Source organism: Vigna unguiculata, chromosome 1 (genome assembly GCF_037176805.1).
Source record: "Vigna unguiculata cultivar grain cowpea cultivar isolate G323 ecotype 2 chromosome 1, ASM3717680v1, whole genome shotgun sequence".
Lineage (NCBI taxonomy): Eukaryota > Viridiplantae > Streptophyta > Magnoliopsida > Fabales > Fabaceae > Vigna > Vigna unguiculata.
Window position 1 is genome coordinate 38635146 of NC_140792.1, and position 72089 is coordinate 38707234.

At 30.8% G+C, this 72089-nt stretch overlaps 3 protein-coding genes and 1 long non-coding RNA gene across 5 annotated transcripts; 3 read left to right on the forward strand and 1 right to left on the reverse strand.

Moving 5' to 3' along the window:
• Window positions 1–29836: 29836 nt before the first annotated feature.
• On the forward strand, window positions 29837–31531 carry LOC146888969 (uncharacterized). The gene is made up of 2 exons (XR_014994543.1): window positions 29837–30685; window positions 30784–31531. It is a non-coding gene; the product is annotated as an uncharacterized LOC146888969 (long non-coding RNA).
• Window positions 31532–41233: 9702 nt separating this feature from the next.
• Window positions 41234–47765, forward strand: LOC114187404 (increased DNA methylation 1-like). The gene is made up of 8 exons (XM_028075690.2): window positions 41234–42196; window positions 43042–43180; window positions 43368–43450; window positions 44230–44465; window positions 45185–45271; window positions 46734–46833; window positions 47115–47308; window positions 47441–47765. Exons 1-7 carry the CDS (start codon window positions 41234–41236, stop codon window positions 47298–47300), a joined length of 1794 nt encoding a protein of 597 aa, XP_027931491.2. The 3' UTR covers window positions 47301–47308; window positions 47441–47765.
• A 3423-nt stretch (window positions 47766–51188) lies between these two features.
• LOC114163978 (transcription repressor OFP16-like) lies at window positions 51189–52136 on the reverse strand. The gene has a single exon (XM_028048404.2). It carries the CDS (start codon window positions 52103–52105, stop codon window positions 51407–51409), a length of 699 nt encoding a protein of 232 aa, XP_027904205.1. The 5' UTR covers window positions 52106–52136; the 3' UTR covers window positions 51189–51406.
• Window positions 52137–66533: 14397 nt separating this feature from the next.
• LOC114191523 (uncharacterized) lies at window positions 66534–69003 on the forward strand. 2 transcript variants are annotated; one of them, XM_085672499.1, is made up of 3 exons: window positions 66534–66718; window positions 66913–68631; window positions 68718–69003. In XM_085672499.1, exon 2 carries the CDS (start codon window positions 67113–67115, stop codon window positions 67704–67706), a length of 594 nt encoding a protein of 197 aa, XP_085528625.1. In that variant the 5' UTR covers window positions 66534–66718; window positions 66913–67112; the 3' UTR covers window positions 67707–68631; window positions 68718–69003. The 2 variants fall into 2 exon arrangements, with proteins under 2 accessions (XP_085528625.1, XP_085528628.1); XM_085672502.1 differs by having other exon boundaries at window positions 68722–68910.
• The last annotated feature ends 3086 nt before the right edge of the window (window positions 69004–72089 follow it).

Below are 72089 nucleotides of genomic sequence, written 5' to 3' on the forward strand. Positions count from 1 at the left end.
GAGATCCTTAATAAATTTAAAAACTTTGCAGGGAGGTCCTTGATAAATTTAGAAACTTTGTAGGGAGATCCTTCATAAAATTAAAAATTTTGCAAAGAGGTCCTTGATAAATTTAAAAACTATGCATGGAGGTCCATGATAAATTTAAAAACTTTGCATGGAGGTCCTTGATAAATTTAAAAATTTTGTACGGAGGTCCTTCATAATTTTAAAAATTTTTCAGACAGGTCCTTGATAGATTGAAAAACTTTGCAGGGAGGTGCTTGATAAATAATGAAAACTTTGCAGGGAGGTCCTTGATAAATTTAAGAACTTTGCTGGAATATCCCTCATAAAATTAAAAACCTTGCAAAGAGGTCCTTGATAAATTTAAAAACTTTGCAGGTAGGTCCTTATGAAATTTAAAAATTTTGCAGGGAGGTCCTTCATATTTTTAAATACTTTGCAGGGAGGTGCTTCATATTTTTAACAACTTTGCAGAAAGGTGCTTGATAGATTTAAAAACCTTGCAGGGAAGTCCTTGGTAAATTTAAAAACTTTGCAGGTAGGTCCTTGATAAATTTAAAACTTTGCTGGGAGATCCCTTATAAAATTTAAAACTTTTGCAGGGAGGACCTTCTTCTTTTTAAAACCTTTTGTAGAGAGGTGCATGATTGGTTTAAAAAATTTGCAGGGAGGTCCTTGATAAATTTAAAAACTTTATAGGAAGGACCTTGATAAATTTAAAACTTTGCTGGGAGATCCTCATAAAATTAAAAAGTTATCAAAGAGGTCTTTCATAAATTTACAGACTTTGCAAGGAGGTTCCTCATAAATTTAAAAACTTTGCAGTGAGTTCCTTGATAAATTTAAAAACTTTGGTGGGATAATTCAGGTAGTATTTCCAAAGGAGTTGCAAAAGGATCCGCAGGTTCCCCAATCATGGATGGTTCTAGAACCGCTAAGCCTACGTTACAGGCAATAGTACCTAGAATTACTACTGGAAAAATATATAAAAGATCGTTAGGCCATGCGGGTTCTCCATAATAATTATGACCCATTCCCTTAGCCAATTTAGCTCTTAATACAGGATCATTCAAGTCAGGTTTTTTTGTTATTGGGATAGGTGAATTCTTATAGATCCATCCTCCAAAAGAACCGGATATGATAATTTTTCATCATCCGGCTCGAGCACTAATCAAATTTTTCTTCAACTGTATCTATAGAATAAACTAGAAAAAAATGTATGTGTTATCCACACATATATGAAGATTCTAAATAATAAAAGAAACTTGATTCTATTCTCTTTTTCCAAAGTTACCATTTTTTATTGAAAAAAAAATTAAGTTCTTTTTAAGTAAATTTTAGTAAACGCTCAATACCCGAGTAGACTTTTCAAGTTGATAATGCTTTCTGGGTGATCTCAAACTTTGCAATTGTTATCCTATCAAAAAAAAATCTTGATACTTTTTATGTACAAAGAATTTACTTGTTACTAATATAACCTAACTTGCGTTCCCTCATAAAATTAAAAACTTTGCAGAGAGGTCCTTGATAAATTTAAAAACTTTGCAGGGAGATCCTTGATAAATTTCAAATCTTTGCAGAAAGGTCCTTGATTAAATTGAAAACTTTGAAGGGAGGTCCATGATAAATTTAAAAACTTTGCAGGGAGGTCTTTGATAAATGTGAAAACTTTATAGGGAGGTCCTTGATAAATTTAAAAATTTAGCAGTGAGGTCCTTCATATATTTAAAAACTTTGCAGAGAGGTCCTGATAGATTTCAAAATTTGCAAGGAGGTCCTTGATATTTAAAAACTTTACGGGGAGGTCCTTGATAAATTTAAGAACTTTGCTGGCACATCCCTTATAAAATTAAAATATTTGCAGAGAGCTCCTTTATATATTTAAAAACTTTGCAGGGAGATCCTTAATAAATTTAAAAGCTTTGTAGGGAGGTCCATGATAAATTTAGAAACTTTGCAGGGAGATCCCTTATAAAATTAAAAACTTTGCAAAGAGGTTCTTGATAAATTTAAAAACTATGCATGGAGGTCCTTGATAAATTTAAAAACTTTGCAGGAAGGTCATTGATAAATTTAAAAATTTTGTAGGGAGGTCCTTCATATTTTTAAGTATTTTTCAGACAGGTCCTTGATAGATGTAAAAACTTTGCAGGGAGGTCCTTGTTAAATAATGAAAACTTTGCAGGGAGGTCCTTGATAAATTTAAGAACTTTACTAGGATATCCTCATAAAATTAAAAAGTTATCAAAGAGGTCTTTCATAAATTTACAGACTTTGCAAGGAGGTTCCTCATAAATTTAAAAACTTTGCAGTGAGTTCCTTGATAAATTTAAAAACTTTGCTGGGAGATCTCTCATAAAATTAAAAACTTTGCAGAGAGGTCCTTGATAAATTTAAAAACTTTGCAGGGAGATCCTTGATAAATTTCAAATCTTTGCAGAAAGGTCCTTGATTAAATTGAAAACTTTGAAGGGAGGTCCATGATAAATTTAAAAACTTTGCAGGGAGGTCTTTGATAAATGTGAAAACTTTATAGGGACGTCCTTGATAAATTTAAATATTTAGCAGTGAGGTCCTTCATATATTTAAAAACTTTGCAGAGAGGTCCTGATAGATTTCAAAATTTGCAAGGAGGTCCTTGATATTTAAAAACTTTACGGGGAGGTCCTTGATAAATTTAAGAACTTTGTTGGCAGATCCCTTATAAAATTAAAATATTTGCAGAGAGCTCCTTTATATATTTAAAAACTTTGTAGGGAGATCCTTAATAAATTTAAAAGCTTTGTAGGGAGGTCCATGATAAATTTAGAAACTTTGCAGGGAGATCCCTTATAAAATTAAAAACTTTGCAAAGAGGTCCTTGATAAATTTAAAAACTATGCATGGAGGTCCTTGATAAATTGAAAAACTTTGCAGGAAGGTCATTGATAAGTTTAAAAATTTTGTAGGGAGGTCCTTCATATTTTTAAAAATTTTTCAGACAGGTCCTTGATAGATTGAAAAACTTTGCAGGGAGGTCCTTGTTAAATAATGAAAACTTTGCAGGGAGGTCCTTGATAAATTTAAGAAGTTTGCTGGGATATCCTCATAAAATTAAAAAGTTATCAAAGAGAGGTCCTTGATAGGTTTAAAAACTTTGCATGTAGGTCGTTGTTAAATTTAAAAATTTTGCAGGGAGGTCCTTCATAGTTTTAAATACTTTGCAGGGAGGTCCTTCATATTTTTAACAACTTTGCAGAAAGGTGCTTGATAGATTTAAAAACCTTGCAGGGAGGTCCATGGTAAATTTAAACACTTTGGTAGGAGATCCTTCATAAAATTAAAATATTTGCAGAGAGGTCCTTGATAAATTTAAAAACTTTGCAGGTAGGTTCTTCATATTTATAAAAATATTGTAGAGAGATCCTTGATAGATTGAAAAACTTTGCAGGGAGGTCCTTGATTAATTTTGAAAACTTTGCAGGGAAGTCCTTGATAAATTTAAGAACTTTGCTTGGATATCCTTCATAAAACTAAAATATTTGCAGAGAGGTCCTTGATAAATTTAAAAACTTTGCTGGGAGGTCCTTGATAAATTTAACAATTTAGCAGAGAGGTCCTTCATATTTTTAAAAACTTTGCAGAGAGGTCCTTCATATTTGAAAACTTTGTATGAAGGTCTTTGATAAATTTAAGAACTTTGCAGAGAGGTCCTTAATAAATTTAAAAATTTTGCAGAGAGGTCCTTCATATTTTTAAATACTTTGCAGGGAGGTGCTCGATAGATTTAAAAACTTTGCATGGAGGCCCTTGATAAATTTTGAAAACTTTGCAGGGAGGTCCTTGATAAATTTAAGAACTTTGCTGGGAGATCCCTCATAAAATTAAAATATTTACATAGAGGTGCTTGATAAATTTAAAAACTTTGAAGGGAGGTCCTTTATAAATTTAAAAATTTAGCAGGGAGGTTCTTCATATTCTTAAATTTGAGAAGAGGTCCTTTGTATTTTTAAAAACTTTGCAGTGAGGTCCTTGATAGATTTAAAAACTTTGCAGGGAGGTCCTTGATAAATTTAAAACTTTTGCAGGGAGGAGATTCTTCTTTTTAAAACCTTTTGTAGAGAGGTCCTTGATAGGTTTAAAAACTTTGCAAGGAAGTCCTTGATAAATTTAAAAACTTTATAGGAAGGTCCTTGATAAATTTAAAAGTTTGCTGGGAGATCCCTCATAAAATTAAAAAGTTATCAAAGAGGTCTTTCATAAATTTACAGACTTTGCAAGGAGGTCCCTCATAAATTTAAAAACTTTGCAGTGAGTTCCTTGATAAATCTAAAAAGTTGGCAAGGAGGTCCTAAATTTAAAAACTTTGCTGGGAGATCCCTCATAAAATTAAAAACTTTGCAGAGAGATCCTTGATAAATTTAAAAACTTTGCAGGGAGATCCTTGATAAATTTCAAATCTTTGCAGAAAGGTCCTTGATTAAATTGAAAACTTTGAAGGGAGGTCCATGATAAATTTAAAAACTTTGCAGGGAGGTCTTTGATAAATGTGAAAACTTTATAGGGAAGTCCTTGATAAATTTAAAAATTTTGCAGGGAGGACCTTCATATTTTTAAAACCTTTTGTAGAGAGGTCCTTGATAGGTTTAAAAACTTTGCAAGGACGTCCTTGCTAAATTTAAAACCTTTGCAGGGAGGTCCATGATATATTTAAGAACTTTGCTTGGTAAATTTGAAAACTTTGAAGGGAGATCCTTGATAACTTTGAAAACTATACCAGGACATCCCTCATCAAATTTAAAATTTTGCAGAGAGGTCTTTGATAAATTTAAAAACTTTGCAGGGAGGTCCTTGATAAATTTAAAAACTTTACTGGGAGATCTATCATTAAATTAAAATATTTGCAGAGAGGTTCCTGATAAATTTAAAAACTTTGCAAGGAGGTCCTTGATAAAGTTAAAAACTTTGCAGGGAGGTCCTTGATAAATTTAAACTTTTGCAGGAGGTCCTTTATATTTTTAAAAACTTTGCAGAGAGGTCCTTGATAGATTTAAAAACTTTGCAGGGAGATCCTTGATAAATTTGAAAACTTTGCAGGGAGGTCTTTGATAAATTTAAAAATTTGTAAGGAGATACCTCATAAAATTAAAAACTTATCAAAGAGGTGTTTCATAAATTTACAGACTTTGCATGGAGGTCCCTCATAAATTTAAAAAAACATTGCAGTGAGGTCCTTGATAAATTTAAAAACTTGGCAGGGGGTCCTAAATTCAAAAACTTTACTGGGAGATCCCTCATAAAATTAAAAATTTTGCAGAGAGGTCCTTGATAAATTTAAAAACTTTGCAGGGAGATCCTTGATAAAATTCAAATATTTGCAGAAAGGTCCTTGATTAAATTGAAAACTTTGAAGGGAGGTCCATGATAAATTTAAAAACTTTGCAGGGAGGTCTTTGATAAATTTGAAAACTTTATAGGGAGGTCCTTGATAAATTTAAAAATTTTGCAGAGAGGTGCTTCATATTTTTAAATACATTGCATGGAGGTGCTTGATAGATTTAAAATCTTTGCAGGGAGGCCCTTGATAAATTTTGAAAACTTTGCAGGGAGGTCTTTGATAAATTTAAGAACTTTGCTGGGAGATCCCTCATAAAATTAAAATATTTGCAGAGAGGTCCTTGATAAATTCAAAAACTTTGCAGGGAGGTCCTTTATAAATTTAAAATTTTAGCAGGGAGGTCCTTGATAAATTTAGAAACTTTGCAGGGAGGTCCTTTATAAATTTAAAAACTTTGCAAGGAGGTCCTTGATAAATTTAAAAATTTTGTAGGGAGATCCTTCATATTTTTAAAAATTTTTCAGACATGTCCTTGATAGATTGAAAAACTTTGCAGGTAGGTCCTTGATAAATAATGAAAACTTTGTAGGGAGGTCCTTGATAAATTTAAGAACTTTACTGGGATATCCTCATAAAATTAAAAACCTTGCAAAGAGGTCCTTGATAAATTTTAAAACTTTGCAGGTAGGTCCTTGTTAAATTTAAAAATTTTGCAGGGAGGTCCTTCATATTTTTAAATACTTTGCAGGGAGGTCCTTCATATTTTTAACAACTTTGCAGAAAGGTGCTTGATAGATTTAAAAACCTTGCAGGGAGGTCCTTGGTAAATTTAAACACTTTGCTAGGAGATCCCTCATAAAATTAAAATATTTGCAGAGAGGTCCTTGATAAATTTAAAAACTTTGCAGGTAGGTTCTTCATATTTATAAAAATATTGTAGAGAGATCCTTGATAGATTGAAAAACTTTGCAGGGAGGTCCTTGATTAATTTTGAAAACTTTGCAGGGAAGTCCTTGATAAATTTAAGAACTTTGCTTGGATATCCTTCATAAAACTAAAATATTTGCAGAGAGGTCCTTGATAAATTTAAAAACTTTGCTGGGAGGTCCTTGATAAATTTAACAATTTAGCAGAGAGGTCCTTCATATTTTTAAAAACTTTGCAGAGAGGTCCTTCATATTTTTAAAAACTTTGCAGTGAGGTCCTTGATAGATTTAAAAACATTGCAGGGAGGTCCTTGATAAATTTAAAAATTTTGCAGGGAGGACCTTCATATTTTTAAAACCTTTTGTAGAGGTCCTTGATAGGTTTAAAAACTTTGCAAAGACGTCCTTGAGAAATTTAAAAACTTTATAGGGAGGTCCTTGATAAATTTAAAACTTTGCTGGGTGATCCCTCATAAAATTAAAAACTTATCAGAGATGTCCTTGATAAATTTAAACACTTTGCAGGGAGGTCCTCGATAAATTTGAAAACTTTGCATGAAGGTCCTATATAAATTTAAAAACTTTGATCGGAGATCCCACATAAAATTAAAAACTTTGCAGAGAGGTCCTCGATAAATTTAAAAACTTTGTAGGGAGGTCCTTGATAAAGTTAAAATTTTAGTAGGTAGGTCCTTCATATTTTTAAAAACTTTGCAAGAGAGGTCCTTGATATATTTAAAAACTTTCTAGGGAGATCCTTGATAAATTTCAAATCTTTACAGAGAGGTCCTTGATTTATTTGAAAACTTTGTATGAAGGTCTTTGATAAATTTAAGAACTTTGCAGAGAGGTCCTTGATAAATTTAAAAATTTTGCAGAGAGGTCCTTCATATTTTTAAATACTTTGCAGGGAGGTGCTCGATAGATTTAAAAACTTTGCAAGGAGGCCCTTGATAAATGTTGAAAACTTTGCAGGGAGGTCATTGATAAATTTAAGAACTTTGCTGGGAGATCCTCATAAAATTAAAATATTTGCAGAGAGGTCCTTGATAAATTTAAAAACTTTGCAGAGAGGTCCTTTATAAATTTAAAAATTTAGTAGGAAGGTTCTTCATATTCTTAAATTTGAGAAGTGGTCCTTTGTATTTTTAAAAACTTTGCAGTGAGGTTCTTGATAGATTTAAAAACTTTGCAGGGAGGTCCTTGATAAATTTAAAACTTTTGCAGGGAGGACCTACATCTTTTTAAAACCTTTTGTAGAGAGGTCCTTGATAGGTTTAAAAACTTTGCAAGGAAGTCCTTGATAAATTTAAAAACTTTATAGGAAGGTCCTTGATAAATTTAAAAGTTTGCTGGGAGATCCCTCATAAAATTAAAAAGTTATCAAAGAGGTCTTTCATAAATTTACAGACTTTGCAAGGAGGTCCCTCATAAATTTAAAAACTTTGCAGTGAGTTCCTTGATAAATCTAAAAAGTTGGCAAGGAGGTCCTAAATTTAAAAACTTTGCTGGGAGATCCCTCATAAAATTAAAAACTTTGCAGAGAGATCCTTGATAAATTTAAAAACTTTGCAGGGAGATCCTTGATAAATTTCAAATCTTTGCAGAAAGGTCCTTGATTAAATTGAAAACTTTGAAGGGAGGTCCATGATAAATTTAAAAACTTTGCAGGGAGGTCTTTGATAAATGTGAAAACTTTATAGGGAGGTCCTTGATAAATTTAAAAATTTAGCAGTGAGGTCCTTCATATATTTAAAAACTTTGCAGAGAGGTCCTGATAGATTTCAAAATTTGCAAGGAGGTCCTTGATATTTAAAAACTTTACGGGGAGGTCCTTGATAAATTTAAGAACTTTGCTGGCAGATCCCTTATAAAATTAAAATATTTGCAGAGAGCTCCTTTATATATTTAAAAACTTTGCAAGGAGATCCTTAATAAATTTAAAAGCTTTGTAGGGAGGTCCTTGATAAATTTAGAAACTTTGCAGGGAGATCCCTTATAAAATTAAAAACTTTGCAAAGAGGTCCTTGGTAAATTTAAAAACTATGCATGGAGGTCCTTGATAAATTTAAAAACTTTGCAGGAAGGTCATTGATAAATTTAAAAATTTTGTAGGGAGGTCCTTCATATTTTTAAAAATTTTTCAGACAGGTCCTTGATAGATTGAAAAACTTTGCAGGGAGGTCCTTGTTAAATAATGAAAACTTTGCAGGGAGGTCCCTTATAAATTTAAGAAGTTTGCTGGGATATCCTCATAAAATTAAAAAGTTATCAAAGAGAGGTCCTTGATAGGTTTAAAAACTTTGCATGTAGGTCGTTGTTAAATTTAAAAATTTTGCAGGGAGGTCCTTCATAGTTTTAAATACTTTGCAGGGAGGTCCTTCATATTTTTAACAACTTTGCAGAAAGGTGCTTGATAGATTTAAAAACCTTGCAGGGAGGTCCATGGTAAATTTAAACACTTTGGTAGGAGATCCTTCATAAAATTAAAATATTTGCAGAGAGGTCCTTGATAAATTTAAAAACTTTGCAGGTAGGTTCTTCATATTTATAAAAATATTGTAGAGAGATCCTTGATAGGTTGAAAAACTTTGCAGGGAGGTCCTTGATTAATTTTGAAAACTTTGCAGGGAAGTCCTTGATAAATTTAAGAACTTTGCTTGGATATTACTCATAAAATTAAAATATTTGCAGAGGGGTCCTTGATAAATTTAAAAACTTTGCTGGGAGGTCCTTGATAAATTTAACAATTTAGCAGAGAGGTCCTTCATATTTTTAAAAACTTTGCAGAGAGGTCCTTCATATTTTTAAAAACTTTGCAGTGAGGTCCTTGATAGATTTAAAAACTTTGCAGGGAGGTCCTTGATAAATTTAAAAATTTTGCAGGGAGGACCTTCATATTTTTAAAACCTTTTGTAGAGGTCCTTGATAGGTTTAAAAACTTTGCAAAGACGTCCTTGAGAAATTTAAAAACTTTATAGGGAGGTCCTTGATAAATTTAAAACTTTGTTGGGTGATCCCTCATAAAATTAAAAACTTATCAGAGATGTCCTTGATAAATTTAAACACTTTGCAGGGAGGTCCTCGATAAATTTGAAAACTTTGCATGAAGGTCCTATATAAATTTAAAAACGTTGATCGAAGATCCCTCATAAAATTAAAAACTTTGCAGAGAGATCCTTGATAAATTTAAAAACTTTGTAGGGAGGTCCTTGATAAAGTTAAAATTTTAGTAGGTAGGTCCTTCATATTTTTAAAAACTTTGCAAGAGAGGTCCTTGATATATTTAAAAACTTTCTAGGTAGATCCTTGATAAATTTCAAATCTTTAGAGAGACGTCCTTGATTTATTTGAAAACTTTGTATGAAGGTCTTTGATAAATTTAAAAACTTTGCAGGGAGGTCCTTGATAAATTTAAAAATTTTGCAGAGAGGTCCTTCATACTTTTAAATACTTTGCAGGGAGGTGCTTGATAGATTTAAAAACTTTGCAAGGAGGCCCTTGATAAATTTTGAAAACTTTGCAGGGAGGTCATTGATAAATTTAAGAACTTTGCTGGGAGATCCTCATAAAATTAAAATATTTGCAGAGAGGTCCTTGATAAATTTAAAAACTTTGCAGGGAGGTCCTTTATAAATTTAAAAATTTAGCAGGGAGGTTCTTCATATTCTTAAATTTGAGAAGAGGTCCTTTATATTTTTAAAAACTTTGCAGTGAGGTCTTTGATAGATTTAAAAACTTGGCAGGGAGGTCCTTGATAAATTTAAAACTTTTGCAGGGAGGACCTTCATCTTTTTAAAACCTTTTGTAGAGAGGTTCTTGATAGGTTTAAAAACTTTGCAAGGAAGTTTTTGATAAATTTAAAAACTTTATAGGAAGGTCCTTGATAAATTTAAAACTTTGCTGGGAGATCCCTCATAAAATTAAAAACTTATCAAAGAGGTCTTTCATAAATTTACAGACTTTGCAAGGAGGTCCCTCATAAATTTAAAAACTTTGCACTGAGGTCCTTGATAAATTTAAAAACTTGGCAGGGAGGTCCTAAATTTAAAAACTTTGCTGGGAGATCCCTCATAAAATTAAAAACTTTGTAGAGAGGTCCTTGATAAATTTAAAAACTTTGCAGGGAGATCCTTGATAAATTTCAAATCTTTACAGAAAGGTCCTTGATTAAATTGAAAACTTTGAAGGGAGGTCTATGATAAATTTAAAAACTTTGCAGGGAGGTCCCTCATAAAATTAAAAACCTTACAGAGAGCTCCTGGATAAATTTAAGAACTTTGAAGGGATGTCCTTGATAAATTTAAAAATTTTCAGGGAGGTCCTTCAGATTTTTAAAAACATTGCAGGGAGGTCCTTCATATTTTTAAAAACTTTACAGAGATTGATAGATTTAAAAACTTTGAATGGAGGTGCTTGATAAATTTGAAAACTTTGTAGGGAGGTCCTTGATAAATTTACTAACATTGATGGGAGACTCCTCATAAAATTAAAATATTTTCAGAGAGGTCCTTGATAAATTAAAAAATTTGCAAGGAGGTCCTTGTTAAATTTAAAAATTTTGCAGGGAGGTCCTTCTTATTTTTAAAAACTTTGCAGGGAGGTCCTTGATAAATTTAGAAACTTTGCAGGGAAGGAAGTTCTTGATAAATTTAAAAATTTTGCAAGGAGGTCCTTCATATTTTTAAATACTTTGTAGGGAGGTCCTTGATAGATTGAAAAACTTTGCAGGAAAGTCTTTTATAAATTTTAAAACTTTGCTGGGAGATCCCTCATAAAATTAAAAATCTTGCAAAGAGGTCCTTGATAAATTTAGAAACTTTGCAGGGAAATCCTTGATAAATTTAAAAATTGTGCAAGGAGGTCCTTCATATTTTTAAATACTTTGTAGGGAGGTCCTTCATATTTTTAAAAACTTTGCAGAGAGGTCCTTGATAGATTGAAAAACTTTGTAGGGAGGACCTTGATAAATTTTGAAAACCTTGCAAAGAGGTCCTTTATAAATTTAAGAACTTTGCTGGGATATCCTCATAAAAATAAAATATTTGCAGAGAGGTCCTTAATAAATTTAAAAACTTTGTAGAGAGGTCCTGATAAATTTAAAAATTTAGCAGAGAGGTCCTTCATATTTTTAAAAACTTTGCAGTGAGGTCATTCATATTTTTAAAAACTTGCAGTGAGATCCCACATAAAATTAGACACTTATCCGAGAGGTCCTTGATAAATTTAAAGACTTTGCAGAGAGGTCCTTGATAAATTTAAAAACTTTGCAGGGAGGTTCTATATAAATTTAAAAACTTTGTTGGGAGATCCTTCATAAAATTAAAAACTTTTCAGAAACTTTGCAGGGAGGTCCTTGATAAATTTAAAATTTTTGTAGGGAGGTCCTTCATATTTTTAAAAAATTTTCAAACAGATCCTTGATAGATTGAAAAACTTTGCAGGTAGGTCCCTGATAAATATTGAAAACTTTGTAGGGAGGTCCTTGATAAATTTAAGAACTTTGATGGGATATCCCTGATAAAATTAAAATATTTGGAGAGAGGTCCTTGATAAATTTAACAATTTAGCAGAGAGGTCCTTCATATTTTTAAAAACTTTGCAGAGAGGTGCTTCATATTTTTAAAAACTTTGCAGTGAGGTCCTTGATAGATTTAAAAACTTTGTAGGGAGGTCCTTGATAAATTTAAAAATTTTGCAGGGAGGACCTTCATATTTTTAAAACCTTTTGTAGAGCTCGTTGATATGTTTAAAAACTTTGCAAAAACGTCCTTGAGAAATTTAAAAACTTTATAGGAAGGTCCTTGATAAATTTAAAACTTTGCTGGGTGATCCTTCATAAAATTGAAAACTTATAAGAGATGTCCTTGATAAATTTAAACACTTTGCAGGGAGGTCCTCGATAAATTTGAAAACTTTGCATGAAGGTCATATATAAATTTAAAAACTTTGATCGGAGATCCCTCATAAAATTAAAAACTTTGCAGAGAGGTCCTTGAAAAATTTAAAAACTTTGTAGGGAGGTCCTTGATAAATTTAAAATTTCAGTAGGTAGGTCCTTCATATTTTTAAAAACTTTGCAAAAGAGGTCCTTGATAGATTTAAAAACTTTCTAGGTAGATCCTTGATAAATTTCATATCTTTACAGAGAGGGCCTTCATTTATTTGAAAACTTTGTATGAAGGTCTTTGATAAATTTAAAAACTTTACATGGAGGTCCTTGATAAATTTAAAAATTTTGCAGAGAGGTCCTTCATATTTTTAAATACTTTGCAGGGAGGTGCTGGATAGATTTAAAAACTTTATAGGGAGGCCCTTGATAAATTTTGAAAACTTTGCATGGAAGTCCTTGATAAATTTAAGAACTTTGCTGAGAGATCCCTCATAAAATTAAAATATTTGCAGAGGTCCTTCATAAATTTAAAAACTTTGCAGGGAGGTCCTTTATAAATTTAAAAATTTAACAGGGAGGTTCTTCATATTCTTAAATTTGAGAAGAGGTCCTTTATATTTTTAAAAACTTTGCAGTGAGGTGCTTGATAGATTTAAAAACTTTGCAGTGAGGTCCTTGATAAATTTAAAACTTTTGCAAGGAGGACCTTCATCTTTTTAAAACCTTTTGTAGAGAGGTCCTTGATAGGTTTAAAAACTTTGCAAGGAAGTCCTTGATAAATTTAAAAACTTTATAGGAAGGTCCTTGATAAATTTAAAACTTTGCTGGGAGATCCCTCATAAAATTAAAAACTTATCAAAGAGGTGTTTCATAAATTTACAGACTTTGCATGGAGGTCCCTCATAAATTTAAAAACTTTGCAGTGAGTTCCTTGATAAATCTAAAAAGTTGGCAAGGAGGTCCTAAATTTAAAAACTTTACTGGGAGATCCCTCATAAAATTAAAAATTTTGCAGAGAGGTCCTTGATAAATTTAAAAACTTTGCAGGGAGATCCTTGATAAAATTCAAATATTTGCAGAAAGGTCCTTGATTAAATTGAAAACTTTGAAGGGAGGTCCATGATAAATTTAAAAACTTTGCAGGGAGGTCTTTGATAAATTTGAAAACTTTATATGGAGGTCCTTGATAAATTTAAAAATTTTGCAGAGAGGTGCTTCATATTTTTAAATACATTGCATGGAGGTGCTTGATAGATTTAAAATCTTTGCAGGGAGGCCCTTGATAAATTTTGAATAATTTGCAGGGAGGTCTTTGATAAATTTAAGAACTTTGCTGGGAGATCCCTCATAAAATTAAAATATTTGCAGAGAGGTCCTTGATAAATTTAAAAACTTTGCAGGGAGGTCCTTTATAAATTTAAAATTTTAGCAGGGAGGTCCTTGATAAATTTAGAAACTTTGCAGGGAGATCCCTCATAAAATTAAAAACTTTGCAAAGAGGTCCTGGATAAATTTAAAAACAATGCATGGAGGTCCTTGATAAATTTAAAAACTTTGCAAGGAGGTCCTTGATAAATTTAAAAATTTTGTAGGGAGGTCCTTCATATTTTTAAAAATTTTTCAGACATGTCCTTGATAGATTGAAAAACTTTGCAGGTAGGTCCTTGATAAATAATGAAAACTTTGTAGGGAGGTCCTTGATAAATTTAAGAACTTTACTGGGATATCCTCATAAAATTAAAAACCTTGCAAAGAGGTCCTTGATAAATTTTAAAACTTTGCAGGTAGGTCCTTGTTAAATTTAAAAATTTTGCAGGGAGGTCCTTCATATTTTTAAATACTTTGCAGGGAGGTCCTTCATATTTTTAACAACTTTGCAGAAAGGTGCTTGATAGATTTAAAAACCTTGCAGGGAGGTCCTTGGTAAATTTAAACACTTTGCTAGGAGATCCCTCATAAAATTAAAATATTTGCAGAGAGGTCCTTGATAAATTTAAAAACTTTGCAGGTAGGTTCTTCATATTTATAAAAATATTGTAGAGAGATCCTTGATAGATTGAAAAACTTTGCAGGGAGGTCCTTGATTAATTTTGAAAACTTTGCAGGGAAGTCCTTGATAAATTTAAGAACTTTGCTTGGATATCCTTCATAAAACTAAAATATTTGCAGAGAGGTCCTTGATAAATTTAAAAACTTTGCTGGGAGGTCCTTGATAAATTTAACAATTTAGCAGAGAGGTCCTTCATATTTTTAAAAACTTTGCAGAGAGGTCCTTCATATTTTTAAAAACTTTGCAGTGAGGTCCTTGATAGATTTAAAAACATTGCAGGGAGGTCCTTGATAAATTTAAAAATTTTGCAGGGAGGACCTTCATATTTTTAAAACCTTTTGTAGAGGTCCTTGATAGGTTTAAAAACTTTGCAAAGACGTCCTTGAGAAATTTAAAAACTTTATAGGGAGGTCCTTGATAAATTTAAAACTTTGCTGGGTGATCCCTCATAAAATTAAAAACTTATCAGAGATGTCCTTGATAAATTTAAACACTTTGCAGGGAGGTCCTCGATAAATTTGAAAACTTTGCATGAAGGTCCTATATAAATTTAAAAACTTTGATCGGAGATCCCACATAAAATTAAAAACTTTGCAGAGAGGTCCTCGATAAATTTAAAAACTTTGTAGGGAGGTCCTTGATAAAGTTAAAATTTTAGTAGGTAGGTCCTTCATATTTTTAAAAACTTTGCAAGAGAGGTCCTTGATATATTTAAAAACTTTCTAGGGAGATCCTTGATAAATTTCAAATCTTTACAGAGAGGTCCTTGATTTATTTGAAAACTTTGTATGAAGGTCTTTGATAAATTTAAGAACTTTGCAGAGAGGTCCTTGATAAATTTAAAAATTTTGCAGAGAGGTCCTTCATATTTTTAAATACTTTGCAGGGAGGTGCTCGATAGATTTAAAAACTTTGCAAGGAGGCCCTTGATAAATGTTGAAAACTTTGCAGGGAGGTCATTGATAAATTTAAGAACTTTGCTGGGAGATCCTCATAAAATTAAAATATTTGCAGAGAGGTCCTTGATAGATTGAAAAACTTTGCAGGGAGGTCCTTGATTAATTTTGAAAACATTGCAGGGAGGTCCTTGATAAATTTAAGAACTTTGCTGGGAGATCCCTCATAAAATTAAAATATTTGTAGAGAGGTCCTTGATAAATTTAAAAACTTTGCAGGGAGGTCCTTTATAAATTTAAAATTTTAGCTGGGAGGTCCTTGATAAATTTAGAAACTTTGCAGGGAGATCCCTCATAAAATTAAAAACTTTGCAAAGAGGTCCTGGATAAATTTAAAAATAATGCATGGAGGTCCTTGATAAATTTAAAAACTTTGCAGGGAGGTCCTTGATAAATTTAAAAATTTTGTAGGGAGGTCCTTCATATTTTTAAAAATTTTTCAGACATGTCCTTGATAGATTGAAAAACTTTGCAGGGAGGTCCTTGATAAATAATGAAAACTTTGTAGGGAGGTCCTTGATAAATTTAAGAACTTTACTGGGATATCCTCATAAAATTAAAAACCGTGCAAAGAGGTCCTTGATAAATTTAAAAACTTTGCAGGTAGGTCCTTGTGAAATTTAAAAATTTTGCAGGGAGGTCCTTCATATTTTTAAATACTTTGCAGGGAGGTCCTTCATATTTTTAACAACTTTGCAGAAAGGTGCTTGATAGATTTAAAAACCTTGCAGGGAGGTCCTTGGTAAATTTAAACACTTTGGTAGGAAATCCTTGATAAATTTAAAAACTTTGCAGGTAGGTTCTTCATATTTATAAAAATATTGTAGAGAGATCCTTGATAGATTGAAAAACTTTGCAGGGAGGTCCTTGATTAATTTTGAAAACTTTGCAGGGAAGTCCTTGATAAATTTAAGAACTTTGCTTGGATATCCTTCATAAAACTAAAATATTTGCAGAGAGGTCCTTGATAAATTTAAAAACTTTGCTGGGAGGTCCTTGATAAATTTAACAATTTAGCAGAGAGGTCCTTCATATTTTTAAAAACTTTGCAGAGAAGTCCTTCATATTTTTAAAAACTTTGCAGTGAGGTCCTTGATAGATTTAAAAACTTTGCAGGGAGGTCCTTGATAAATTTAAAAATTTTCCAGGACGACCTTCATATTTTTAAAACCTTTTGTAGAGGTCCTTGATAGGTTTAAACTCTTTGCAAAGACGTCCCTGAGAAATTTAAAAACTTTATAGGGAGGTCCTTGATAAATTTAAAACTTTACTGGGTGATCCCTCATAAAATTAAAAACTTATCAGAGATGTCCTTGATAAATTTAAACACTTTGCTGGGAGGTCCTCGATAAATTTGAAAACTTTGCATGAGGTCCTATATAAATTTAAAAACTTTGATCGGAGATCCTCATAAAATTAAAAACTTTGCAGAGAAGTCCTTGATAAATTTAAAAACTTTGTAGGGAGGTCCTTGATAAAGTTAAAATTTTAGTAGGTAGGTCCTTCATATTTTTAAAAACTTTGCAAGAGAGGTACTTGATAGATTTAAAAACTTTCTAGGTAGATCCTTTATAAATTTCAAATCTTTACAAAGAGGTCCTTGATTTATTTGAAAACTTTGTATGAAGGTCTTTGATAAATTTAAAAACTTTGCAGGGAGGTTCTTGATAAATTTAAAAATTTTATAGGGAGGTCCTTTATATTTTTAAATACTTTGCAGGGAGGTCCTTCATATTTTTTACAACTTTGCAGAAAGGTGCTTGATAGATTTAAAAACGTTGCAGGGAGGTCCTTGGTAAATTTAAACACTTTGCTAGGAGATCCCTCATAAAATTAAAATATTTGCAGAGAGGTCCTTGATAAATTTAAAAACTTTGCAGGTAGGTTCTTCATAATTTTAAAAATATTACAGAGAGGTCCTTGATAGATTGAAAAACTTTGCAGGGAGGTCCTTGTTTAATTTTGAAAACTTTGCAGGGAGGTCCTTGATAAATTTAAGAATTTTGCTTGGATATCCCTCATAAAATTAAAATATTTGTAGAGAGGTCCTTGATAAATTTAAAAACTTTGCTGGGAGGTCCTTGATAAATTTAACAATTTAGCAGAGAGGTCCTTCATATTTTTAAAAACTTTGCAGAGAGGTCCTTCATATTTTTAAAAACTTTGCAGGGAGGTCCTTGATAAATAATGAAAACTTTGTAGGGAGGTCCTTGATAAATTTAAGAACTTTACTGGGATATCCTCATAAAATTAAAAACCGTGCAAAGAGGTCCTTGATAAATTTAAAAACTTTGCAGGTAGGTCCTTGTTAAATTTAAAAATTTTGCAGGGAGGTCCTTCATATTTTTAAATACTTTGCAGGGAGGTCCTTCATATTTTTAACAACTTTGCAGAAAGGTGCTTGATAGATTTAAAAACCTTGCAGGGAGGTCCTTGGTAAATTTAAACACTTTGGTAGGAGATCCCTCATAAAATTAAAATATTTGCAGAGAGGTCCTTGATAAATTTAAAAACTTTGCAGGTAGGTTCTTCATATTTATAAAAATATTGTAGAGAGATCCTTGATAGATTGAAAAACTTTGCAGGGAGGTCCTTGATTAATTTTGAAAACTTTGCAGGGAAGTCCTTGATAAATTTAAGAACTTTGCTTGGATATCCTTCATAAAACTAAAATATTTGCAGAGAGGTCCTTGATAAATTTAAAAACTTTGCTGGGAGGTCCTTGATAAATTTAACAATTTAGCAGAGAGGTCCTTCATATTTTTAAAAACTTTGCAGAGAGGTCCTTCATATTTTTAAAAACTTTGCAGTGAGGTCCTTGATAGATTTAAAAACTTTGCAGGGAGGTCCTTGATTAATTTTGAAAACTTTGCAGGGAAGTCCTTGATAAATTTAAGAACTTTGCTTGGATATCCTTCATAAAACTAAAATATTTGCAGAGAGGTCCTTGATAAATTTAAAAACTTTGCTGGGAGGTCCTTGATAAATTTAACAATTTAGCAGAGAGGTCCTTCATATTTTTAAAAACTTTGCAGAGAGGTCCTTCATATTTTTAAAAACTTTGCAGTGAGGTCCTTGATAGATTTAAAAACTTTGCAGGGAGGTCCTTGATAAATTTAAAAATTTTCCAGGAGGACCTTCATATTTTTAAAACCTTTTGTAGAGGTCCTTGATAGGTTTAAACTCTTTGCAAAGACGTCCCTGAGAAATTTAAAAACTTTATAGGGAGGTCCTTGATAAATTTAAAATTTTACTGGGTGATCCCTCATAAAATTAAAAACTTATCAGAGATGTCCTTGATAAATTTAAACACTTTGCTGGGAGGTCCTCGATAAATTTGAAAACTTTGCATGAGGTCCTATATAAATTTAAAAACTTTGATCGGAGATCCTCATAAAATTAAAAACTTTGCAGAGAAGTCCTTGATAAATTTAAAAACTTTGTAGGGAGGTCCTTGATAAAGTTAAAATTTTAGTAGGTAGGTCCTTCATATTTTTAAAAACTTTGCAAGAGAGGTACTTGATAGATTTAAAAACTTTCTAGGTAGATCCTTTATAAATTTCAAATCTTTACAAAGAGGTCCTTGATTTATTTGAAAACTTTGTATGAAGGTCTTTGATAAATTTAAAAACTTTGCAGGGAGGTTCTTGATAAATTTAAAAATTTTATAGGGAGGTCCTTTATATTTTTAAATACTTTGCAGGGAGGTCCTTCATATTTTTTACAACTTTGCAGAAAGGTGCTTGATAGATTTAAAAACGTTGCAGGGAGGTCCTTGGTAAATTTAAACACTTTGCTAGGAGATCCCTCATAAAATTAAAATATTTGCAGAGAGGTCCTTAATAAATTTAAAAACTTTGCAGGTAGGTTCTTCATAATTTTAAAAATATTACAGAGAGGTCCTTGATAGATTGAAAAACTTTGCAGGGAGGTCCTTGTTTAATTTTGAAAACTTTGCAGGGAGGTCCTTGATAAATTTAAGAATTTTGCTTGGATATCCCTCATAAAATTAAAATATTTGTAGAGAGGTTCTTGATAAATTTAAAAACTTTGCTGGGAGGTCCTTGATAAATTTAACAATTTAGCAGAGAGGTCCTTCATATTTTTAAAAACTTTGCAGAGAGGTCCTTCATATTTTTAAAAACTTTGCAGTGAGGTCCTTGATAGATTTAAAAACTTTGCAGGGAGGTCTTTGATAAATTTAAAAATTTTGCAGGGAGGACCTTAATATTTTTAAAACCTTTTGTAGAGGTCCTTGATAGGTTTAAAAACTTTGCAAAGACGTCCTTGAGAAATTTAAAAACTTTATAGGGAGGTCCTTGATAAATTTAAAACTTTACTGGGTGATCCCTCATAAAATTAAAAACTTATTAGAGATGTCCTTGATAAATTTAAACACTTTGCAGGGAGGTCTTCGATAAATTTGAAAACTTTGCATGAGGTCCTATATAAATTTAAAAACTTTGATCGGAGATTTCTCATAAAATTAAAAACTTTGCAGAGAGGTCCTTGATAAATTTAAAAACTTTGTAGGGAGGTCCTTGATAAAGTTAAAATTTTAGTAGGTAGGTCCTTCATATTTTTAAAAACTTTGCAAGAGAGGTACTTGATAGATTTAAAAACTTTCTACGTAGATCCTTTATAAATTTCAAATCTTTACAGAAAGGTCCTTGATTTATTTGAAAACTTTGTATGAAGGTCTTTGATAAATTTAAAAACTTTGCAGGGAGGTCCTTGATAAATTTAAAAATGTTGCAGAGAGGTCCTTCATATTTTTAAATACTTTGCAGGGAGGTGCTTGATATATTTAAAAACTTTTTAGGGAGGCCCTTGATAAATTTTGAAAACTTTGCAGGGAGGTCTTTGATAAATTTAGGAACTTTGCTGGGAGATCCCTCATAAAATTAAAAACTTTGTAGAGAGGTCCTCTATAAATTTAAAAACTTTGCAGGGAGGTCCTTGATAAATTTAAAAATTTTGCAGGGAGGACCTTCATATTTTTAAAAACTTTGTAGAGAGGTCTTTGATAGATTTAAAAACTTTGCAAGGATGTCCATCATAAATTTGAAAACTTTGCAGGGAGGTCCTTGATAAAATTGAAAATTTTGAAGGTAGGTCCTTGATAAGTTTAAAAACTTTGCAGGAAGATCTTGATAAATATAAAAACTTTGCAAGGAAGTCCTTGATAGATTTAAAAACTTTGTTGGGAGGTCCTTGATAAATTTAAAATCTTTGCAGGGAGGTCCTTGATAAATTTAAAACTTTGCTGGGAGATCTCTCATTAAATTAAAAACTTTGCAAAGAGGTCCTTGATAAATTTAAAAACTTTGCAAGGAGGTCCATGATAAAGTTGAAAACTTTGCAGGAAGGTCCTTGATAAATTTAAAATTTTGCAGGGAGGTCCTTGATAGATTTAAAAACTTTACCGGGAGGTTATTGATAAATTTGAAAACTTTGCAGGGAGGTCCTTGATAAATTTGAAAACTTTGCAAGGAGGTCCTTGATAAATTTAAAAACTTTGCTGGGAGATCCCTCATAAAAATAAAAACTTTGCAGAGAGGTTCTTCATAAATTTAAAAACTTGGCACCGAGATCCTTTATAAATTTAAAAATTTTGCAGTGAGGTCCTTCATATTTTTAAAAACTTTGCAGAGATGTCCTTGATAGATTTAAAAACTTTGCAAGAAGGTCTTTGATAAATTTGAAAACTTTCCGGAGGTCCATGATAAATTTGAAAACTTTAAAGGGGGGTCCTTGATAAATTTAAAAACTTTGCTAGGAGATCCCTCATAAAATTAAAAACCTTGCATAGAGGTCCTTGATAAATTTAAAAACTGTGCAGGGAGGTCCTTGTTAAATTTAAAAACTTTGCAGGGAGGTCCTTCATATTTTTAAACACTTTGTAGAGAGGTCCTTGATAGATTTAAAAACTTTGCACGGAGGTCCTTGATAAATTTAAAAACTTTGCAAGGAGGTCCTTGATAAATTTAAAATTTTTGTAGAGAGGTGCTTCATATTTTTAAAAACTTTGTAGAGAGGTCCTTGATAGATTTAAAAGCTTTCCAGGGAGATCCTTGATAAATTTCAAATCTTTACAGAGGTCCTTGATAAATTTGAAAACTTTGCAGGGAGATCTTAATCAATTTAAAAACTTTGCTAGGAGATCCCTCATAAAATTAAAAACCTTGCAGAGAGGTTCTTGATAAATTTAAAAACTTTGTAGGGAGGTCCTTGATAAATTTAAAAATTTTGCAAGGAGATCCTTCATATTTTTAAAAACTTTGTAGAGAGGTCCTTGATAGATTTAAAAACTTTGCAGGGAGGTCCTTGATAAATTTGAAAACTTTGCTGGGAGGTCCTTGATAAATTTGAAAACTTTGAAGGGAGGTCCTTGATAAATTTAAAAACTTTGCTGGGAGATCCCTCATAAAATTAAAAACTTTGCAGAGAGCTCCTTGATAAATTTAAAAACTTTGTAGCGAGGTCCTTGATAAATTTAAAAATTTTGCAGAGAGGTCCTTCATATTTTTTGGAGGGAGGTTGATGAGTCATTATTTTCTTCTATTCCACTAGCCTTTGTGCACCCATTAGACAATTGATTAGTGCTTAATTGTTCATCATTAGAGTGTTTTTCATCTGTTGGGCTTTATTGGGCCACTGTTCCGAATTTGGACTAATTTCACATTATTTGGCCTAATTTTTGTTTTTAATTATTTTTAGGTATTTGGGTGAAGCAATTTTGGAGCTTGGACATTAATATTTAGTTGAAGAAACTGTCCACATCATTTCCATGTCATTTCCACGTCAGCAAAGTCAATGGGTCAACATTTGAGGCCCAGAGTGGCATTTTTGTAATTCTGCGGCTCATAATGGCAATTTTGTAATTCTGAGTGGCATGGGTGATATGACCACGAATTAGGTCTGCATGAGCAATGGGTAGCCGCTCCATCATCTTCAACCTCTCTTCAAAACCTCCATTTTCGTTCTCCAAGCTTCCATGGACGTCCCCCTTGCGGTTTTTCACGTTTTTAGCTCATTTTTACCGTTTTTATGCATCTTTAACAACACCCATTGAGGGTTTTACGTTTTGAATTTGTTTTCTTGCTTGGGCAGTTCGTTTTGTGGGTTTTATTGACTTGGAACAATACCCATTCATGGGGTTTTCACATTTATATATGATAACACCGTTTTGCATTCCATTTAAGCTTTGAAATCTCAATTTTTGCTCTTAAATTGCGTTTTCAGATTTGATAAGTTAGGGTTCTTGGTTCTGATTTTTGTGATTTTAGTTTTGAAGTGTTTAATTACTCATTTCCATGTCTAGCTAAATTCGTGTATTGACTCCTTGATGAAAAAATGCAATGAAGCTTTGAGGTTGTGCTTGTTTTGTGAAATCTGCCATGTTTTGTTCTGAACTCGTGGAATGCATGTGGTGAATCTGTCAATGCTTAATTTACAGAGTAATTGCATGTGTTTTGTTTAAGATACGTTCATGCTTAATGTATGTAGCTTGGCTGTCACGAATTTAAGGATGTGTGCATTGCTTAATTGCATAATGAAGCTAGATTGTAATTTTCGCTTAGTGAATTATTATCTAGTGGATTGAGACAAGGCAGGGTTGGTGTTAATTTGGTGGCCTATGATAAGTGAAATTGCGTTTGAATCAGGGATGTCAATACAGTTTTAGTCACTGTAGCATTTAAATTAATCTATTGATTAGCATTCCGAATCTGTCTGCCAACCCCCCCTGTGTTTTATTGTTGTGTTCATCTAGAAAATTCGCTTTCAATGAAAATATTGGTCGTTGGGAGACGACTTGGTTCACTTTCATGTACTTATTTAATATGTTTTAATTTGGTGGGGTACGACCTCTATCAGAGGTCCTTAATATTTTTAAAAACTTTACAAAGAGGTCCTTGATAGATTCAAAAGTTTTACAGGGAGGTCCTTGATAAATTTGAAAAATTTGCAAAGAGGTCCTTGACAAATTTAAAAACTTTGAAGGGAGATCCCTCATTAAATAATAAACTTTGCAGATAGGTTCTTGTTAAATTTGAAAACTTTGCAGGGAGGTCCTTGATAAATTTAAAAACTATGCAGGGAGGTCCTTGATAAATTTAAAAACATTGCACAGAGGTCTTTGATAAATTTAAAAACTTTGTTGGGAGATCCCTCATAGAATTAAAAACTTTGGAGAGATGTCCTTGATAAATTTAAAATTTGGAGGGAGGTCCTTGATAAATTTAAAAATTTTGCAAGGAGGTCCTTCATATTGTTAAAAACATTGCAGAGAGGTCCTTGATATATTTAAAAACTCTACAGGGAGGTCCTTGATAAATTTAAAAATTTTGCAGGGAGGTCCTTGATAAATTTGAAAACTTTGCAGGGAGGTCCTTATAAATTTAAAAATTTAGCAGGGAGGTTCTTCATTGTTTTAAATTTGAGAAGAGGTCCTTTATATTTTTAAAAATTTTGCAGTGAGATGCTTGATAGATTTAAAAACTTTGCAGGGAGGTCCTTGATAAATTTAAAAATTTGGCAGGGAGGTTCTTCAAATTTTTAAATTTGAGAAGAGGTCCTTTATATTTTTAAAAACTTTGTACTGAGGTCCTTGATAGATTTAAAAACTTTGCAGGGAGGTCCTTGATAAATTTAAAAATTTTGCAGGGAGGATCCTCATATTTTTAAAACATTTTGTAGAGAGGTCCTTTATAGGTTTAAAAACTTTGCAAGGACGTCCTTGCTAAATTTAAAAACTTTGTAGGGAGGTCCATTATATATTTAAGAAAATTGCTTGGTAAATTTGAAAAATTTGCAGGGAGATCCTTGATAACTTTGAAAACTTTGCCAGGACATCCCTCATCAAATTGAAAATTTTGCAGAGAGGTCTTTGATAAATTATAAACTTTGCAGGGAGGTCCTTCATATTGTTAAAAACATTGTAGAGTGGTCCTTGATAGATTTAAAAACTTTGAAGGGAGGTCCTTGATAAATAATGAAAACTTTGTAGGGAGGTCCTTGATAAATTTAAGAACTTTACTGGGATATCCTCATAAAATTAAAAACCGTGCAAAGAGGTCCTTGATAAATTTAAAAACTTTGCAGGTAGGTCCTTGTGAAATTTAAAAATTTTGCAGGGAGGTCCTTCATATTTTTAAATACTTTGCAGGGAGGTCCTTCATATTTTTAACAACTTTGCAGAAAGGTGCTTGATAGATTTAAAAACGTTGCAGGGAGGTCCTTGGTAAATTTAAACACTTTGCTAGGAGATCCCTCATAAAATTAAAATATTTGCAGAGAGGTCCTTGATAAATTTAAAAACTTTGCAGGTAGGTTCTTCATAATTTTAAAAATATTACAGAGAGGTCCTTGATAGAATGAAAAACTTTGCAGGGAGGTCCTTGTTTAATTTTGAAAACTTTGCAGGGAGGTCCTTGATAAATTTAAGAATTTTGCTTGGATATCCCTCATAAAATTAAAATATTTGTAGAGAGGTCCTTGATAAATTTAAAAACTTTGCTGGGAGGTCCTTGATAAATTTAACAATTTAGCAGAGAGGTCCTTCATATTTTTAAAAACTTTGCAGAGAGGTCCTTCATATTTTTAAAAACTTTGCAGGGAGGTCCTTGATAAATAATGAAAACTTTGTAGGGAGGTCCTTGATAAATTTAAGAACTTTACTGGGATATCCTCATAAAATTAAAAACCATGCAAAGAGGTCCTTGATAAATTTAAAAACTTTGCAGGTAGGTCCTTGTTAAATTTAAAAATTTTGCAGGGAGGTCCTTCATATTTTTAAATACTTTGCAGGGAGGTCCTTCATATTTTTAACAACTTTGCAGAAAGGTGCTTGATAGATTTAAAAACCTTGCAGGGAGGTCCTTGGTAAATTTAAACACTTTGGTAGGAGATCCCTCATAAAATTAAAATATTTGCAGAGAGGTCCTTGATAAATTTAAAAACTTTGCAGGTAGGTTCTTCATATTTATAAAAATATTGTAGAGAGATCCTTGATAGATTGAAAAACTTTGCAGGGAGGTCCTTGATTAATTTTGAAAACTTTGCAGGGAAGTCCTTGATAAATTTAAGAACTTTGCTTGGATATCCTTCATAAAACTAAAATATTTGCAGAGAGGTCCTTGATAAATTTAAAAACTTTGCTGGGAGGTCCTTGATAAATTTAACAATTTAGCAGAGAGGTCCTTCATATTTTTAAAAACTTTGCAGAGAGGTCCTTCATATTTTTAAAAACTTTGCAGTGAGGTCCTTGATAGATTTAAAAACTTTGCAGGGAGGTCCTTGATAAATTTAAAAATTTTCCAGGAGGACCTTCATATTTTTAAAACCTTTTGTAGAGGTCCTTGATAGGTTTAAACTCTTTGCAAAGACGTCCTTGAGAAATTTAAAAACTTTATAGGGAGGTCCTTGATAAATTTAAAACTTTACTGGGTGATCCCTCATAAAATTAAAAACTTATCAGAGATGTCCTTGATAAATTTAAACACTTTGCTGGGAGGTCCTCGATAAATTTGAAAACTTTGCATGAGGTCCTATATAAATTTAAAAACTTTGATCGGAGATCCTCATAAAATTAAAAACTTTGCAGAGAAGTCCTTGATAAATTTAAAAACTTTGTAGGGAGGTCCTTGATAAAGTTAAAATTTTAGTAGGTAGGTCCTTCATATTTTTAAAAACTTTGCAAGAGAGGTACTTGATAGATTTAAAAACTTTCTAGGTAGATCCTTTATAAATTTCAAATCTTTACAAAGAGGTCCTTGATTTATTTGAAAACTTTGTATGAAGGTCTTTGATAAATTTAAAAACTTTGCAGGGAGGTTCTTGATAAATTTAAAAATTTTATAGGGAGGTCCTTTATATTTTTAAATACTTTGCAGGGAGGTCCTTCATATTTTTTACAACTTTGCAGAAAGGTGCTTGATAGATTTAAAAACGTTGCAGGGAGGTCCTTGGTAAATTTAAACACTTTGCTAGGAGATCCCTCATAAAATTAAAATATTTGCAGAGAGGTCCTTGATAAATTTAAAAACTTTGCAGGTAGGTTCTTCATAATTTTAAAAATATTACAGAGAGGTCCTTGATAGATTGAAAAACTTTGCAGGGAGGTCCTTGTTTAATTTTGAAAACTTTGCAGGGAGGTCCTTGATAAATTTAAAAACTTTGCAGGGACATCCTTGATAAATTAAAAATCTTGCAAGGAGGTCCTTCATATTTTCAAAAAAAAAATTTCCTTCATATTTTTAAAAACATTGTAGAGAGGTTCTTGATATATTTAAAATCTTTGCAAGGAGGTCCTTGATAAATTTAAAAACTTTGCACGGAGGTCCTTGATAAATTTAAAAATTTGTAAGGAGATACCTCGTAAAATTAAAATCTTTGGAGAGAGGTTCTCGATAAATTTAAAAAATTTGCTGAGAGGTCCATGATAAAGTTAAAAACTTTGCTGGGAAGTCCTTGATAAATTTAAAATTTTACATGGAGGTTCTTGATAGATTTAAAAACTTTGCAGGGAGGTCCTTGATAAATTTGAAAACTTTGTAGGGAGGTCCTTGATAAATTTAAAACTTTGCTGGGAGATCCCTCATTAAATTAAAAACTTTGCAAAGAGGTCCTTGATACATTTAAAAACTTTGCAAGGAGGTCCATGATAAAGTTGAAAACTTTGCAGGGATGTCCTTGATAAATTTAAAATTTTGCAGGGAGGTCCTTGATAGTTTTAAAAACTTTAGTTGTTGATAAATTTGAAAACTTTGCAGGGAGGTCCTTGATAAAATTGAAAAGTTTGAAGGTAAGTCCTTGATAAATTTAAAAACTTTGCAGGGAGATCTTGATAAATTTAAAAATTTTGCAGAGAGGTCCTTCATATTTTTAAATACTTTGCAAGGAGGTCCTTGATAGATTTAAAAACTTTGTTGGGAGGTCCTTGATAAATTTAAAAACTTTGCAGGGAGGTCCTTGATAAATTTAAAATTTTGCTGGGAGATCCCTCATTAAATAAAAAACTTTGCAAAGAGGTCCTTGATACATTTAAAAACTTTGCAAGGAGGTCCATGATAAAGTTGAAAACTTTGCAGGGAGGTCCTTGATAAATTTAAAATTTTGCAAGGAGGTCCTTGATAGATTTAAAAACTTTACAGGGAGGTTATTGATAAATTTGAAAACTTTGCAGGGAGGTCCTTGATAAATTTGAAAACTTTGCAAGGAGGTCCTTGATAAATTTAAAAACTTTGCTGGGAGGTCCTTCATATTTTTAAAAACTTTGTAGAGAGGTCTTTGATAGATTTCAAAATTTTGTAAGGATGCACTTGATAAATTTGAAAACTTTGCAGGGAGGTCCTTGATAAAATTGAAAAGTTTGAAGGTAGGTCATTGATAAATTTAAAAACTTTGCAGGGAGATTTTAATAAATTTAAAAATTTTGCAGGGAGGTCCTTCATATTATTAAAAACTTTGACAGAGGTCCTTTATAGATTTAAAAACTTTGCTGGGATGTCCTTGATAAATTTAAAAACCTTTTAGGGAGGTCCTTGATAAATCTGAAAACTTTGCAGGGAGGTCCTTGATAGATTTAAAAACTTTGATGGGAGATCCCTCATCAAATTAAAAACTTTACAGAGAGGTCCATGACAAATTTCAAAACTTTGTAGAGAGGTCCTTGATAAATTTACAAAAATTTTAAGGAGGTCCTTCATATTTTTAAAAACTATGCAGGGAGGTCCTTGATAGATTTAAAAACTTTGCAGGGAGGTCCTTGATAAATTTAAAACCTTTGCTGGGATCCCTCATAAAATTAAAAACTTTGCATAGAGGTCCTCGATAAATTTAAAAACTTTGCAGGGAGGCCCTTGATAAATTTAAAAATTTTAAGGAGGTCCTTCATATTTAAAAAAAAAACAATGCAAACAAGTCTTTGATTGATTTAAAAATTTGCATGGAGGTCCTTGATAAATTTAAAACTTTTGTAGGGAGGTCCTTCATATTTTTAAAAACTTTGAAGAGAGGTCCTTGATAGATTTAAAAACTTTGCAGGGAGGTCCTTGATAAATTTAAAAACTTTGTAGGGAGGTCCTTGATAGATTTGAAAACTTTGTAGGGAGGTCCTTGGTAGATTTAAAAACTTTGTTGGAAGATCCTCATAAAATTAAAAGCTTTGCAATTAGATCCTTGATAAATTTAAGAACCTTGCAGGGAGGTCCTTGATAGATTTAAAAATTTTGTAGGGAGGTCCTTCATATTTTTAAAAACTTTGCAAAGTGGTCCTTGATAGATTTAAAACTTTTCAGGGAGGTCCTTGATAAATTTAAAAACTTTGTAGGGAGATCCTTGATAAATTTTAAAACTTTGTAGGGAGATCCTTGATTGATTTAAAAACTTTGCTGGAAGATCCCTCATAAAATTAAAAACTTTGAAGAGAGGTCCTTGATAAATTTAAAAACTTTACAGGGAGGTCCTTGATAAATTTAAAAATTTTGCAGGGAGGTCTTTCATATTTTTAAAAACAATGGAAAGAGGTCCTTGGTAGATTTAAAAATTTGCAGGGAGTTCCTTGATAAATTTAAAACTTTGTTGAAAGATTCTCATTAAATAAAAAACTTTGCATAGAGGTCATTGATAAATTTAAAAACTTTGCAAGGAGGTCCTTGATAAATTTAAAAACTTTGCAAAGAGTTCCTTGATAAATTTAAAAGTTTTGCAGGGAGGTCCTTCATATTTTTAAAAACTTTGCAGAGAGGTCGTTGATAGATTTAAAAACTTTGCAGGGAGGTCCTTAATAAACTTGCAGGGAGGTCCTTGACAAGTACTGGCCTTGCTCCTACGTAATCTTACAATGGAGAATCAAGAATCACTTAGTTTTTAAAATAGATGTTTGCTTGAAAATGTTGATGTTTTTATATTTTGAAATTTTATATGTTTTTTGGTATTTTGGAATTACTTGAAAACATGTGTCACACGACGCGAGCGGTCGGACAGACGCCAAAAGGGAAAGAAAATTATTTTAGTATTTTTTAAATTATTTGGAAGAAAGTGTCACACGACGCGAGCGACCGGACAGACACAATAAAAAATAAAAAGAACTTTTTTGATTTTTTTTCTATATTTTAATTTTTATAATTTTCAAATATATTTGTTTTTTTTAAAAAAATAAAGAAATAAAAGGATGAAATTATTTAAGGATAAAAGTAGAAAATAAAATATGGGGATACATGAGTAATTAGCGGGGAGTGCATGAAGTAAATGAGGTGTGTTTATTAAAGGTGATGGTGCGGCGAGTAAAGTATAGAACAAGCCCAAAATAGTAGTAAAGCACAAGTGAGTGGTGGAGTTAGTAAACTTAGGGGTGCAGGAAGTAGTTTCTGGAGGTGTGTGTAATGAAACATAGGTTATAATCAGTAGCAACAAGTCAAAAACGGGCCCAAAATAAACAAGGGGTATGGGAGTGTGCAGGGATTAAAAAATTGGGGTGCAATGGAGAAAAATACACGACCAGAAACAAAACAAATGAATGGAGGTGTACAGATTAAAAGAGGGGGTGCACGAAGGAGTTCCTAAAGCAAAAGAGGGTGTGAAAAATAAAGATGAAGGTCCAGCGAGCAGAAGTGGGCTGATCCAATTTATTCAAAATAAAAAAAATAACCCTAATTAAAGCTCAATCTCTCCATGGCAGCCCCTGCCTTCGTCGTCACCGCATACCACAATAGCTCCTGGGACGCGCGTCTGCTCATCCTTAAACGCCGGCGACGACGGCGACACCGTCGACGGAGCTGCCGGCATTTGTGTCACCATCTCGACCTCATTTCTCCTTTTCGCGAGCGCTCCTTCGTTCTCGTGTTCCGCATGTGAGGCTCCTTCGTCGCACCTCCGTAGCCAAACAAGACTTGCCGCCACCGTGCCGACCACCGCGATTGGGACACGCGAGCATCATTGAACCCAACCCCTGGCCTTCATGACCCGGATCACCTCCGCTACACCCCAAGCCTTTCATTCTTCTTCTCGTGCGAATCACCAAGTTTTGGGAGCCACGACACTGAGCCCTACCGTCGCGCGACCAGCCATGGTCGAAGCCGCCGATGATTCGCCCACTCGAACTCCGACTCGTCGGTGACCTTGGTTTTATCTCCTTCTTTTGTTATCTGCTTCCGAATCGTGCTGGGTTATGATGATGAACTTAGGTGTTTCGCTACATCCGTGGCTCGAGGGTGATGAAATGATGGTGTAGGTGGAAGATGAAGATGATGATGGGTTATTTCAATGATGGAGAGATGTGAATCTGTTGATCTGAGCGTGTGCGTTCTGGTTTTGGGTGAGTGGAGTGGAGAAAACCGAGAACGGAAGTGACGGTTACGAATGGGCTGCTGTTATGGCTCGAGGATGATGAATGATGTGGGTAGAAAGGTGGGTTTGGAGTGTTGTATTGATTTGCTTCTTGTGTTTTGTTTGCAGGTTGAAATGGAGTTGTGAAGTTGAGATGGGAGTGGGAATGTCGCAATCGTGAGGGTGAAAGTGCACGAAGGGTCTCAGGTGGTGCCAAATTGGGATGAAGACTTGTGGGATAAAACTTGATTTATGTGTGCGTGTGTGCTGAGTTTGGTCTCTGTTTTCCTTTGGCTTCTATGCAGGTGAATGATGAAGATGTGGGTGAATAGAAACGCAGATGGAAAATGCAGGGCTGAAGATGAAGGTTGGCGATGATGGAAACTGATGGTTGGAATTTGGTTGATCACGGTGAAGTGGTGGATGAAACTGATTTGGGGTTATGTGTGTACAGGCGGCGGAGGAGAATAGAGTGGCGGGAGGATTCAATCGAGGGGATAATGGAGATTCAAGCAACAATGTACACAACAGATTCGACTAATCAAATAAATGACACGCAAAACTCAGCAAAACTCAATATACACGACTACATTTTATTCATTCTCAAGCACAACACAACAGCATCAGGTTCACCTCAAACGTTCAAACATTATCTAGATGAAATACTTACCTCTCGTAGTCTCTATCAGTGGCTTCACATCTCAAACGATTCTTTCCCCCTTGGTTCGCCTGCTTTGTTTTCCAAGTGTTATCCTCGCCTCTTCTGCTTTGGCTTGTGCATTCTCTCTAATCAGTGTGCCTTGAGTGCTTCCAACCAGTTCCCCTTCTTCGCTGGTGCTCTCTTTTTTGTATGAAAAGTTACTTCCTGCCCTCTAACCATAGCTGCGTTGCTACTCCTGTCATGGCTACTCCTGTCATGGCTCCCATCATTTCCTTTTTCGTGTCAAGTCTCCAAAAATAGGATAACGTATGAAAATGGCTATACTTTTGCATGGACGAGAAAGGGATGGCAGGATCCGGTCAAATGACCTTTATATATTTTTTTTCATTTTATACATTTTATATATTTTTTTTAAGAGAATAAAAACAAAATGGTGTGAAAATAAAATAAAATGAAAACTGAAATTAAATCAAAAAGATAAAATGAGAATAAGAAAAAGTAAAAATAAAAATAACATAAAAATAAAAAATAAAATAAATAAATAAAAGCAAAACAAAATTAAAGTTAAAGTAAAGAAATAACAAGAGTGTACGTCCAAATTAATGTTCACCTTTTTTTGTAATGTTTTTATTTTTCTCTTTTTTAAAAAAAAAATAATTTTTTATTTAATTTTTTTTATTAACCAAACAAAAAATTGGATGTTGACACCTATATGTATTTATTTTGTAATAATATTTTTTAAGAAAAATTACATATATTTTTAATATAATTTGATAGAGAGAATTTGAATACAAAAGTTGTAGGTAATAATTACATTTCTAATAATTAATGTAATAAACTTAAAATAATAATTTTGCAAGTATTTAAGTATTCACTATAAAAATTTTAAATATTTCATGTCAAATGAATTTTATACAAAAATTCAAATAAATTTTATGCTAAAAAATTTTAAAAGAAAAATATGCAAGAATTTTTTTGTAAAAATATATTCATAAAAAAGTACTTAAATTAATTTTTAAGTACTTGTTTTTATCTTTTTATACTCATTTTAAGAATGTTAGTCTAATTGAAAGTAACAAAAAACTTGTCCTAGTTTATCCAGTAAAATTAGTTTCATCTCACTATATTTTTCCTGTTGAAACACTATTAACTTATAATTCTTTTATTGAAATTAAAGTTTATATATATCTAACTTTTTTGTTTAATTGTAATTAATAATTGAGTTTATAATAAGATTTGTTATATAACGGTATAATTATTATAGTTTGATTGTTATGAAACTTTTTAATGTTTTTATGAGACAAATATGTTTTAATTTATTTATTTATGTTTATGTTTATATTTATATTTTATACTTTAATATATACAATTATATTTAAAATAATAATTTTAAATATTTAAATTAAAATTAATTTTACAATATTTAAATTACCAATAATTTCAAAATATTTAAATTTAAAAAAAATAGATATTTAAATTAAAAATTATTTTATTTTTTAATTTATTATAAATTTACTTGAGAGGGAATAGCTAAAAATATATGTTATAGTAAATTTGTAGTTAATTTGCTACCAATAAGCTATAATTTTATTTCTTTGCAATTTTCTCGCAAATTAGTGAATGATTAGCTACAATTATATGTTATGGTAAATTTGTAGCTATTTTACTACAAACCAGCTACAATTTAATTTTTTTCGTTATTTCCTCAAAAATTAGTGAGAGATTAGTTATATATATATATATATATATATATATATATATATATATATATTTAATTCTGTAACTATTTTGCTACGAACTAGCTACAATTTTTTCTTTTCGCTATTTTCTCGCAAATTAGCAAAGGAGTAGTTACAAATATTTTCTCACTAATTTCTCTAGCAAAATAAAAGATTTCGTGGAGGTTTTTGATAAATTTAAAAACTTTGCAAGGAGATCCCTCATAAAATTAAAAACTTTGCAGAGAGATCCTTGATAAATTTGAAAACTTTGCAGAGGTCCCTGATAAATTTAAAAAATTTACAGGGAGGTCCTTGATAAATTTAAAAACTTCGCAAGCAGATCCCTCATAAAATTAAAACTTTGCAAGGAGGTCCCTGATAAATTTAAAAACTTTACCGGGAGACATCCCTTATAAAATTAACAACTTTGAAGGGAGGCCCCTAATAAATTTAAAAGCTTTGCAGAGAGATCTTGATAAATTTAAAAACTTTGCAGGTAGGTCCCTAATGAATTTAAAAACTTTCCAGGTAGGTCCCATATAAATTTAGAAACTTTGCAGTTAGGTCCCTAATAAATTTTAAAACTTTGCAGGTAGGTCCTTGATAAATTTGAAAACTTTGCGAGTAAGTCCTTGATAAAATTAAAAACTAAGTAGGTCGTCCTTGATAAATTTAAAAACTTTGCAGGGAGGTCAATGAAATTTTTAAAAATTTTGCAGGGCAGTCCTAGATAAATTAAATAATTTGCAGTTACGTCCTAGATAAATTTAATAACTTTGCAAGAAGGTCACCGATAAATTACAAAACTTTGCATAGATCCTTGTTAAATTTAAAAATGTTGTAGCTACGTTCTTAATAAATATAAAAATTATACGAGTAGGTCCTTGATAAATTTAAAAACTTTGCATGTAGGTCCTTCATAAATTTAAAAACTTTGCATGAAGATCCTCATAACATTAAAAACTTTGCAGGGAGGTCCCTGATAAATTTAAAAACTTTGCAAGGAGGTCCTTGATAAATTTAAAAATTTTACAGGGACATCTTTCTTATTTTTAAAAACTTTACAGGGAGGTCCTTGATAGATTTAAAAACTTTGCAGGGAGGTCCTTGATAAATTTAAAATCATTGTAGGGAGGTCCTTGATAAATTTAAAAACTTTGTTGGGAGATACCTCATAAAATTAAAAACTTTGCAGAGAGGTCCTTGATAAATTTAAAAACTTTGCAAGGAAGTCCTTGATAAATTTAAAAATTTTGCAAGGAGGTCTTTTATATTTTTAAAAACTTTGCATAGAAGTCCCTGATAGACAGAAAAACTTTGTAGATACGTCCCTGATAAATTTAAAAACTTTGCAAGGAGGTACTTTATATTGTTAAAAACTTTGCAAAGTGGTCCCTAATCGATTTAAAAACTTTGGAGATAGATCTAGATGCATTTAAAAACTTTGAAGGTAGGTCCCTGTTAAATTTAAAAATGTAACATGTAGGTCCCTAATAAATATAAAAACTTTGTGAGTAGTTCGTAGATAAATTTAAAAATTTTTAGATAGGTGGTATAAAATTAAAAATGCTTATACTGGGAGGATTGTAACGTCCCATTTAAGTAATAACATACTTTACGATGAATAATAAAAGGGCAAAGTCATGGAGTATAAACGCTACTCCTTACAGTTATCCAAGAAGACTTAGGAAGAACACTAAGGCACATCACGATGCCAATAACAATATGAGAAAGAAGTTTAACAGTATTCAAAATAAATGCTCAAGGAGCAATACAATACATGGGCTAAAAGGAAATTTGGGAAAACGAAATCAGACCCAAGACAGACTAAGCAGCGAAACCTCCATCACCCTGATGACCACAGGGAGTTCTCGCATCTGCTCACATCAATAAATTGATGATCATCGCAAAAGGAGAAAAACCACGCATAGCACATACAAACAAGCGCGAAAAGAGTAAGCTATAGTAGAAAAATAATTTATCATACCATTGCATACAATTGTATAGCCAGAGATACATACATCAACCAAGCATGTGAAGACTCGCAAACAAGACACTACGACTCAAGACACGATTATCCAAATACATATAATTAGTCGGATTCACTGGATGCTTGCATTTGTGATGGCCTCTTTTGCTCTGTAGAGCCAATTGCCAATGGGTTTCACCCTACCACTCACAAGGTTAGCCTTCAAACATCTAAGGCCATTATCCTGCCAAAGACTAGAGTCTCCTGCTACTCACACCACTTGAGTCAATACGCTCTACATGAGACTCATTGACTATTTAGAGTGTCAGGATGTAATCCTTACTTGAATCCTTACTAAATTATATAATGAGGGACCACCACAAACTTCGTGGAATTACGTCCTAAGCATGAGGCACCACCATGAACTCCCACTAACAGGGGTCATGGAATTACATCCTGACCATGAGGCACCACCACGCAACCATCGTGAAATTATGTCCTGACCAATGAGGCGCCACCATGAGATCTCACCTAGAAATTCATGGAATTACATCCTGATCATGAGGCACTACAACGAAACCTTCGTGGAATTACGTCCTGACCATACCAAAATCATGTCTCACCAACCAAGTATGAAATTCTCATGCATATCAATCTCATTCCAATACATCAACCATCTGACCACATTTCATACGTATATCATGTCAAACTCATCAATTTCAGCTCATACCATCAGATATTACATGCATATTCATATACTTCATACTTTAAATAGGGTAATCCAAACCAAACTTACAATTAACAACCAAAAGCATGGAAAAGAACAACCATGGAGCAAATTCATGCACCAGTCTCGCTCAAGCCAGGGACCCTCGCTCAGGCGAAAGAGATCTTTCGCTCAAGCTACAGGTCCTCGCTTAGACGAGACTACCAACAGAGAGTCCTGCAAGATTCGCGAGTTCTCGCTTGGGCGAGTCCTCCTCGCCTAAGCGATACCACTCCTCGCTTGAAGGGAAGATCCCTCGCCTGAGCTATGACCACGCGAGACTCAAACAGTCTCTCACTTAGGCGAGACCCTCTTGCTTGAGCGAGATAGTACCTCACTCAAAACAAAAGCTCTTCTCTTGAGTGAGAGCTCGAACAGGAACTAGGGTGAGGTTCTGCCATTCTCGGCTAGGCGAGGCAAGCTCGCTTGGGTGAGAGTAGCATATCTCGCCACTGTTCTCACCTACACCAGTCATACATCCAAACCCAACCAACATAATAAGGCATTTCATACAGCCACAGTAGCATACAATCAATATCCATATGAAGCAAGCCAAAAATAGACCAACATTCATAAAGATACAAGGAACTCTAGCTACCCTTACCTGAAAAAGGCTAGTAAGGGACACTGACACTTAAACAACTGAGCAATATAGCTCCAAGAGTAGGTTCGCGAGCTGAAAAAAATAGTAGAACTGATTGAGCACGTGATTACTAAGGTGAATCCTAACTGGACCACAAAAACAAACCAGAGAAGAAGGGTATGAGTTGGGGACCAACTTACGTGGAGGGAAAACAGAGTTGAACTAGCTTGCCACGGAGTAGAGGCAAACCCTAGCAGAGCACTGTTGCTGCAGTTCTAAGAGAGGGTGAGAGTTATTTTTTTTTCTGAAAAGTGAAGCGAATGAGATGGTTAGGGTAGGTTTAGGGATTTAGACACCCTATGGGCTTGCCTTAGGCCCAACTGATTAGGGTAGGCCCTTTAAAACTAGGGCAGCAATTAAAGTGGGCCTTACAAGGATCACTTACTTTTTTATATGTTGACCACTTAACTTCAAAACTTTCTTTCGTGTGAATGGTAGTTTTCTTTAGGAATGCACTCCATCATTCAATCTCATTGTACAACTTTAAACACACACACACCCTCAAGCTTCAGTCCATTGTCACATCACGACTTCAATTGCCACATCACATAGTTCAAAAATTTAATTAAAATCTAAAATTAAAATGTCACTTCAAGTAACAAGTTGATGGGTTAATAAAAGATAAGATTCACAGGATTAAAATATCATTATCTTTAATTTTTAAAATATATTTTTGACAACTTGAATGATTATTAATATCTTTTATATTTAATATTTAATGAATATCTTAATTTAACTTTAGGAGTTATTATGTTACTTTTGAAACAATCGTGTTAAATAAGACGTTGGACAGTAGGGATGTTAAAATGGGTTAGGCACGCCGAGCCGGCCCGTCAGTCCACAAAAAAAGGGTGGGTCAGGTTAAAATTTTCAGCTCGCCAACCCGTTGTAACCTGGCCTGCCTAACCCACCAGTTTAGCGGGCCAAAATGGGTCAGCCCGTCTTGGCCCGTCAACCTATTTTTTTATTTTTTTTTATGTTTAAAATTAAAAATAATTAAAAAAATAATACTTTTTTTATATTATATAAATAATTTACATATATAAAATAGATTTATAAACAAAAATTTATAAAAAGTTAAAAAAAGTTAAAAAAATTTTAAAAATTAAAAAAAATTAAAAAAGAAAAAAAGATAGGCCAGCCCACCGGCCCGCCAGCCCGTCCTAAGACGGGACGAATTACAATATCCAGCCCGTTTATTGGTGGCAGGCCAGCCCGACCCAGTCCATTTTTGGCGGACCACAAGTGGGTCGAGCCGGGCTGACCCGTTTTGCCACCCCTATTGGACAGTGTCTCATAACAAACAACATATAAAATTACAAATATCTCCTTAAAACTATTAAATGTAAACATCGTTAATTAAAAAAATATATGGTTACTCTTAGAATTGAATTAATATATTTGTTAAATGTATGATATAAAAGATATGAAAATATTATAGACATTTCAATTTCGGTATGAGTCAATTTTGAAGGTATGAAAAATTTACTTACATTTTTTAAGATAAAACTAATATTAACAAATGTAATTTTTGCCAAAAAATATTTCTTCGGTATGTTGAAATTTTATAGTCAATGCTAAAATATATATTATACTCAATGCTAAAATATATATTATAGTCAAAGGTTAAACAAGCGTTAAAGAGTCACCAACGTGTTTCTCTTCTCGTTTTGTTTTGGACCGTTTTCTTTCTAAGCCCGTTTTTGTTCAGCTTTTTCTTATTTAAACCCATCAGGCTTTTGTCTTAGCAGGCTTTTCCACACCTCCAACACCCCCAAAAATATTTCTTATTTTGAAAGTGTCACTTTCTTTTTATATTTTTTCTTTTTTACTTTTACCTCTAATATAAAAAATTATACTATAAATTTTATTTTTTACTCTCATTCGTTACTTACTGACATAATTTAATATGAATTATTGATTCTTAAAAAAAAATAATACTTTAATCAATAATCTATATTAAATCACGTCAAAAAATAAACTATAACAGTCCAAAGATAAAAATCATTGTTCGGTTAATATTACATCTCTCACTCTTTATAAATTAATTCACCAGCCCCGCCCACCTCACTTTAATCTAGCCCACACATCCCTTCAATTTATTCTCTTCAAAATCCCTCACCCCATCCCCCAATCCTATTATCGTAAGCCGAAATATTACTGAATTCAAAAAATATGAAAAGCAAAGAAACTAAAAAATAACTTAAAAATAAATATAAAAGTTATGATTGATTTATCAATTAAAGTTTTCCTACTTACTATTATTTACTGTAAATTAGTTTCTAATTAAATTATAGATTAATTTAGACACTAATTTTTAGTAATTATAACCTTGGAAATTAATGTTAGAAAAAATATTTAGACTCTAATTCCAAATAAAGTCACCTCTTTCACTTTTTACATCAAAGTTCATCAATTATAAGTCATCATATAAAAATTTATTAAAAAAAATAAAATAAAATAATACATTAATAGTAAGATTATACCAAACTCATGATAAAAATTACACTCCACGAAACATGCACAAACTATATATATTTTGAAAAACAAAATCTAAATAAATACATAAGATAAAACATCAAACCATTTATATTGTTCTCTACAAATTAAAACTAAATTAATTAATTTACCAATAAAATAATTTCCTTCATAAAAAAACATAAGAAACTTTGAACTCTATATGTTTAAAAAATGCAATTACCTACGTCATATACCTCTGAGACTCAAAAAAATGTTGATCTAGAAAATCTAAAGAAGAATTACTTTTTAACCAAATTCTTTAAAATTTCCTCCCAACATATAATTTTGTAATCATAAGAGATAATATTTTATATACTAATATTTTTAGTTTATAACTTTTAGTCAATAATTAATTATTTTTATCTCTACAATTGATTATTGTTTAATATTTTTATTGTAATGTAGTAATTGATTTTTAAAAAATAACTCAGTTTCATTTTCTCAACTATTTCTCTTAACAAATATCTTGTATTTTTAAATACATACTAATAACAATTTTGAGTTTACATTAAAAACTTATCTTCAAACTTTCGGTATAATATAATCAAATCAGTTACAAATATCAATAAACTTTCAAATCACATCATTTTCCATTTGCTTTATCTCTAAATTACTGTTTATCAATCTCTTAATTCTCACTCAACCAAACAAACCATAAGAAATAAATAAAAAATAAAAAAAACTTACAAGTTAAACACTCTGTTCGGATATGTGATACGAATTTGTTATAATATAAAATAAATTTATGATTAGGTTAATTAAGAAAAAACATTAATTTTCTCGTACAAACATATATTTAGGATAACTACATATTTCACTTTCTTATAATATATCTTTTAATATATATAAAAATCACTTTATTTATTTTCTTATCTTTATTTTCTTTTTACTTTATTTAAATATTTTAAATTTAAACAAAATAAAATGAAAATAAATAAATAAGAGAAAGGGAAAAGTTGTTTCTGAAAAGGTGACAAAATAACAATGAGAAAGTTGATTAAAGTATTAGAGTTATACTGTTGAACTGGACTAGCCTTCACCTACGAAAAGGCCAAATCCAACGAATCATGAAAAAACAAAAAGGCTTACAAAGATAATAACAAATTAACAACGCATATACATATATGTATTGTCACCGCGTTTTTTTTTTTTGCTAATATAAAATAAATAATCCTCTGAATTGATAATGATTAATTACATACGTGCATATACGTTGGTTTTCCCTATTTCATTGCTGTACTGTTTATTTAAATATACATTTTTTATATTAATTATTTATGAGCATTTAATATACACATATATAATTAATGTTTAAACTTAATAATAAAAACATAACGTTTCATACTATTAATATTTACACAGTTCATTAAATGTTATTTTGTTGCACTGCGCTCTCGGACAAAATCCTAAGTTCAAAATATTAAATTTTTTAGACTAGTTTTATAATATAATTTAGTATTTTTTTATGGGTTAAATGTATTTTTAGTTTTAAATTTTGATCTGAAATTAAAATTGTTGTTCTCTAAATTTTAAAAATGAATAAATATTATTATTATTTTATGTCAATGATGTTAACTTTGTTAAACTTATTATTAAAGTTTGGGAAGAATTTCAATAGAAATTAAAAATATATTCAATTCTTTATAATTTAACATTTACATTTTATATTAAATATTTAAATGAATTTAATATTTATGAATAATTAATATTAAATTTCTTAAACAAAAAAAATTAATAATATTTATTAAATGCATTGAACATTATACTTTTTCAAAATTGAAAATCTAAATTTTTCTTATTCAATAGAAATAATGCTAAATCCGAAATCCTTTCGCGCTATTATTCAGTCATATCCTGGTCTACAGTCTATAGATTATCAAATTTATAAATCTATGTCTATTTTTTTTTTTAACTCAGAAAAAAAATATTATCTTGAAGATTTTTGGTTTTGGTCTCATTTTTTTTTTTTAAAACTAGTTGTAAATATTTCTTCTTCCTCGTTAATGATAATGGCGTTGTCATTATTATTAATTCAATGAAAAAAAAATTAAGTCAAATCAAAATAAACAAAAAAAACAGTTTAATAATATTTAAATGAAATTAAATTAAAAAAATAAATAATAAAGATGCCACATCAGCAGGCGTTACCCTGTTGAATGATTACGTTTGAAGAGTTACAAAGCTTTAACATAACCGCAAGACCGAAAGTAAAACAAACAAAAAAAAAAAGACTTTCTTTGCGTCACATTTCCTTGAGCATTCCTTCATGTGGCGAGACACTCAATAAAACGCATAAGAGCAGCACCCCACAGAAAACCAAAAACAGCTGCAAGGTTTACAGACCTTGGTCAAGAGCATCATCATCTGAGATTCGTGAAGAAATTTCATGTAAGTTTCTCTTTGAGTTGTTTCGAGTAGTTAACTCTTTTATATGATTCTGATATGTTTTTTTTGCAACAAGAGTTTTTCAGAAAAATGAGAGAGGGACAAAGCTTGAATTTAACCAATGAGAGGAAGAGAGGGAGAACAGATGAAGCAGTGGAACAGTACCCAGAAACCTCATTGAGGCTTGAGGTGCGTCTCAGGATGGAACCGATTCCCGGAAGCCGGAACGGGCAAAGGCCATTGGGTGACGGTGAATTTCGATTCTACGGAAATTTAAACCATTCAAATGATAAGCTTTTGGGGCTAGAATTCATTTCCAGACTTCACCGCCGCACCAGAGGCTTAAGACGCTTAAGGAAGATGCATGGTGTGGATTTGACGAATCAAATTCGGGATTTATGCCCCAGAAGAATGATCAAAACTGAAATAATAGAAGAGAGTCGCCAGACGAATCGACCTGAGAAGGTTGTGAGAGATGATGAGAACAGAGGCGTGATTGCGGAGCAAAAGGGTGTAAACACCCTTGCAAGAGCGAAGAGGATGAGTTTCTTACAAGAAAAACGGTTTGGTCCGAGAAATAACAGGACTCGTAGAAAGCTGAACACAGGGAAACGAACTGTGTTTTCGTGGATGATTGGTGTGAAAACGATAAAATCACGAGAGAGGGTTTATTACAGGGATCACAGGAGTAAAACTGTGTCACTGGGTGGAGAGGTTGTTGGAGATGGCATTCTGTGTGACTGTTGTTCTCAAGTTGTGTCGATGTCTGAGTTTGAAGTTCACTCATGGAGGCAAGAAAAGTTTGATTCGGTGGAAAAAATATCCGATCCACTACGAAACATATGTTTGGGGAGAGGAAGAGGACTTTGTCTCTTGCAATGCATGGCAGAAAGCTGGGATAAGCAAACTGAATTTTCTTCTAAATTGTATAACTTGGTTCGTGAGGGCAAAGAAAAAAGCGACGACCTTTGTAGGGTTTGTGGGGAAAAGGGAAATCTTCTCTGTTGCGATGGTTGCCCATCAACTTTCCATCAGAGCTGCTTGGGTATACAAGTATGTACCTTCTTGCATCACCATCCTATAATTTTAGGAACCCTTTCTTTTTATATATACCATTATTTCACATAACTTATTGTATTGGGTTTTTTCATTGTGCATTTCTAATTGAATCGTTCTACTTTTATAACATTTTCTTTTCAAAATATCACTTTTCTTATTCTTCATTTTGCAGGCCATGTTTTCTGTCAGCAAAAAAATCATATATATTTGATTACATATAGATGCATGTTAATTTCGTTAGCATAGTTTTTGTGTAAAGATTATTGAACTATTAACCACACTTTGAGACATTTGTACTCAATTGTTGATTTCTCTTATCAAATCATATTATTTGAATAGATATTTCTGTTTAGTTACATTAATATACTTTTTGCATAAAAGATTAATCTATTATAACCAAACTTTATGTATTCCTATTATAATAAATTTACTTCTGTTTTCAAATTATACCAAAAGATATAAAATTTTAAGAACATCTCCAATTAGACTTTTTCTTAACATCTCCGGTTAGAGTTATTTATGAATATCTTAATCAATCCTTATAAAATTTTATTATTGAAAGAATTTGACATGAAAATCTATTTTACATTGCCTATATAAATGACTATTCTTGACAGCGGAAGGAAAATACATTATTTTCTATGCTATACATGATCGTTTCATGCTATACCCACGATATATAATACCACTTAATATTTGTATAATGTGTCCTGTATATATGAAAAAACTTATGTAAATATTAGTACTTTCAAGCCCTGTTTAATAAACATTTATTTCCTTTTGCTGATTAAGAAAATACTGTACCGAAAAAAACACCTATTTTATTGTTTTACCTGCAGACAATTCCAGAAGGTGATTGGCACTGTATGAGTTGCTGCTGCAAATATTGTGGGCTGCAGTGTGAAAAGACTGTGATCGCCTTTGAAGGCCTTGCCCCGTTTCAGATGTCGACCGAATGCCTTGTATGCGAGAAAAGATGTATGTCTTCTCCATTTACGTAATGCATTGTTTTATCAATTAATTCTAGAAAAAATCAGATAAAGTTAATTTAAAGTATATAAATAGATACAAATTTCAAATTAATCTTGAATTAGATCTAAAATTTACTTTTTTATTTTTATTTTTTAAAGCTATTTGTAAACACTAAATTTATTTTATTTTGTAGTTCACCTATCCTGTCTTAAGTCCCATGGAGGCAATTCCGCTCGTAACAAAAGGCTACCCTTATGTGGAAACGGATGTAGGGAGGTATATCATCTATTTATAATTTCATCTTCTTCAATCTTAAGCTTACTTAAATTTATGATGGCGATGTTATGCTCAAGTTGACTTGAGTTCATCTTTTACAACCATTATAATATTTTTTTTTTACTTAATTCACGTGTTTATAAGAAAAATGTGTATTAATATATAAGATAAAACCGAGGCACTGCCCAGGTAATTGTGGCAGTCACAACCAGAAAAACTGTTGTCTCCAATATATTCATGTAGCTAAATATTGCCCTAATGTTGGCCATTTCAACCCTCCCGTAACTTTTCTCATTTACCCATATCATCATTAACATTTTGGATTCCTACACAATTTTCTCATCCACTACATCCTTTAAATCAAATACTAACATAATTAAGACCGAAATTATTCAATTGTGATTAGTCTTTTGGGTAATCCCCAATAAGATGCACCACTAAATAATATCCCTAAATAATATCCGAAATTATTTGTTTGTTGATAAAAAAAAAATAGCCTAGGTTTTGATAGTATATTCCGGTCTCACAATGTTGTTTACTCCCTTTCCTTTTGATTCAAGAGAATATATATATATATATATATATATATATATATATATATATATATATATATATATATATATAGAGAGAGAGAGAGAGAGAGAGAGAGAGATTGACAAGACTTAATTAATGTAATAGGCAATACCTACTGAAAAAAGTTTTTGTTGTTGTTATTACTACAAGTTATCTCTGATTATGGTAATCTAACTAATATGTAATTTGGTATTTTGTCTTCCCAGATATATGAGAGACTTCAAGGGCTTCTTCGTGTTAAACATAACATAGAGGATGGATTTTCTTGGTCTTTTATTTACCGGGCAGATACTGACCCTAATTTAACAAGGTTAGACGCCGAAAATGTTGAATGCAATGCCAAACTGGGAGTTGCATTATCGGTATTGAGTGAGAGCTTCATGCCATACATTGAAGAGGGAAGCGGGACAAATATAATACAAAGTATTGTATATAGTTGTGGGTAAGATCACTTCACTTACTATGCCCTTTTACGTGCTTTTTAACATTTTTAGGGCACATGCAGTTGCAGTCATAACTTCTCTTTTATGAAGACATTTCAATGGATTTTACATGTCTAATTATTTCTGAAGGAACAGGAAAATAGGAAAAAGGAAACTGACAGAATGAGTTCAGATAGAGTCATAAATAGGATTTTGTAAACTTTGTGCTAGATATTTGTTCAACTGCGAAAGTTGATAAGGAATCAAATGCAAACAAACCTTCAGAAAATAAGGAAAAAAAGATCTTTTTGAGAAAATGATGCACTATATCTATCAGAATAGGAATAATAAAATTGAAATAGCAACCAAATAATGATTCTCTTGGCCCTGGGCATGTTGTCAGTCAATGAATCAGGGTACCATAAAAAGAAATGCAATTTTTTAATTTGTAAAAGACATGAATGAAGGGATTAAGGTATATTATATATTCAACTTAACTTGTGTTCTTAAAGAGAATGAGGAATGCCTCCAACCCTGTTGCTCGTTTGGGGTTCCTGATGAAGAGAATGATGAATAGAAAACTATTTGAGGAGAATGCATGGTAAAGTTATTTTTTTTAAATGATTTTGGATTTTGACATTCACAAGTAAGTTACGTGATCATCGTTTCATTCATCTGAAAATGTAATGTCTGTGAAAGTTTTTTCTTATCTTGTGCTGTCATTATATATCTTGATCAGGTCAAACTTTCCTCGCCTGGACTGTAAGGGGTTTATTACTGCGATTCTAGAGAAAGATTATGAGATTATCAGCGTTGCATCAATCAGGTATAAATATCTGTTTAAGTTTGATTATAAATGCGTTCATGCAACTCATATATGTATATGCAAAACGAAATTTGCTGATAAAAAAAAAACACACATGTATGCCAAACATTGGAAATATATATAACTTGTGAGGAAGAAAAATAATTAATTTATTTTCTTTGGTGTTGGATTTCTTGTGGACCAGCTCTATGCAGTATTGAATTTTTTTAGATGCATGTAGGCAATCCATGACAGAGAGAGTAAGAATTTACAAAATATAGATATAATAAATGAGGTGCTATAATAAGAAGAGATACACTAAAAAAGTGCGTAATAAATAGAATGTTGCATTATTAAGATATCAAAAAAATATTACTCTTGGATATTTTAAGTGGTTTGGTTTACTATTTTTGGTTCTTGTTTCAGCTTTCCATTGCATGTAATCAATATGATTTTTCCTTTATGATTCAAAAAGATTTAATTCTGTGAAGACCGGAATTTGCCCATTACAAAATTGCATTGTTATTAGGAAGTCTAATTTCTTAAAAAAGTTTCTTAAAGTGTGTATGCAATGATACGGCAAAAAAATCTAAAGAAAAATAATAACAACTCTAGAATAACTACATGAATTTTCTCCTAGCCATAAAAATTTGTTAGTCACGTGATTAATTTATATATCAATTTCAAAAATAAAAAATTATTGATTATTAAAATAGTTAGTATTATAATAAAAAATTATAATAGATCACTAATTATTTAGAGACTAATTTAGAAACTAACTTTTTTGATAAAATTTTGGGAAACAAATATTTATTGATCAATTTTTTTTGATAGTCAAAATTTTGGTAACTAAATTTTAAAAACAAATTTAAAAACCAATTATAATTTTTTATTTATAATAATCACTATTTTACTAACCAATACTTTTTTTATTTTATCTAAATTAGTCATTATAGTAATTAACAATTTTTTGTCATTAAATTTAATTATTAATGGAAAATATTTTCTTATAGTGTAAGTTATAATTTCATTTTACCTTTTTAGTTGATTGCTTTGCTTAGCCCTTTTCGTTCTCGACCCATAATTTGAATATTTAGACCGAATTCTTTTGAAAAATATAGCTGAAAAGGATGATACTTATAATAAGCCGGGATTATCAAAATTCAAGCATAAACAAGCTTTTGGCATTGCTGTTAGATGACATGATTTTCAAACACTACATCTGCTGCTCTATTGTTTAATTTAGGCAACATGTTTTAGAATGTTTTGAAAATCAGTAATATTTTACCTTGCTAATTGCTATTGTAAAAATTTATTTCATGTGAAGTTACTTTCCTGGTTAGATGTCTCTATCTCCTCAGTTCAATTCTACTGCTACGAATTCAATTGCCTTTCTACACAGTTATTGATCTATTTATATCACCTGTGCATGAGTGCATGCTAGTGAAATGTGTATAGTGATGATAAAGTTTTTGTTAAACAGGATTCATGGGAACCAACTAGCAGAGTTGCCATTTGTTGCAACTGTTTTTGCTTATAGGAAGAAAGGAATGTTCGCTCGGCTTCTAAGGATAATTGAATCGGTGAGTTCGTTAAGGTTATTTGTCTCTTTTCCTGCCATGTATACACCGCTCTATAACATTAAGGTTTTAAAAAATTATCTGCAACTTCTACTGTAGCCCTAGGGTCAAGATCTTTTTAGGTTTCTATCACTGTACTGTGGCTGTAGTTGTCCTATTATTTCTATAGAATGTTTAAAAATATCAAAAATTGTAATGAAACCGCGACTATAAGGTACATTTTTATTTTGGTTTTGCTTACTTCAAAACTAACTTTTGTTTCTATGACTATTACTATTTACCAGACACTCAGTCACCTCAACGTTGAGTTATTGGTGGTACCAACCGTGAAACAAACCAGAGAAACTTGGATTCGTTCTTTCGGGTTTGAGCCAGTCGATTCGACAACAGAGAAAATAATAAAGGGCGTGAATATGTTGGTTTGTCGTGGCACAGAAAAGTTACAGAAGAGGTTACCAAAGCTTACATAAAGTTCCTGGTGAGAATTTGATTCATACAAATGGTGCGTTTTGGTAGAGACTACTGCAAAAATGTTGTGTATCCCTGGACACATGCACGCACACACTATGCTACCATTGCATAAGCCAATTGACACATTTTCTTTATCTAGGTTTGTGGACGGTGACCCTTGACAAAACCAAGTTCAATCTCGGAGAAACATCATCCTACATAAGACTGCTCTCTTTGCCTATTTTATCATTTGGTGGACAAAACTGTTTTATATTTAATGTTCTGTTGTAGATTTACTACCTTGGTTTGGAGTTATTGTTAATTAAAATGGATTGGTTCTAAGTGACATAACATGGACAACAAAAAGTACTTTTTACAACTACAGAAAATTAAGACAACTTGTTCATTTGTCTGTTTTCTTTCAATTTGGAAGTTAAGTTGGTCTTGGTTGCCCAACAGCTTAAAAGACTTCCATTTTCCTTATGAATGCTCATCCCATGGATGTTTGAAATGCTTATTGGTGTGTGGTCTAGGTGTCTAGCTATCATATATAAGGTATTTGTTGAATGCTGTTATTTTTCATGCAAAAGATAGTAAGTAACCTTTTTCCCTTCTAGTAATGTTTTCAAAAAAGACAGTAAAAAATAAGTTTTGTTTTACCAGAGAACCGTATATAATTTTTAGACACATTTGAAGTAAATATACTAGTTACATTATTTATGTACATAGTTACATCATTATATATTATTCTACATTCTTGTTTTCCTTTGGCGTTTTCTAATTTGTATGATATTTTCATAATTTTATTTTTTTATCTCTTCATTACAACATTCTTGTCTACACACACATAAAAGTAGAATTTTTTTTTTCATTTTAAAAATACATTTGAAGTTGCTTCTTAAAACATAATATCAACTAGAAAAATGTAACTCTAAGTGATTTTTGAAAGGAAACCTTAATACTGTACTACATGTCGAAGCCTTAGGACCGGAACTTTTGACAAACAAATTTTTGATAAAGTTACTAAATTGAATAATTTTTTATTTTTTTAATGAAAATTACAAAAATAAAGTAATAACGTTTTGGAATTTTTTTTTTACTAAAATGATTGTTTGTCAAATAAAATTTTGTCAAAGAACAAATATTTTAAAGAAATATATATATATATATATATAATCATATTTTAAAACATAATTTTAATATTATTTTGAAAGTAATTAAAAGATAAATTATATTTTAACACGACTTCTTTTAAAAATTTATACTTTAAAACACTGTTTATTGGTATTTTGTATGTTTTCAAAAATCTATCCATTTCCGTAATTGTGAAATTTATTTCTATAAGGTACAAAACCCTATAGGGCATATATTGACGAGTAGGAGTTGGCATATATGCTACACAGTAATAACAATTACACTGTTCCTACAGCGAATCAAGTTTCCACTAAAAAATACTACAAACTTCCTTTTATTGCCCCTGCCCTTGTCTAGCTGTTTTCCAATTCTTATTCTCTTATGTGGCGTTTTCTGATGTAGTTATTCACTGTCTGGCTGCAAACCATTCCACGTACAATCAAAAAGACGATTTATTCACATATATTCATCAGTCACAATTTCTTACAACTATGGAACACTTTCAACACTAAAATAATAAAAGAAAAATATTGTTTGTTTATTAAATTTAGATAATTTTCTCTTTTTTTATAACTTTAGAAGATATCTTTTAAATAATTTTCTACTTTTTTATTTATTTATTATTAATATTTCAAAATTACTTAAAAGAATATCACTTTATAAAAAAAATTATTAAAATTTAATAGTTAAAATAACATTCTAAATAATAATATTATTAATTATCAACCAGATCTAACGACAAACCGGAGGTTGACACTGAATTCAACCTGCAAATTTTAACTACGGCTTTTATGCAGATCCTGATGAAACCTGACTGGCATCTGTATACATATAAATACATATATATTGAGTATGACACATAAATAAGGACAGTGGCATTTCTGCTCAATACTGTCATGATTCTTGAATATTTTAAAGACAAAATGAACTTGTTGTGCTCCTTTTCAACATGCAGAGTTCAGAGTTCTGTTCTTGTCAGGTTTTACAGAGGGGGTTTCACTGGGGAGAACAACACCAATGAGATCTGAGCCTAACCACATAAGACACTGACACCACTCTCAACCCAAAACCTTAAGGCAATGGGTTTATGGGTCTTTATTCTTATATAGTGCTCTACTTTCTCATTTCTGGTCAATGTGGGACTTAGACTCACACTTGTATTCCTAACAATCTCCCCCTCAAGGGTGAGTCCCTTCAACCACATTGGTACACCCCCCTCCAGCGGAAGCTGCCCAACCACGAGTACTCCTTTTCTGCCCTTTTCTGTACCGCCGTTATTCTTAACGGGACACGCTTTACCTGGAACCCTTATCTGGGACTCTTGCCAGGAAGACTTTCGATACTAGGACCATACTGGTACTGCACTCGTCTGAGCCAGCATTAACCATCGGCTCTGATACCAATTGTTAGGAACAAGGCATTTCCCTAGATAGCCGAATCTTGTTTTCTACATACCATTTTTAAATGATCTCAAAAATTTTGAGTTCCCCAAAAGTAACGTGTATAATGGACGAATGAAAGAGAGTTATCCATATATATATATGTTATGCGAGTCAGTAAATTATTATTATATTAATTTTGACAGAAATAGAAAACATTCGTGTGATGTTGTCTATAAATGATAAAAGTTTGCTCTAAAAGTTCGTAAATGTGATTTCTTAAACCAAAGTCTTGGTTCGAGAGTGAGCATGATTTGAAATCCTTAAACATGTTATTTTGAGTTCAATTTCAAGACGTGTACATAAATGTATATTAAATGTTGAATTGTTCAGGAGAAAAAATTGTATTTCTTCTCTGACAGTACTTATTACATCTCGAACTTTTACAAATTCATTTAATCGTATTTAAAGCTAATTAGACAATTAAATGCATACTTAATAGGGATCATAGATATAATTATTCAGTAATAATAAATATTTATAAATTTCAAAATTTATTATTATTATTATTATTATTATTATTATTATTTATAGTATTAGTAGAAAGAGTTGATAAATGATTGTTTTTAGAAAGAGATGAATTATTTATTCCTATAGATATGGAATGCATGGCTTAGGGGACCAACTTTGAGATCAGGTTCAGGTTTCCGTTCCTCACATACCTTCACAAACAAAAAACATGCAAAAGCATCAAATGTGCAATTTCTTTTTTTTTCTTAAATCATCGGACACAAGTTTTAAAAATATTATAAATTAACAAGTTGTCTAAACTTGTTACGTTTTACCATGAAAAAATCGTACCAGTTCAATACGATTTTGAATCAAGTAAAGTCGTGTTAATAACACGATTTCAATTAAAATTAACAAAAATTTGTATAAAATATAATATCACTTTAATTTATATTATAATACACTAAAAGTTATATCAAATTAGTGTTAGGTCTACAAAGGATATCACTGAAGAGATACAACACCAATGAAACTTGAACTTAACCACATGAGACATTAACATTACTCTCAACCCAAAATCTCAAGACAATAGATTTATAGGTCTTTAGTCTTATATAATATTCTTCTTTCTCATTTTTAATCAATGTAAAACTTAAACTCACATTTAAATTCCAAACCATTAGCACGATTTCATTTAAAATCTACAAATGTACAGAAAAGTTTAAATCTACAAATGTACATAAAAGTTTACAAGGTATCGAAGGTATATACTAAACACACTGCTTCACTTTGTTGAGTCGTACCATTTTTAAAACCTAACTTGGCTAAATTAGAAAATAATAAAATCATCATTTTAGTATTTTTCTCAAAAAGAAAAAAGAAAAATCAAAGACGTCACTTCTAACTAACTAAATTAATTAATTAAATAGAAACAAAAATTGCGAAACAGCGCATGACTTAACCAAGCTAACTTAATTATGCGGAAAAAAGCTTAATTAATTCTTACGAAATGTATAGTACCACTAATTAATCTCTACCTGGCACCCACGTTACGTTTTTTTCAACTTACAGAAACACATGCAACTTCTCAACATTTACTGTATCTAATTCGAACATCCATCGCCACCGACGGGAACGTCGCCGGCATCTGCATCCTGCGGCGGAGGAGAAGATTGCGAGAGGAGGCTGAGAAGAAGATCAGAAAAAGCGGAGAGGATGAACTTGTGCGTGCTCTTCGGGTTGAGCGCGAGGTAGCAGAAAAGAAGCTCTTTCCAATTAGCTGCCACATCGATCAACTCGGGACTCGCCGCCACCATCTCCTCCATGGAGTGCCGGAAATCCGCGTAAGGGTCCAGCGAATACATCTCTACCGCAACGCTGCCTTCGAGCGCTGTTTTCGCCTTTTCTTCGACGGTTGCGACTGGATTTCTTGGCGAGGATGAGGAGGTGGCGCAATCGGTGTCGGTGACGGTGGATTCGACGATGGAGTTGGATCGGCCGGGGTAGGTGAAGAAGAAACGTTGGGAGACGAAGGCGGTGGCCAGGTCAGCAGGTTGGGGTTCAGGTCCGAGGCTCGGGAATGGGTTAGTAGGGTCGTAGTTCCTGATCGGGGACGTTGACGTGGCGGGTTGTGATAGTGGTTTTTTGTTTTGATTCTGAAGAACGGTTGAAGAGGTGGCGGTAGGGGAAGATTGTGGTGTGAACGGTTGCATGGGGATTGAGAAACATAGGTTGAAGTTCAAGCGGCTAAGGTTGTTTCTTTTTCTTCTTCTTTCTCCGGTTCGCGGCATGTTTGGCATCATGACATTGTTGGTTTAGGCGAATTGGTTGGTATAGAGCTTATATATATATATATATATATATATATATATATATATATATATATATATATTAATAAATTTTATTGCACGGATGAGTTATAAATTATTTCTTTTTTCCGAAAAGAAAAATAGTAAATGAAAGAGAAAGGGATTCTGTAGTTTTGGGGTTGGTACGATTTCAACGGTGACGAGACAGCAGCAGAACAAAGTAGTATTAAAATCGGACCCACTCTCTTCGATCAAAACCATTCCATTGCTTTCGTCTACGGCGCGTAGCTGCACGGCCTCAACAGTTTTGTCTCTCTACTTTCTACCCTGAAAGAGACACCAGCAAAGTGATTTTTCTTACATGCATTTCTTATCATTCACAATAAATTTAATTAAATGGGGTTATTTAAGATTGTTTTAAGTGTTATTCAGTTAAAGTTTAAATTTTGTCTTATAATTATTCCAAACTTATTGTAATGAATGCAAGGTCGAACAAGTCAACAAAAAGTACTTTCATGATTTAAAGATATTATGAGTGGTCGATAATATTTTACTCGGTTTCTCATTTATAATTAACTTAACTAAGATCTATAATATCGATTGTTCGGTCACGTGAAACATACAATTTAGTCATGTTAGTTAGATTGTCTACAAGATTTCACTCTAGTCTTTTATACAAATTATATGGTCAAATTATCATCGATCGAATGACACATAAAAATGAGATAATCATCTAATTAATGTAAACACGTAAATAATCATATTAAGAAATGTTAGGCCGATCCAAATCATGAACTCATCAAAAAAATAAACTATAAATACAAGTAAAATATAAGGTTGTCAAAACTTTTATCTTACATTAATTACAACATTTATTGTTATAATTAAGGTTTAATTATGCCTTTGGTCCCCATTTTGGAGTCAAAATCTCAAAATGGTACCCAAATTTTTAAAAGTCTCAAAATGGTCCCCTTTTGTGTTGAAACGTCTCACGTATGCCCTTCCCGTTAAGTTAAAGTTGACGCGTTAGAGGGAGTGCCACGTGTTAGTTCCTCGATTTTTTGAATTTTTTTATTAATTTTTTTATTAATTTTTTTTAAATTTTTTTTAATTTTTTAAAAAAATCAAAAAATTACCACGTGTCAAGCTGTCATCGTGCCACGTGGCAGTGACAGTGACACGTGTCAGTATTACGCCACGTGTCATTTTGTTAGTCTCAATTTAGTCCCTTTATTTTAATTTGTCTCAATTTAGTCTCAATTTTTGTAAAAATTAGCAATTTTGTCCCCCTTCAAATTGAAACAAAATTTAATTTTATATAAATGTTATACAAATATTTTTATTAAATTTAATATTTGTATTCAAATTGATATTTTTATTATATATTTTTAACACAGCTAAGTTTAGTTAAAATTATGTTTCACATTCAACTTTATTTAAAATTGTTTAAAATTTTAAATTTATATGTGTTTTATTGTAACATGAACTAGGTAATTTATGAATTTTTTTATATTAACATTATTTTCTATTAACAACTTTTAAACCATTTTAAATAAAGTTCAATGTAAAATATTAATTAAATGAACTTAATTTGATTAAAAATATTTACTTGAAATATCAATTTTGATGGAAATATTTGTGTACATTTATACAGAAATTAAATTTGATTTCAATTTGGAGAGGGACAAAATTGCTAATTTTTACAAAAATTGGGACTAAATTGAGACAAATTAAAATAAAGGGACCAAATTGAGACTAACAAAATGACATGTGACGTAATACTGACACGTGTCACTGTCACTGCCACGTGGCACGATGACAGCGTGACACGTGGCAATTTTTTTATTTTTTAAAAAAAAAATCAAAAAAAATAAAAAATAAAAAATTCAAAAAAATCGAGGAACTGACACGTGACACTCCCTCTAACGGCGTCAACGTTGACTTAACGACAAGGGCAAATGTGAGACGTTTCAACAAAAAAGGAGACCATTTTGAGACTTTTAAAATTTTGGGTACCATTTTGAGATTTTGACTCCAAAATGGGGACCAAAGGCATAATTAAACCTATAATTAAATCATATTATATAAAGGTAATATACAAATACCTTTTTGCATGTTCCATTTTATTTTAAATTAAGGGTCCTGTTTAGTGATGTCAATGAGACGATTAGGGTAAGGGTAGTATCTCCCCCGTACCCTATCCGCTGGATAAATATCTCCAGCTCGTACCCGTACACATATCCGTCAGGTATCCATTATGCGGGTACCCGCATAATTTTTTAATATCTATGAATATTCACGATACCCGTGGGTACTTACAAAAAAATAAAAATACATGTTTTACAACATATTTTAATTGTGAATTCAAATACAATACAATACATAACGTTCATAAATTTTAAACAAAGTCCAAATAACCTATTTAAATAATGTTGAATGGCAGTCTACATAGAAATAATTTAAAAAAAAAACTAATTGATAAAAAAATAACTCATTCAAAATCAATATGTTAATATTTTAATCATGTTTTTTTATTTTTTTAATTTAAATTAGAGTTTAGTGAATACGGGTATCCACGGGTACAAATACTATAATATTCGTACATGTTTCGTTAACATACGGGTATTACCCGTTATCCGTGGGTATCCATTTACAATATTCATTTCATATCTGTTGCAGATTTTATCAACGGATACATGCGGACACAAATTTTTTTGACATCCTTAATCTTGCTAACTAGTGTCTACTAGTTAAGGATAATTAATATGTCTTGAATTTAAAAGTACATAGTTAACTGTAATATGAACTAAATTTTGACCTAATCATCATAAATGCAATTTTACTTTATTTAAATAACAAAAATGTTCTTAAGTGATATACAACTCTAATTAATAATTTATTTGATGAACACCTATAAAAAAGTTAAAAAATAATTAAATAATAAATAACCTCTATTTTAACATTGCTAAAATTAAAAATATAATTAAACGTAAAAAAAAGAAAATTAATTTGAAGGAGTGACAAAAGATATTATAAATAAATGGTGAAATGTTTTCACATGAAAGTGTAATGAAGAATTTGAAAAAAACTATAAATTTCAAAGAGAGTTTTTTTTTTCAAAAATTAAAGATTGCACCTTTCAAACGTTTCAAGCTTCCACGGAGAGACGGTTCAAATTTCAAAGAGATCTTCTTTTTTGCATTTTAGTAAAGGTTTTAGAAATTCCAAAGCGTTTGTTTTGTGTCCGAAGATATATTGTTTAAAAATTTTAAATGACACTTTTGTCTTTATAAAATCTAATATAATTAATTATTTCAATTTTCAATGTAACAATGATAAAATAAAAAATCATTAATTATAGCTTAATTGAGGTCGGTTCAAATTTCAAATAGATATTCTTTTTTTTGCATTTTAGTAAAGGCTCTAGAAATTCTAAAGCGTTTGTTTTGTGTCCGAAGATATATTGTTTAAAAATTTTAAAGGACATTTTTGTTTTTATAAAATCTAATATAAATTTATATTATCTTAATTAGTAAAATTAATTATTTCAATTTTCAATGTAACAATGATAAAATAAAAAATCATTAATTATAGCTTAATTGAGGTCATAAAAGCATTAATAAGCATTTTCCTTAAATTAAAATTATTTGAATTGACTTTTGCAATGACTAATAAAGATAAATGAGCATTATCATTTATTGCACAGCAAATAAACACGCACAGTGGGTATTACCCGAATTCGTTCCCATTTTGATAGGAATTCTCGCATTGAATGAGTATGGGTATAAAGAATTTCCGACTTTCTAATTGGGTATGGGAATGGGTACGTGGATTTACATATCCGCCCTATCTTTCTGCTTAAATTATTAAAATATTCACAATTAATTAAATAACATTATATATATATATATTTTTTTTTTACTTTTGTATTTCTTCTAATTGTTTAGTTTGTCATTAAAATCATTCACATATATTAAATGTTTAATGTCATAAATCTTTCTTTTAGCAAGTAACATACAAAATTTATCTTATTTACTCTATTATTATTAATTTTTGTTTTAATTGAATAACCTTTTAGTTTCGCTGATATTTAAATTGTGATCTAGTTTGTTAATCTTTTAGGTTAGAGTTATAAAAAGAATTAATTTTTGCTAATAAGATACTAGTTTATATTTTTCTGATACGTTGATTTTTCGTAATGAATTAATTGTAATATATACATGGTACACGATATGTATATGTATTAACCGATAATTTTTATGTTTTTTATTATATTTGTCTCTTTCCTCTTGTTATATAGATTAACACAAAGTCCTTGAATAGTTTTTAATAATAAATTGTAGCAAAAGTGTTCAAAAAACTATGAATTAGGCTATGGATAATGAAAACTATATTTACTGCTGGGACAACGCATAGATGGCTAGTATAGTCAAACTGATCCGATTTTGAGAATATGTTGTTTGTGATAAAAGCAAATTGCACATGGGGAATGGTTATAAAAGGTATCAAACAAAAGCAAAGCACAAAGCATATTGTTATGAGTCTTCAAGTGGCACTGTAATTCTTTTCTTATATTAACTATGCATAATATAACACATGAAAGTGAAAATCCATAAAATAAAATTAGAAGGTTCCAAATGGTACAAGACAAAATTTACGTTGAACTGGCATTACTCGTGGTTGGTCCATTTCATTTAAAAAAAAAAATGGCTTTGGAAAACGATGTATTATTTTTCACTATTCATCCGAGTTATCACAATGAAGACGTGTCCTACGAGACTACTCTACTTTCCAACCATGCACTTCCATTTCCTCTTCGAGACAGAGAACTGAGAAGGTTGCATACAAGTTATATATATACTCAAAATATTAATATAAGTATTCATTCGCATAAAATTTGTTCTTGGTTGAAAAAAACCAGTGGTCGATGTGTTCATAAGATCGTTATAATTTTTCTTGTCCTTGCTCTTATGAATAACATCTATCGGTTTGTCTTGAAGCCTTAATGTAATTTCATTATGGCTAAGACACTTTTACTTCGATTATTTTTATAAACAATAATGAATAAATATATATATATATATATATATATATATATATATATATATATATATATATATATATATATATATATATATATAAATGAATGAAGTATTTGAATTGTTTCAAGTCATATATAAAAAAAATGTAAAATACGTGTTTTATCTTTAGTTCACCTATTCTACGAATTGTCTAATCCAATAATGTCTCCTACGAACCATAGGTTATCCAACTATTGTTGCCATAAGCTTCTAATCATCTTATCTTCAACTTATAAGTTGGTCTACCTAAACATTATCTGACCCAACATATAAGCATCCTGTTAACACACTCATGCTTTTGTTTTACGTTTATGACTAAAGATTGTTAGGTTATGTTTCCTCGTGCTTATGTACTATTTCATTATATATTATATATTAGTTTAAAAAGATGATTTAACTTCGTCTAATAGATTTTGATTTAGAAAAAAAAAATGAAATCTTTAAAAACGCAATAATATTTTTTAAATTATTTGTACCACTATAGGTCTTGGTTCTACGAAGAACAGAAGTCTATTCATCGGTCTAGCATTAAATTTTTAGAAAAATTACTTCTGTATCACAATATTTTGTTATTGTAGTTTTTATTATAGTTGCGAAAATCTACACTCTCTTTTTTTCATTATTGGTTTCCTCTCGATGTGAAACTATTCTCCATTGTGAAACATCGATTATTCTCATCTTCCTCACGAAGCATCTTGTTCTTCTTTCCTCTACATCTCTATTTTTTATTGCCACGAACCATCTTTTGTTGTTTGGAGGTTTGTTTTTCTCCTTCTCACATTTGCTTTAGTTTGTTTAATGTTTGTTCGCAATGATGAGACACACAGTGATGCATTTTGGTCTTCGTTGCACCTTTGTCCATTGTTTACACCTTCTTCTATTGTTCAAGCTTTGCTCAATGTGCATTTCATTGTTCGAAGCACACTATCATTCCTGCCTTTAAATAATTGAAGTCTATATTTGAAGTATATGCTTCAATTAAAAATCGAAGTCTAAAGTCTTCTTTTTTTACCTTGCCTTGATATGTTTTCAGATGTAAAATCGAAGTAGAATCCCGAAAATAATCAATGCCAAATCCATTACCAATACTAATACTAGTGATAGATTGAGTGCATGATTTTGTACATACATTAGTCAAATGATGAAAAGTTTGCTTTTGATGTTTTATTTCTAATTTGTCTATGCTTTTAAGTGTGTCATCCTAAATATTTCCTTATCATCCCTTTTACCATTTCTAAATAGTAATGTGTTCCATTGATCTCATATGCATCTCATCAATGACCTTTCATATTATATTTTCTAAATAGTGCAATACCCTAAGTAATTCTAACTCAAATCATTTCCTCCCTATCATTTGTCATTCCATTTGTTATTATTTCAAGTTCTCATTTTGTATAGGCTACTTTTTGATAAGGGTTAAGAATACTTTTTAATTAAAATTTATTCTTTGCTGATAAAAATAAAAGTTCTCATCTCTTACACGAAAGCTTGCTTTTTAGTTCGAATTGTTATACATATTATATATATATATATATATATATATATATATATATATATATATATATATATATATATATATATATATATATATATATATATATATATATTCTGCATAAAGTATTTTTCCATTCCAAGTATCTTGTTCCTAGTTGAAACCAGCCTGGATTTAATCCCCTATCCTGTTAATGCTGCTGCATTATTAATTAATTAATTAAATTACCGTGTAGGAGTGTGGCATAGCTGGACGTGAAACTAAATAAGCCACTGAGGGACACATTGCTGAATCGCAAAGAGAAAGGCCAAAGAGCTAACTTCTAACACTTATGTTTTGTTCTTTTGGAGGATATGTCGCTGTGTGTAATCAATTGCACTTTTATACAACTCTTCAAAAACAGAGATGCAAATTTTCTTAATCTGTCCATGCGGTTTTCTAGTGAGCATGCGTGAACTAGGGTAAAATAAAAACTCTAATTGGTACTCATATTTATGTGACTAACAATTATAGTATACACTCACATTCAATTCTAAATTTTTATTTGGTTTTTCGTAAAATAAAATAATTTTAACTTTTAAAGCTAATAGAACAAGAAGTGCTGTTTTAATAGCAGTATTAACTCTATCAGAATTAAATCTAATAATTTAACCAACACAAATTAGAAAACCATCATTTAGAAATTTAATATTAGTTCAATAAATTTAACACTTAAAGTTTTTTACTCTATAATTATAAAATACTCCATTCTATATATAAGACTCCATCTAAGTTTTCAAGTACATTATTTATTTGCGCACACGTCTAATATGTTTCTAGTCAAGTAAGAGATGCTATAATGAATTCTCTCGCAAGGTTAATAGAAAATAAACAGCGAGAATTCTCTATTTTTCTTTGTCTCTTTGTATAGAATGCAAATTAAATACCGTTATTATTTAAGTTGAAATAGACTAATACAGTAATTAATTTGTAAGTGATTCTAAGATAGTTTTTTAAGTCAATAAAAAGATAAAAAATAGTAAAAGAAATTGTCGGCACAAAAAACATTTTCCTTTGTTATTAGTATAGATATCATCTATCATTTGAATTTTGTTTGTTAGATTTTAAAGGTGAACAAGAATCGGAATATTGATTAATTATATTGAAGCAGATAAATTCATTTCACTAAATCCAACCATGTTCCGAGATGAGTAATTCATCATAAATGATAATTTGGAGTATCTATTGGTTCGATATTTATTTTGATCCTAATAACACAGGCATAAAATTTGTTGGGATATGGTGATATATACTTGGCCCAAAAACCATGAACAGATTCTTAACTTTTGTTCATTTTTAAAATTAAAAAAAAAAAATCTATAGCAATAGTTATTATTTTGTCGATGTTCCTGTGGTTACGATGGCTTGATCTTGTTTGGCGAGTTGATGTAGTAGACAGATACGTAAGACATTGTATGGTCCTGTGTGTTTTTTGCGTTGAAAACGAGTAAATCCATGTTCCTATGCTCATCATGGTTTGGCTTGTCTTGGCGAAAGCGCATTTTCCTGCAATTTCGGCAACACGAAAATGTGACCCCTACTTCGATGTTCCATTATTAATGTACGTACCACTGTGTTCACTACACTGGAAACAGCGAAACACTCCTTTTGTTTAACCACACTGGGAGAAGAAGAAAATTGCCAAAGGCTAACTTCTAACACCTATATTTCATTCTTTTGGACCATATGCATATATGCTTATTAATCAATTAAAATTTATACTATACTCTCGTGCAAAAACATGTGTAAGGCAGAGAGACCAACGAAATGCTGATAGGGCACATGCACAGCCACCATTTTCTTTTTACTGTAAAACCCTGCTCCTGCATGTCTGTATTCCTAAAAACGATTCAGAAATAGATTCTTAGAATTTTCATTCAAAGTTAAATGAAAAAACTTAAAAGGGAATTGGTTCTATGCTTTTCTTTTTAAAAACATCTTTTAAAATCGTCGAGCTTAAATGGAATCTGAATGTTATATCTATATCCGCAAAACAAATAACTATGCATGGAGGTTAATAATATATCTCCGAACATATATATATATATATATATATAGCATAACTTGTAAAGTTTGAATAGAAATTTCTCTTACACTCCAACTATTTTTGCCTTCAGAGATGGTTCGGTAGTACGCGCGTTAGGAATTGAATGGAGGAAATATTATCTGGTAGAAGAAACTAGGATGGTCCTATACCTTTATTTAGGCTTCACAGCAAGCACGTGGTGGGGGACATGAGTAGTTTATGGTTCATATATAGACAGAATATTTTTGCTTCATTTTTCTGCCAATATACATCTAATACCATTTATTTGTACTTTGTAGCATGCAGTTAAAACTTCCTTTTTGAGGGGTAATTAAACATCGGAAAAAGTTCATGTATGAGTAGTATTTAACGTACAACAAATTTTTACACACACTTTACATTCACTATTTTATCTTTCAATCTCTCTCGTCTTTTATAAAAGCAATGTGGGCTTTAGGGAGATGAATCACACATCTCACCCACTTGTTGCAATCCTGAAACCATTCCTCAAAAGAGATAAAGTTTAGGCACTAGTTTTTAAATCTTTGTCTACTTACTAACCCAGTTTAACCCAAGCATTAGGGAAGTATTTTTTTTCTTCCTTCAGGGTTGGTTTGTTTTCTTCAACATATTAGCACCACAATTTGGTTGTAATACTAGTGTTTTTGGATCTTTGGTGTCACTCTCTTGAAGACTTTAAAGCATGTACGTAAATGTCGTATGTTTATAATTTTTGGAAGCTTACCATTGTTATGCTACAAATGTTTTCCTATAGGCTATATCTATGACAAATTGTCTTTTCTAATTGTTTTGAAGATAAGATTTGTGTTGTAGAGTTTATGATAAAATGTATATTATGAGCTTTTTTGGAACTAACAAAAATGTGTTTAAAAAATTATGATGAAGAACATGAAAAATAAATTGATTGATTACACTGTGAGGATGATCTATTATTTTGAGCATTTTAAGACATATTTATGTCATGAAAACACAAATAATTAATTACTATGAATGAAAACCAATTATCTCGGACACACTTTGTACATAGATATATATTTTACCTATATTTGAAAAAATAATTGATTAAATGTAATTATAAGTCTTAAAGTTATTTTTTGGTTAAAACAATCAATTAGAGGCAATAGAATATGTACGATAGCTTATGTGTAATAGAGTATGTTCATTAAATCACCGTACATAATTTAATTCCTAATGCTGGAGAAATTAAGTGCGAATAATATCTAATTAATGTGTGAAACATTTAATTCCTCATGCGCTATTTTTTTGACCTGGGGATGGATTTGGATTTCTAAATCCTTTGGGGCAATAATGAATAGATATATTGCTCAAGTGCATTTGGAATAACTACTTCCAAACATCTTAAACTTAGAGAGTATATGTTTTAAAAATGCAACTTAGTACATTGTGCAAGAATATTGAGAAGAAGCTATTTCAAAAGGTTTAATAAAAATATATGATGACATGATTATGGATATGTCGCAGATTAATGACTGAATAAATTATTGGTGGACTTTATTTATTTAACAATTGAAATAGCAAAAAAAAATGTTTATATTTTTTTTATGATTGAAAAATATTTATACTATACGTGCATGTTATTTAATATATATATATATATATATATATATATATATATATATATATATATATATATATAATTTCTATTATCTTTCTTATATAGCCAAAATCATTAGCAAATTAGAGTAGTTAGAGAGTCGCAACTTGTGATTAAACTAACTCAAAATGGGTTAATTTGGGTGAACAAATTTAAGTAATAGGTATGGGGTAACTTTTTGTCTTTTTATTATGAGGTTTAATTTGTCTCCTTAATCTCTTTTTTTCCCCTAATTTTGTCTTTTATTGTGCAATATGTTTTCTAAAGGATCACATACGAGTGGATAATAGACCAAAAATAAATATGATTCATCCATGACATTTTTATTATGTGAAGACTTTAGCACAATAGAAACAACAAGCAACCCCGAGAGCTTATGAAAATAAAATTGCATTTGTTTTAGACAAATATTCAAACATTATAATTATATCCTAATTAATATGCCAGGACTCAAAGAAGATTTGATGACTAGAATCAAACTTTCTTAATCCCATTCCCCACAAAAAATAGTTTCCATAAATAATAATAATTTGACATAGTTTCATCTTTGCTAATAACAATGTAACTCTCTTGACAATGCATATTTCGGACCACGAAAGGTGTTCAATTTTTTTCCTCCATCCGATCACAGAAATATCGACATCAGGAATTTTGATCCTGAATCGGGTGGGTAGTTTTTCCGAAATAATATTTCCGGAATTGATGAACGATTTTGGGAAAACTATTTCTGAAATTGGTCTAGTATATTCTGAAAAGTAAACTTTAGAAATTTACATATTAATGGGGTGTAGAAAGAAATTCTAAATTTGATTGGGTGAGGAAGCTGCAGTATTGGAATAAATTTGGTCCATTATCTTAACCTAGAAGGTCCATTGCTTTCTATACCCGGTGAATTCATTTTGCACCCCCCTTGGGTAGCGAAATACCCTTTTACCCTTATCGAAATATATATTTTAAATATAAATTCTCCTGTCTACTCCATTTTATATTCTTCTTCTTCTTACAGCGGTCGTGTACTATTATTGGACCCTTTTCTGTTGCTAAAAGTCGACACTCATTATCCCGTTGAGAGTTTTGACAACTAATTTTTGTTCATGTTTTGTATATGTTTACTCCAGATGGGTTATTCTAAGAAATGTTTAGATTACATGCAATTTAAAATTTGTATATATTTAAATTACGCAATTTAAAACATATTTTTGGACTTAATATTACGTTTTAGATTACATAATCTTTTTAATAAAATAATTTATTTATATTTTAGATTGTGTTTTTAAAATTAAATAAAAAATTATTAATATTGTTGATTGTATAATTTAGAAAGTCTTCGAATTGCACAATTCAAAATTAAAACTGAAAATCCTAACTTGACCCTCATCAAAATCTCCCATGCATCGAGGACCACCTCCAAGAACACTACATCCTTCATAAATGTGTACTATCACTATAACACCAACACGATCACAATATCACCGTAAAGGATTTAATTACACGAGGACAAATTTAAACTATTAAAATTTATGAGAGTGCAAATTGAAATTATGAGGTGCAAGAAGAAATGCCCACTTGGAAGTTGTTGCCTTGATTGTTATCATTAAATTGGCACATTACTTCATCACTCTGTAGATTATAGTGGTTTAAAATGTGACCTCCATAGTAACCTTATTCAAACACGCATATCCTTTTGCAAATAGTCAACAATCTATTTTCTTTTTTGAAAGAACTCGGAGTATTGATGAAATTCAATAACACTATGGATTGAATAAGATATACATCACATCTAAATAGAGAAAAGAAAGTTATAATTATTATTAAATAACTAAACAATAATATACGCGCAACCAAAAAAAAAATAATTGTGAAAAAAAAAAATCACTAGAAATACGATAGTATATTTTTTACTAGGAGTGTGACGTTTGATTTAATCAAATTTTCACTTTAACCTAATTAAATTTTAATAAACAGAGTTGAATTTGTTTTCATAGTTAACATGAGTTGTCGAGTTAAATAATCTAGAAAAGTATTATCATTTCATAGTTAACAACTCCAACTCCATGATAGAGCATGTTCATCACCTAGGTATAATCCTAGAATTTCTTCGGGACCAACAATTTCTTGTTAAAGTTGCAAAGTGTTCCCTTAGGGAAGAATCAATATCATACTTGAGCCACATTGTCCATCAAAGGAATGTCATGTCATCCTATTTAGAGAGGAATAATAATGTCCTATTTAAAAAAATTGGAATTCAATGGAATAAAAAAATATTCATATAATCTGAATTGAATACGAATATAGCATTGTTATTGGTAGATGAAAATAAAAGTGTCACATGACAAATCCCGAACTTTATAAATGGACAAAAAAATAAAAAAAATATTTTTTTAAGTTTAAAAATATACTAAAATTAAAAAAACTACAAATTAACATTTAACATGTCTTTAATGTCAGTGGTACAATATTAAGCAAAAATATCTAGTTAAATCAACTTTTAAAAAATTAAAACTTATTTAATACAAAAACAAAAATAAAGACCAACTTAAAAAATTTTCCAACTAAAATTAAATCCAGATAAATAATTAAATCTAAAATTAATATAAAAATGGTTTAAACCTCCTTTTTTTTTTATCTTGAATGAAGTAACACAAAAAAGTTTGGGATAAATATTTCTAGAAAATTATAATTTTTTTCTTTCCTATCTTAACTCTCATCATTTTTTTCCTATTCACTAATTTACAATACTTTATATATTTTTTTTATAGAGTTATGAATACATATATGATATATTAAATAAAGAAAAAGTCCTATACTTTCTTATCTTATCTATTTTTTTCAATAATATATATATATATATATATATATATATACTATTTTCATCTTTTTATTTTTTTTCTTCTTTTTATTATTTTTTATTATATTATTATTATTTTACTTAGTCATAATACTTTTTCGATATTCAAATTTTATTTGAATAAAAATATAAATTTAGTCATGAAAATTAAAATGTTAAACATTTAATATTTAAAATAAAGTAAAATGAAAGAAATAATATAATTATTTAAAAGAATACTAAATTTTTTAATTTAAAATCATATGAATCTAGTAATTCATATTATTTTTATTTTGAAAGAAATGAAAATTTTCGCATAGAATATTAATAACACGAAAATTTAGTAATAAAAAATTTAATAGTTTTTTATTTTTTTTAATTTATTTAATATGATCTCTCAATTTTTATGTAGGTTTTTTTTTTTTAAAATTAATTAATAATGTCCTTCTATTGGTGTTGATACCCACACCCTTGAAAGGATTACAAATTGATATTGTGGAAGACATGTAACATTGTAGTGTAAATGACAATGGAGGATCATCTTAAATATTTATAATGTCACCTGTCACATACATAATGATGTATTCATTCTCTATTATGTGTAAGCATTAATTTAACTGAATAGACAAAATTGGTTGTTTTTAATAAAAAAAAAATATGAAAATTACATTAAGATGATAGAGTCTACATTAAATAATTTCTAAAAAAAATTAACAACAAAAAACTATTAAACTTAATAGAAATATTCATAACTTATGAGAAGACAATTTTATCACAAAAGTCTTCTAGAATTTAATTAATTCTTGTAACTTACATGATCATTCGTAGTATTAGTTTAGTTAAAACAGAAAAAAAAAATTGAATATGAATTAATAGATATATAAAGAAAAACAACAAAAATATAATAAATGTAGAGATTCAATTGAAGGAGTGTCTTAATATAAATTAAAGAAACTTATAAAAATTATTAATGATGCTTAAAAAATACACATTGCAAAAATGAAAAACTTTCTTCTACACCAGCCATGAATGAATAACATTAAAAACATTTAGTTGATAATTAATTATATTTTTTTCAGAATTAAAACATTGGATAAAACATCCCTTAAATGAAAGAATAAATGTGAGTTTCCTACTGCGAAGAAAATGGCAACAATGGGGATGTCTAGAGGCTCTTATCCGAGTCTAAGTTTCTTACATGAACGTTACTGACCAAACCAAATCCACAGAAGGGCAAAATGGTAACAGAGCATTATCGGTCCGTTACTGAGTGAGAAAATGAAAAGTAATTGTGACATTTAAATACTGTGAAAAGCAGGCACGGTTACCCATCATCACTGTACAATATACTCTCACACTCTTCCTCTTCCTCTCCCAGATCCCCTTCTAACTTCTTCACCTTCTTCATCTTTTCCTTTCTAATCATTTTATTTTTATTTTTCTCAAACCACTGTCAGACCTTCCAACAAAACAACACCAACAACAATCTTTATCCTCCATTAATCGGTAATCTCCTTCAACTTGTTCGTGAACAAAAACATTTAATATTAATAACCAACTCTGCATGTTCCTTTATCTCTTCGGATGGATCCTCTTTAGCTTTTCGTTTTTCGTTTTATTTTTTTTATAATTTTCTATTTTCATTTTCATGGTCATGCGTTGACGATTTCTCCTCTCTTTTTTTGTCCGTTTATTTCCAGCTTTGCAGAATCTGAAAAACATTTTTCTTTCAATTGGTTTCTGGGAAGATCCCGCTGATCCGATCCGTTGCAACCGTGTGACGACATCGTTTTGGTTTTCGGACTCGCTATTTTCTGAAACCTCGTACTGGGTTGTATTGTGAGAGTGAGATCTAGTGTGGGAAACACACCAAAAAAAGAATACATCGTCGGAATCGTTGATGTTACAAATGGAGACACTTGTTGTTATGGCGCATCACAGGAACCAATGCTACCCCCGGTCGGAACCCCAAGGCCACGCTGAGTTTGGTTCCTCTTCACCTTCGAGAGACTTTAGGGGCATAAATTGCAGAACTTTCCAAACGGGGTGTGGTATTCTACTAACCCCACTCAATTCTCAGTCTTCACCGTTAACTAAACTCCCCAAAACGCCGATAACTCCTTCAAACACTAACAAAACCCGTTCAAGAATCACTCCCAATAGCGCCCCAGTTCCCATCGATCACAGAAAGGGGAAAAGTTTCGGTGAGCATGTCTCTGATGGGGGCATTTTGCTCTCTGAGCTTTGGGCTGGGCCTACATATTCGAATTCTCCACCACCCAGTTCCTTGCCTATTCCGAAATTTTCTGTAAGGCCGAAGAGGAGTGTGTCCCTCGATCTCCCTGGTTCTTGTCCTGAAATTGAATTGCAGTTACATGCTTGTTCTGCCCCTTCCTCCCCTCGTGGGGAACATTCTCCATGTGCCAGAGACCTCTTTGATTCGCCGACGAAGGTGTTGCGTCGCATCCTCAATCTTAGCTTGGATGATGAATGAGGCTGGAGGAGGAGCAGACTCCTGTACATATTAAGTGCTTTTGGTTAATGAAGTTGGGTTAGTGTAAGATTAGGTGTGTATAAAGTGACCAAATAAAAGATTGTAGTTTTAGTTTGTGTAGCTTTCAGTACAGTGGTGGTGTGCCTTTGACTGTGGTGAATGATGATGGCTGTGGTGGGTTCATGATTGGAAACGTTAGCAGGGTTTGTTTTGTGACATTGATGGGAGCTGCCAGAGAAATGATTGTGAGAAGCTGAATGGCGTGGTAAAGGGTTGGAGTGGCATGGAATAGAAATGGGTGGTAATGAAGAAAGATATTAGTTTAATATATTCAAGAGGAATACAGAGTTCGTGGTGTGGTGTAGTTCATAGTATAAACTCCTAACAGAAAGAGTAGTTACCTTCGCATAATCTGATAAAGAATATAGGTCTCCTGTTTTAGTACATAATGTAGATTGTGGAATCCTTTCACTTGCAATAGCCTATAGAGCTTAATCCTCTTAGTCCTCTTCCCCCCTTTAAATTTTCTTCTATTATCATAGTCTTTCTATCCTTATATTCTGGTCTTGTAGGACGATCCACATTTTACTAGTTTGTAGTTACTACTTTACTTACTGGTCCTTCTCTCTTTAGCTCTCTCTTGTTTCTCTCTGTATGTAAAGTTTCCATTTCCTAGTGACCCTCTGAGAGGGCATAATTTGTCCCTTCATCTTTTCCGTTTTTTGCAAAGAAAAGTTGGAAGGGCTTCGGTTATATAATCTTAAGCTACTGTTTGCTATAGTCTTTTAGGGTTGGTCTGTGTCACTCAACCTGTTATCAAGCCCCTAATGTTTTCCATCATAGTCTTTGGTTAATGCTTCTTTCCATAGTCTCACCAGGCATATCCTTGATGGAGAGTGTTGACCGTACTACGCCAGAATTTTAGGTAATGTATTGCTTGATGTTCATTCTTCTGTTTTCTTATTTTGGACCATAAATCCAGTTACTAAAAGTTGCTTCCATGTGAATCAGGCAGGCGAAACTGTGCCGAGGCTGTTTTGTTCAAAAGATGTGGTCATGATCTTCTAGGTCGCTAGTGTTAGTTTGCAAGATTTTTCTTAGAATCCCTTCGTGGTTAGTAACTTATGTGTCTTTCTGAGTTTGTGTAACTTGTGGAACAACATGTGATCTGCTGAAATAAATTAGTTTACTATTAGCTATGTTACATGTATTATGGTTTATCTGGAGTAGGTTTGAAGTTATATGTTTCTGTTCAGTAATTTATATACTGTTTTCTTAACGAGACATGGATTGGGTACGATGTGGTGTGATGGATACAAGGATGTGAGAAATTATTAAAATTCAAGATACATTACAATTTGGATATGTTAACACGGTTTAATAAAAAAAAAGAGCAGTCTAAGGTGAACCACCTCATTATATGCTGATACACTATCATTTGTGGCAATTCCCTTGTTAGGTTCCATGCTCTGCATGCTCTCCTTCTTCCCCAATATCTTTCTTATACAAAGATGGCTCACCGGAGGCCCTGTATAAGAAATACTTTACCAAAGGATGACAATAGCAATTTAAAAATTAAAACTGTTACTTCCGTTGCTATAAATAAAAAAATTAGAAACATGTAAAGAATTAGAAGTCTTGTTTTGCATTACCCTATGTTTGGCTTGAAAAAGAAAGGAAGAAAATGGGGTAAGTGTTAAAATCAATTCTTGTGTTTGAGAAGAAGTGTAAGGAATTATATTTGTTGGTTTGGTCAGTAAAAATATCTTCCCGGAGTTCCCATGGGGTTTATTTTTTGTTTACTTTTTCAGAAGTTAAATGACTTTCAAATATAAACAATGTATCTCTCCGTTCTTGTCTTGGCCGACGATGAACATTGGATCTTGATTGTGTTTGAGTTCATGCAGGACAAAAGAAAAGGAAGAATACTAAAGACATATATATTCAGGTTATCATGTTTAAATTCATGCACATATTAAAATTGGTGGTATTTTTCTTTTTTGTGTGTTCGTTTTAGGAAAAAAAGAAATAAAAAATTTAAACAGGGAAGAAATAATTTGAGAAAAGATAATGAATAGGAAGGAAAATTAAATATTTAATTCTTTGGAAGGATATAAATAGTGAGAGATAAAAAGATAATCTTAAAAGTTGTGTAATTTGATAAAAGATATGAAAAGATAAAAAAATAGTAAAAATAGGTAAAAAAAATAGTCATTATTATTTTTTTCAAAATCAAACATAATTTCAGATTTTCACCCCATCACATTTGATATTGAATTAAAATAATATTATTTTAATCAACAATGTCACAATTTATTCTAACTTTCTCATACAGGATTAATTTAATTAAAATTAATTTTATGACACAGTTATGTAATTTCAGACTTTTGTTTCACAAGACAATCTTCGTGTTAGAAGAATCTTTTACTGAAATCTTTGAAACAAAATTCAATTAACTTTTAACCAATATTATGATTTCATCTAATAATTATGATCATCATACTAATCGCAATTTATAAAATTTCTAAAAGTAGGATATCACGTAAATTAACAAAAATGTGGAATAAAATATGGGAGACTGAAAGCCTAGTTGTAAAAGGCATGGTTAATTGATTAGTACAATTGTAGTTACAATACTAAACAGAAACCATCTACAATTGTATCTGGAATGCACTTTTTAAAGTGATAAAATTACATTCGCAGGATTAATATTTGGAACCTTTTGTTGGATATTGATACAAGGCTTCAAAAATAAGTTTTTGTAAAGTATATTTTAACATGAAAAACTCAAGAAAAAAAAACAAAACTGGAGAATGTATAAATAACAAAATAAGTTGCAAATAACAATTGTTTTGTAGAATGTAGTATGGTTTATTATTTGGTTTGAGGACTCATTTCATATCAACTCTTAGTCCAATGAGTTTATCCTTATACGAGTCAATAGATTTATGGGAGTAATTATATATAATAATAATAGTATTAATAGGTGATGAATAATTATTTTTTTTAAATATTAAATATATAATATTTTTCTAATCTGGTACTTGAATTTTTATGAGTTAAAAATGAAACTTATTTTTATTGTTAATTTAGCAATTTTTTAATGTATGTATTTGGACACATTTTGATCATTATTAAAAGTTATCTTCCAGTTTAAGTTTTCATACATTTATTAAATAATAAATTAAGTTGTAATTAAAGAGCATTAATTATAGTTTCTACATTATTCATTTTTTATTTTTAACCCTCTTACGTGGATGAAACATCAACATTATACACCTACCATGACACTCTTTTCTTTACCTAAACCAAAGTATTTCATTAGTTGGTAAAGAATAAGTATGTATAACTTATTTTTCATTACAAAATAATGTAAATGTTTTATAATAATAAAACAAAAAAATTTACAACAAAGATGATTTGTGTGAACAAAAATTATCTTTATAGGATATTGTAATATTTACCACCCAATTATTTAATAATATAATATATAAATCACACTGATAAAATATTTAAATATCATAAAAAAATAAACAGGATCGATCATATGATGATATACTTTCTTATTAATTACATGCTACTAAGTTTACTGTTATAGAAAAATTAATTAGTATAATTTTGATATAACTATGTAATTTTTTTAATCTATTAGAAAATATCTTAATTAGATAAAAAAAAAAATAATGTAAGCCAGGAGAAAGAATTATGAAATGAAATAGAAATATAAAAGTTAGACTTAATTCTTTTTAATTATATGTTAATGTCTTACCTAATAAATATAAGAACTTAAAATGTTCTTAATAGTAGTTCTTAAATTGTTTTCAAAGACACACCAGAAAAACCGTTGAAATAATCTGTTAGTTTATAAATATATCAATATATTAATTATAAAATAATAAATCCATGAAAATAAAATTTATTTAAAAATTTATTTATTAAAAACTAATTATAAATAAAAAAGCAGTCAAAATATCTGGAATATTTCTTGATACATTAATATATTTTTTATTTTAGTTTTCGTCACATGCTATGTTAAAACAGAATTTGAATTTGTGTATAAAAATCAGTTCTCAAAAGATCTCTATGTTGAACAAATAATTTTATTTTACTTTATTTAACAAATTCCTTATTATTTTTGTAGTAGTTTGTACTTAAACTTTAAAAATATTTTAATTTTAAAAATTATTTATGTTAATGACAAACAAGCAATTACAGATGCATTGTATATTTAATAAATAAAAAATTACAACTTCCCTTCAATATTTTAAAAGATTGTCCTTCTAAACTTGTATTGACAAGTACACTTCATTTCAGTAATATTTCTCTAAAAAAATGGTACTTGGAAGCACAATAAATTGTCCTCCAAATAGAATTCATTTTAGT

What these genes read in the sequence shown, in the direction of transcription:
- LOC114187404 (XM_028075690.2), top strand. Translation starts at nt 41,234, where the DNA reads ATGAGAGAGGGACAAAGCTTGAATTTAACCAATGAGAGGAAGAGAGGG. An exon ending in ATCAGCGTTGCATCAATCAG is followed by an intron (nt 45,272 to 46,733) that starts GTATAAATATCT and finishes TTTGTTAAACAG; the next exon opens with GATTCATGGGAACCAACTAG. An exon ending in TTCTAAGGATAATTGAATCG is followed by an intron (nt 46,834 to 47,114) that starts GTGAGTTCGTTA and finishes ACTATTTACCAG; the next exon opens with ACACTCAGTCACCTCAACGT.
- LOC114163978 (XM_028048404.2), bottom strand. Translation starts at nt 52,105, where the DNA reads ATGATGCCAAACATGCCGCGAACCGGAGAAAGAAGAAGAAAAAGAAAC.
- LOC114191523 (XM_085672499.1), top strand. Translation starts at nt 67,113, where the DNA reads ATGTTACAAATGGAGACACTTGTTGTTATGGCGCATCACAGGAACCAA.